A 72,089-nucleotide genomic window follows, 5' to 3' on the forward strand; every position below is an offset into this window, starting at 1 on the left:
GGTGATATTGGTTAAATGATTACTCTTTCCAGGAACCATGTGCATTTTAACAGGGACTTGTTGTAGACAATACCTTAATCTTTGTACATGAACATTTTCCTGATTGTTTAGTCAATATCTGGCTAATATATCTCCCTCTGGACTCAATACTCCATTTCTCTAGCTTTCCCAAGGTGGGAGGCTCTGCATAGGCAAGGTAACTTAAGTTTTTAGTCCCTGAGCCCCTAACCCCAAACTCCTCTTTCCACTGCACAATGAAAATATTTTCATTTAATGATAATACAAAGTATCCTATATAATAAAAGGCTAATATGCAAATTGACCAGAATGACGAAATGGCGGAACTGATCGCTATAATGCACACTGACCACGAGGGGGCAGACACTCAATGCAGAAGCTGCCCCCTGGTGGTCAGTGTGCTCCCACAGGGGGAGCGCCGCTCAGGGGCTCACAGCTGGCAAGTGCAGCACCAGTGGCGGGAGCCTCTCCCACCTCTGCCGCAGCACTAAGGATGTATGACTGCTGACTTAGGCCCGCTTCCCATAGGGAGCAGGCTTAAGCCATCAGTTGGACATTCCCTAAGGGCTCCCAGACTGCTAGAGGGCACAGGCTGGGCTGAGGGATGCCCCCCCGCCCCCACCAAGTGCATGAATTTCGTGCACGGGGCCTCTAGTTATCATGAATAGATGCTATTAAAATATACTACTAGGTAGATATAAAAAGTTACATTCAGGCATTTAGAAAGCTTAGAAAAATGAAGGTGACAGAGGTTAGTCTTTGGCCTGCTATTTTTTAATCATTCTCATTATTTATATATGTACGTGCATACATGCATGTACATATGTATTATAATGAATACAGATGTGTTTAGTTTCACCAAATATGGAGTTTAAAAAGTGATTTCATTTTCAAGTGAAAAAGTCAGCTATATTCTTACATATCCACATTGAGTGACTAGGAGTCAGAAGCAAATGGTTTTAAGAGGATATCTTCAGTATCCAGTGAGTATTTAGAATGACAGAATTGACAGGCTCTTCAGAGGTCTTCCAGTCAGCCTACTGCCAGCCGTAAGAGAAAGCTGAAGCCTAAGTGAGCCAAACCTGTTATTCCAGCAAATTCATAGCCAAGCTTAGTCTAGCACAGTGGTTCTCAACCTTCTGGCCCTTTAAATACAGTTCCTCATGTTGTGACCCAACCATAAAATTATTTTCGTTGCTACTTCATAACTGTAATTTTGCTACTGTAATGAATTGTAATGTAAATATCTGATATGCAGGATGGTCTTAGGCGACCCCTGTGAAAGGGTCGACTGCCAAAGGGGTTGCGACCCACAGGTTGAGAACCGCTGGTCTAGCACTATGTCTCCCTACTCCTCAAGTTAATTCCTTCCCTTCTGGGTTAGAAGATTAAGGAGAAACTTGTCTCCCCATTTTCTCCAGAATCTGTTTCAGGACAGTGGTCAATCCTCATTTTTACTGTCCCAACCACTGTGGTCCCTCCAAAAAAACCAGGCCCAAACCTGCAGCATATAAATGGCACCATGTAAAGGGGTACCCCATGACACATTATCCCATTGTTCCAAGAAATACACAACCCAGCTCAAAATCCATCCTGTCTGTTGTGGTCTGGAATGTTTATTACAACACAGTCCCCTTCTGCATTCTCACCTTCAGTATGCACACACAAGAACACACATGCATGCCAAATCCGCTATGCTTTCTTTTAGTGAGAATGCTAATGGCAGGCTCCCTAAGGAAAAAGACCTTGCTCCATAGTGCTAAAAATGAAAATGTGTCTGTAAAGATAAAGAATGAATTCCCTCTGTTCCCTGTGGGACATGGAATCACAGCTTAAGCACCTCCCTTTGAACTGCTGGACATCTGGATGTGATTTGAAATGGGAGCTATGACTGCCCTTTGGAATTAATCTGTTGTTGTTGCTGCTAAGGCCACGAGCAGGAAATAATCATGGACTTATTCTCCATCTGACATTACGTGGGATCAGTCAAGAATAAATTTTCTGCTTTCTAAAAAAACAAACAAACAAAAGCCTCATAGACAGAGACAACAGTACGGTGATTACCAGAGGAAAGGGGGGTGGGGACAGGTAGAAGAGAGGAAAGGGGGGATAAATGGTAATGGATGGAGACTAGACTTTGGATGGTGAATACGTAATTTACAGATGATGTATCACAGAACTGTACACCTGAAACCTACATAATTTTATTAGCCAATGTCACCCCAATAAATTCAATAAAAAATAATATAGAAACAAAAATTTTTTAAAGTTCTTGAAAAGAAAAAAATTAATTTTTGCCTTCTCTGAACTTACTAGCAGTTAGAGAGGCAAATGTGTCATATTCCCAGACTCACGAATGGCTGAAAACAAAGTCCATTTTAAATGACAGCCCTCAGGTTAAAAAGAACTGCTAAACCGATCCACTCCAGGAGACCTGAGAATTGCCAGGATGTGAAGCCAAGGTCCCTCTGTTACCCGCGTGGTGAAAACGCAGTTTCTAATTTCCTCCTGTGGTTGCACTTTTGTGAACAGATGATACATCAAGATGACTGTGCTTGCAGCAGTGGAAGAAAATATCGGAGGAAGCTTATCCATTAACTGGACAACTCGGACTGTCTGGCGTGAATTATATTTCACTACAGTGCAATTCTTTCTGTAAAGTCAGGTAGATCTGGGGATGTGGAACCCAGAACGGGTAACAGGCTGTTTGCAAGTTTGAGAAGCTGTGGAGGACGCCTTTTGCACAGAGGAATGCAGACATCGTGGATACATATATTCTCCTGAGCACAGCCTTTGTTGCCCATTCTTCCGTTATACCCCCATCACAGGCCTGCTCATCATATTTCTCATGGACAACCTCACCTCCTTCCAAAACCAGTGACATGGCCACACATCAGCAAGACTCGGCCCTCTGAAACCTCTACATCTACTCCAGAAGGTAGCACACCTGCCCAATTCTTCCTGTTCTCATCGATAGGACTGGAGAATCCCATTCTAAAACCACTGAGTCAGAAGCATCCAAAGGAATTGATGAATAGGCATACAACAGGCATGATGCCAATGAACAAGACACTACATATTGAAAAAATGCTTCAAACCCAAATCCAATTCCAGATCAAGTAAACTCAAAATCTATGGGTGTAGGGTGCAGATATTGGTATTTTAAAAAATCTTCCCAGGTGATTCTTAAGTCTAGACAGGACTCAGAACTAGGGCACTAGCCCCATACAGGGCCATGAGGACTGCTGCCATAGAGATATTACTATGCTGTGCCCAAGTTAATGGCCTTTCAAGCAGATTGTTGAGGTAGAACGGAAATATACTTAAATTAGCATGAAACCTGGTATGGCGGTTTTAAAATCAGCCCTAAATTCTTCAACACTTCTCCCATTGAGAGGTAGGACGCATGTTCTCTCCTGGTTCTTCGTAAATATGGGTGGGTCTCTGACTGCTTCATCCATAAAAATACAGCAGAACTGATGCTACCTCAGTTCTGAAGCTCCATCGCAAAAGGCAACGTAATTTCCCCTCAGGGGCTGGACACTCCTGGAGCCCTGAGCCGCCAGGCTGTGAGGAAGATCAGGCCACGCGAAGAAACACATGCAGAAACTGATGCCCCACCCAAGTTCCCAGCCACCACCAGTGTCAGTTAAATAACTGGTACATTGATGGATTATTTACAAATTCCAGGACTTGAAAACGTCAATATAAATAAGAGTGCTGGAGTAATGTCTCTGAATTTGCCCATAAAACATTTATTTTCCAATTTTCCTCCTAATCTAAGATCAATCTGACTTTAAACAATCAATGGCATTATAAGGTGCCTGAGGCTACATGTTGAATTTTTCTTGTTTTGAACAGTGGCTACGTCTGAATTGAAATAGAAAAAAAAAATACTCTGAAAATTCTAGGAAAAGGTCTGTAACAAAACTGACCTCAAAGAAACAACCAGTATTATTTTGAAATATCAGAAAAATGAATACACTTTTAATCATCTTAATATGTGTCTAGAAGGCTACATGGTGGTCCAAAAAAGGCATACCGACATCCTAAACCCTGGAACCTGTGAATGTCACCTTATTTGGAAAAAGGATCTTTGCAAATGTAATTAAGGAATATGAGATAAAATTATCCTGTATTATACAGGTAGAACCTAAATTCAATAATAGTGTCCTTATAAGAGACACAGAAGAGATTTAACAGACAGAAGGGGAGGAGGCAATGTGACCACTGATGCAGAGAGCTCAGAGATCTGTGTGAGGCAGCCATAAGTCAAGAATTCCTTACAACCCTAGCTGATGTGCTCAGTGATTAGAGCATCAGCTGTGGACCAAAGGATGCCTGGTTTCATGGGTTGGATTCCTGCACATACCTGGATTGCCGGTTCCATTCCCTAGCCTAGTCAGGGCACATGCAGGAGGCAATCAATCAATGTGATGCGTGTCTCTCTCATATTGATGTTTCCCTCTCACTCCCTCCTCTCTTCCCTTTTACTCTCTCTGAAAATCAATGGGAAAAATATTCTTGAGTGAGGATTACAAAAAAATAATATTAATTTACTTACAGACCCTGGCCAGGTAGCTCAATTGGTTAGAGAATCACTGTCCCCATATACCAAGGTTGAGGATTTGGTCCCTGGTCAGGGCACATACAAGAATCAACCAATGATGCATAAATAAGTAGAACAACAAAATCGATGTCTGTCTGTCTGTCTCTCTCTCTCTCTCTCTCTCTCTCTCTCTCTCTCTCTCTCCCCCCCCCCCAAATCAAACAAATAAAAAAAATAAAGAAAGAATTGCTTACAGGTACCAGAAGCTGAAAGAAGTAAAGAACAGATTCTCCTCTAACATCCCAGGAGTGTGGGGCTTGGTTTTGGACTTCTGGCCTCCAGAACTGTAAGAGAATAAATCTCTGTTGTTCTAAACCAACCAGTTTGTGGTAATTTGTTATAGCAGCCACAGTAAATTAATTCAGTTTGGAAAAACAACAACAACACATTTCCTCATCTAAATTTTGTTTCCATGTAAGTGCAAAATTTAATAAATTGCAGTTTTATTCTTTACACTTCTCTCCTTATGCTTCTACCTACAAGACAGATTTCAATTCAAAATATCACCTCTAATATAAAATGTCAAATTTTTGTTTTCTTTATGTTTAAGGTTTCCATACTAATTTGTCTTTTTAACACATGACTTTGCAGTGATTTTTAGCAATCTAAACAGAGTACAAAGTGAACTAGGCTGAGCATTCTGAATTCTACAGACAGTTCATTTAGCAATATATATATATACTGGGGAGTTGAGGGATGGAAAGTGGAGCACTTGGTACCGAAAGGATAAAAAGGAGAAAGATATCCCTGCTATAAAGTATATGGTTTGTAAGGAAGTGTCTGTAGACATGCCTACCCCAAGGCTGTCTCAAATCCCAACAACGGGACACCCTACTCAATGACTTACCGGCACTCTTCAAGATTCTCAAGGTCATCAAAAATGAGGAAAGTACCGTATGACAAATTGTCACAGCCAAGAGGAGCCAAAGGAGACAGGAAGGCTAAATGTGATGTGGTATATCTTGCGGGGAGGGGAAAGGGGGAGGACACTAGGTAACAATTAAATCTTAATAACGTTATGACTTTAGTTAAGAATAACATATCAATATCGGTTCGTTGCTTTTAACTAAAGTACTCCACAAACATAAAATGTTAATAAATTGGTGAAACTCTATCCTATCTTCTCAGTTTTTCTGTACATCTAAACAATAACGTCTATTAGAAGGCACATGTGCACACACACAAGACTGTCTCGATCAATATTCATATTTCAAATAAGAAACTAAAGTTGAAGGGAGTGAGATATTTAATACAAATCGGTAATTTGGAGGAAGTGTTCTCGACTGTCTCCCAGAACACTAGTCCTTATTGCAAAGATTTATTTAATAAAGCCTTTCCCCCCTCTAATTATTGGCGACGTTCTGAAATGGGAACACCACCAAGAAACTTTTCCGGACTTGCAAGAAAAGAAAAGAAGAAGGGGGGAAAAAAAAAACAACAGAGGAAAAAACAGCTGGCTGGGCTTGCAGTCCGGTTTCCAAGGCTAACGGGCGTGCCATCTGCTCGCAGAGGCGCAGTAACCATGGCTCACACGTCACCCAGCTTCGGGGTTAGCAAGTTTGCCCAACAAGCCCGGGCGGCTTCGCTCCGGCGCAGGTGCTGGGGGAGGGGGCGCCGCATCCCGCGTGTATCGCTTTCCCACCTCCATCTGCCTCCCCCTCCGCCCGCGGTGCCCGCGCTCTCCCCGCGCCGCCAGCCTGCAGGACCCGAGCGGGTCTCCCGACCCCAACAAAAGAGCCCCGCCTCCCGCCGCCCCGCCCGCCCCCACCTGGGCTTCCCGCGGCCGCGCGGCCCGCGCCCACAGCGGGACTCGGCTCGCGACAGCCAGGTTTCCAGGTGCCCGGAAGGGGGAGGGGGCCGCGGCCGCAACCATTGGGCGGGTGCGGGCGAAACGCGCGGCCCGGAGCGCCAAGGCTCCGAGGGGGCGGCGGGCCCGGCCGTGCGGCAGCGTGATTGGCCGGGGCCGCGCCGCCGGCCGCCGCTGATTGGTGGGTTCTCAAATTCGGTCTCAAGGCGCCAGAGGAGGTGTTTTAGCGGGGACCCGGACCCGGGGCTGCAGTCGCGGTCCGCGAGGCGGGACGCTGGCGCTGTCCGGACGCCGCGGAGGCCCCGCCAGCCGAGGGCGTTCGAACGGGGGTCTGCGCGTTTCGCCTTCCCCGCCCGATGTTGCCACCCGGCTGCTGATCGCATCACGCCGCTGGTCCCACGCGGGCGTGAGGCCGTAGAGGTCCCGTAGAGGCTGGAAACCTTCGCAAAGCGGGAGTAGTAAGTGGGGCTGGCGGGAATCGGGGGGAGAGGGAACCTCGCGCCTCGGCTGCCAGCCTGCCACCCCTCCCCTCCTCGGCTGGCGGGGCATAGAGGAACGTGTGCCGCGGGACCAGGCCCGCGTGGGCTGTCCTGTCCAGCTGCTCCGCCAGCCGGGCAGTACCGGGCACTTGCCTTTCCTCGCTATTTGGGGGTCACGTTGGAAGAGTTTATCCCTGGGGTCTGGGAGCCTGGAAAGGGGCTGCGCCAAGCGCAGAATGGATTTGGTCTAGCGATCAGGTTTCCTCTCCCCCCCATTCCCCGTTCAAACCTCTTTAAAGCCGAATTCCTCCCAGTTCTTTGCGCCAAAATTAACTGACCTGAGGAGACCCTGTACTTTCAGACAGATTTGCCCTACACCTTCCTGACTTGTAACTTTACTTTGCTCTGTGGCTTTCCATAAAATAATTACTACTTTTGTCGACTTTTTCTTCCCAAGTTTTCAGTTACTAATGGGTGTTTGTATTCGTTCGTGTTCGTTTTAGAGAGTTGGGGGTGGAATAGATATTTTTGTTGGAGGAGAAAGCATCTAATTGTAAGATCGTTTCTAATGTAATTGTGCATTGCAGATGGAAGTGAATTGTTTAACACTAAAAGACCTGATCAACCCCAGGCAGCCCAGACTAGATTTTGCCACTGAAGATGGGGAAAATGCACAAAAGGTAAGTGCACTAAGGTCTAACATATTTAGGATAGTGATGTCTAATTCAATTAAGTGTTTCAATATGCCACTTGTATTTGTCTTGTAAATCTAATGAATGTGATGAACATTGTAGAAATATACTTTTTTAATGGAGTCACCCAAACCATTAGTAATTGAGTTTCTCAGTCATTGTGCAGTGGAAAGAGGCTAGGTCAGATGTAGTGTTGGAACCAATTTATATTAATCAAAGATATGCTGACCCCTTCAATCAAAAGTTTGTAATACTTGTAGTTGTCAACATTGGAATTAGCTAATGCTGTGCAGGAATGTTAAACCTGAGTACCCGGGAAGAAAGACACTCTGCTATAAATGCTGGATTATTAAAGTACTGTGAAATGTTCTTCATGCCCATGCATTAATCAGCTCTAGAGGCAGTTTCCTTCACCCATATAGGGAGAGAAGTGACTGAGCGCACCAACACACCCTGCGTGTTCTGTAGAGCAACAGCTGGTCTGGTTTTGCCGAGTCATTACCCCTTTATTGCTGCCCTGTGATTTGTAAGACCATGGTGGTGCCCTAAGAAACATTACCAAGTAAACTGCTCATAGCAATATCTAAACTATCACTGTACCCACATCAGCACAGTTACGCTCACCAACCAGTGCCCTACCGAAAAGCTTTAAGAGCTTGTTAGTAGCAAGCATCTAAGTGTTTTTAGGCAAATGCAAATACATATAATAAATCTGGATGTAGAAACTTTGAATATAAATCTGAGCATAGCAACTTCCTTGGGTATTGAACTTTTCTAGGGTCCTGGTCTAAATTTTAGATTTAGTGTCAACAATGAATTGCAAAGAACCTGTTATATGGCCCTTTGAAAAATATTTGACAACCATTAATTTTAGATTGGTGTGAAATTGTATGCTTTTCCCATGCAGGGTTTTTCCCTTCTAGCATTCACTTTTTGTTGTTGTTGTTAGGAAAAGAAGTACACCAAAGCATTATTGTTTTAAAGAGAACTTTAAAAAAAAAAATTATCCAAGCTATATGAGGGTGAAAATGCCCAGACTTTGTATTTTTAGAATTTTGGCTTTGGGAGTTTCAGAACAAAACTCTGTTATCTTTTATAATTTGAATGGGACAGCCTTGAAAAAATATGTACACATTTATATAAAGTCTAAGTCAGTGTCCACTTTTTTTTCTTCTGGGCCTTTTTTTTTTTTTATCCTCACCCAAGGATCATTTTTTCCCATTGTTTTTTTTTTTGTTTGTTTATTTTTTTTAGAGGGAGTGGAGGTGGGGAGAGAGAAAGAGAAACATCAATAGGTTGCCTCCCGCATGCACCCAACTGGGCCAGGGATCTAGCCGGCAACCCAGGTACAGTGTCCTTGGATGGAAATCAAACCCGAGACCCTTCGGTCCGACGTTCTTACTACTGAGCAAAACCGGCTAGGGCTGGGCCAATGACTTCTTATCAAGTGCCTTCAACTTCTACTCTAGTTAGTCAGCATCAGTAAATGCGATGTCCAGTTGAGCTTTCACATTCTAATGGATATGGGGGAAACTCAAGTGACTCGAGAGTGATTGGAAAAGTGGTTACAATGTTCGAAATGGAATGTCTGAGCAGGAATTATTTCGCCTCTTAAAGAGAAGGCAAGGGATAAGAACAGTGCTTCTGCGAGTTGCTTGGAGGGGCTTTGTCTCTTTTCCTGATGCTGGGAAGGATTTCTAGGGATAGTGAGAACATGGGATTTGGAGTCAGATCTGGGTTTGAGTTTCTGTTCTGCTATTCCCTATGTTACCTCAAACAGATATATTTTATTTAATCTTTAAACAAATATTTATGTCAAAGGTGCTAAGGGGACAGTCGTTTATTAGTAGTTAATAAATCTGTTTCTTCCATAAATTGCAACTAATAAATAGCACCTCCCTCTTTGGGTTTTTGTTGAGCACTCAGCAACATACACTGTTCACACTATACTCAAATTAATAGCCCAAAAATGAATATGATGCAGGCCCTGCCCTCCTTTATTTGAGAGACTTTCAGGAACTCAGATGTAAAACGAACCAACTGCACTATGATTTGATAAGTGCTATAATAGTGAGAACAGAGTGGTCCCCAGAGAACAGAGGAGGAAGAAAAAAATTCATGGGGAGTCTAGAGAGAGTTGAGGATGTTCAATCTACAAGAAAACAAGAGTGTTTAAGAGGGACATTTTAGGCAGGAGAAACAACATGAGGTGTGGGTGTTTAAGAAATGTTCAAGAGATTCAGCAGGGCCACAAACACATAGTGCTGAGTTGTTCCTTCTTAAAACCCTCTGAGGGATGCTTGCTACAGTGTCCTGTGCATCATTTGGCATATAGAGCATTTATCTTTCTTGATTGGTCAAGAACTCTTAAAGTACATGCATCTTCTTATTTCTCATGGAGAAACTTAAAACATAAAGGAGTTTTCAACTTGGTTACCCAAATTTACTGTGCCCAGTTGTGGGATTATAAACAACTCTCTTAATTTGTTCACAGTGCATTTAATCATGACAAATAGAAAATGGATGATTTGGGACAAAGAGATGAGCAGTGAGATTGAGCTGCTTTGTAAAAGAGGTAACACTTGAGCTAGGGCTTAAACTTGCAGCAGTTCTCAACCTGTGGGTCGTGACCATCGGAAAACACATACAGCATATCAGATATTTACATTACGATTCATAACAGTAGCAAAATTACAGTTATGAGGTAGCAATGAAAATAATTTTATGGTTGGGGGTCACCACAACATGAACTATATTAAACCGATGGTCGCGACCCACAGGTTGAGAACGGCTGGCTTAAAGGAATGAAGGTTAAGACTTAGGCAAGTAGAGAGGAACTAGTAAAAGTAGAAATGAGACTCTGGCTGGTTAGCTCAGTGGGTTAGAGTGTCATCCCAATATGCCAAATTGTGGGTTCGATCTCTGGTTAGGGCACACACAAGCAATCAATGAATGTATAAGTAAGTGGAATAACAAATCAATGTCTCTCTCCCTCTCAAATCAATTTAAAAAAATAGTAGAAGTGAGTGGTATATTTGGGAACAATGCCTAGATTTCGTGAGCACAGGTTTTTTGGAAGGTCATTCATCTCTTTTGGGAGTGGTTAAGAAAGAAGGTGAATTCAATTTGAAATACATATCTGTATCTGTATGATTACAGGTAAATAAATATGTGCAGAAAGCAGCTGGTTGCCTGACTTTGGAATTCGTGGGAGGTACTAGCCAAACACAAACTTGAGAATTATCAACATACACGTTGGTTTTAAAATCAATGTGCATGAGAGTCATGAACTACGCAAGAGAGAGAAAGTAGAGGCAAGTATCAGGCTGAGGTTTGTAAGAGTGGGAAAAGAGGAACCAAAGAAGGAGACTGAGAGGGAACAGAAATAGGAAGAGAACCAACAGAGAACGACTGTTATCTCAGGACCAAGAGTTTTATAGAGCAAAGAACAGTCAACAGTCTTAACCATTGCAGTGAGGTCAGGTGAGGTATTCTGCCATTGATCTGGCTCCTGGGAGGTGACCTCAGTCAGAAGCAGTGGACCAGAACACACTGATAATTTGAGGAACCCCTGGGATATGATCAGGGGAAAGCCTTCAGTGTGGATTACTCATTCTAGAAGTTCTCTGAAGGGAAAGAGATCTGTTAGTCAGTAGCTCGGGGAACTTCCTAACGGGTAGTCTTTGCAATGAGCCTTAAACGACAGGCAAGGCTTAGCCTATGGCATTAAAGACCAGGACATGGGTGGGGGTGGGGGTGGGGGGCAATGGGGTGATAAGGACACATATGTAATACCTTAATCAGTAAAGAGAAAAAAGAAAATTAAATAAAAAGACCAAGTGATGGTGTGAACAGCAGCTTAGATGTGATTGAAGTGCAGAGCAGGTTTAAGAAAAGCAAGTGGACTGTTGGGGCAAAATGTGGAATTTGCATAAGATGGAACGGGAAAAGAGGTTGGCATAAGGCCAAAAGCCTTGACAAGGCTGATGACTATATTATTTGAGGTCACATGATCAAAGCTGTATCTGAAACAAAAGCAAGACTAAACCCAAGATCTTTTGACTACCAACCCCTCTCTGTGGCAGCGTACAGCATAGTCTTGACGCTGGTATAGTCAATAATGATGAACACTTGCATAGCACTTCACCATTACAAACTGCTTTCACCTTCATTATCTGATCTGCTCCTCACAGTAACTCTGCGGCAGGCTCTCCAGTGTGTGTTACATCCATTTACATATGGAAACAAGAAAACCTGTGTCCTGGATTACTTTCTCTCTGTCTGAGGGAGGAAGTGATTTCTAGGGAGTTGCAGCTTAGATTTCCTGACAAGCAGGTGTGACAGGGAGCTTAGTGTGCAGGTGGTTTCTAGGGAGAGCTCTAGGAATCAGTGCCTGGGAAGGGAAGAGAAGGGAAAGCAGCAGAAATGGACAGAGGAAGAGGCAGATCTGCAACACAGTTTCAGGGGAAGTCTGAGTTTACCCTAGGGGAGGTCTGGGATGACCCCGGGAGTAGGGCAAGGGGGCCTGACTTTTACATGTCAGGCCTCCCTGGCAGGGGGCGATCCCAGATGAGTCAGCCCTCTTTGGCCGACCAAGGCATTCCAGTTAAGGGCTTCCTGTTGGTATCACTTCCAGCAGCGGCGGGGAATGATTCATTCCTGAAGAAGTCTGGTTGCATCCCAAGCATCTACCCACACCACTGGGCAGCCTTGCTGGAAAGCCTTGGAGATAGAGACTTTAGTCTGAACTGCTTATTTTATGGACCAGGAAACTTGGTCCCAGACCGAATGAGCAATTTGTTCAGTATCAAAAAGATCCGGAGCTGAGACAAAAACCAGGTTTCCAAATTCTGGTTTCAATCCCCTTTCCACTGCCTTATACAGTGTCAGGATTGCAGGATAAACAGGCGGATGGAGCAGGGTTGACTAGATAGCAGTCGACTTTCTACCCACCTGCTGAGACCTTGAAAAACAACTTGCTAGACATTTTTTTTCTTTTGATATAGAGGTGTGATACAATCACAACATATCAGGTAACCTAACTCTCCTGCTTTAAGTACAGATGATCCTGTCTTAAGATGGTTAAACTTACTATTATTCAACTTCATGGTGGTGTGAGAGTGATACGCATTTGGTAGAAATCATACTTTGAATTTAGAATTTTGCTTTTTCCTAAAATAGCGATATGCAGTAAGATAATTACTCATGATGCTGGCAGAGGTGTCGAGCAACAGCTCCCAGTCAGCCACACGATCAAAGGGTAAACAACCCATACTCTACAGCAGTGGTTCTCAACCTTCCGGCCCTTTAAATACAGTTCCTCATGTTGTGACCCCAACCATAAAATTATTTTCGTTGCTACGTCATAACTGTAATGTTGCTACTGTTATGAATCGTAATGTAAATATATGATATGCAGGATGGTCTTAGGCGACCCCTGTGAAAGGGTCGTTTGACTCCCAAAGGGGTCGCGACCCACAGGTTGAGAACCGCTGCTCTACAGTGTACTATGTTGCCAGTGTTTTGGGATCTTTTGCTTTGTGTTTTTGCATCCCATCACGTCTACAAAATGCCCATCTGGGTCTCCTGCTTCTGGCGAGAAGAAGAGGAAGGCCATTGTAGGTGCTCCTCGACTTATAATGGGGTTACATCCCTATAATGTCGGTGTTCAGAGCACATTTAAGGTAGGGTAAGCTAAGCTATGATTGTCAGTAGGTTAGGTATAGTAAATGCATTTTCAGCTTATGGTATTTTCAACTTACAATTGGTTTATCAGGACATAACTTCATAAGTCGAGGTGCATCTGTAATACTTAAACTGTTGCAAAAAGATATCAAAGTGTTGGAGGAAATGGTCTATTGTTGGGGTCCAGCCCCATCAGGTCCAGGGGTTCCCAAAGGTGTGGACGGAGTCAGCGACGAATAAATGACACAGAGACAGCGTTCAGTTGGTCATATCATAGCCAGGTTCTCTCTTTATTGTCCTATTACATCTATATTTATACTATTTGATCCCATAAGCATGCCTCTATAATTACATCATGGTATGTTTTGGGTCAAGTTCTACAATTCCTTGTTTCTTATCTGACTTTAGCCAAAAATCCTGTCTCTATCTAGTTCTGTTGATTTTAATCTTATCTAGGTTAATCTCTGTGTTCCATTACAAGGGCTATTCCAAGGTCACTGCTCTACTGATAGGCTACAAGGAAGTGACTGAAGGAGTGTATCCTACCCAGTAAAGGTTATGTGCTCCCAGCCTCGCTGCTTGCCTTCCCTGGGACTGCCCTGTGTCAGTGGATCTTCAAGGGTATAGGCTTTGGTGCTTTCCCTGGTGGGCAGACCCCTGGGGATGTGGGCTCAACAAGTCCCAAATTTATTGCCAACAGTCTTAGTCCAAGTTCTTCATAAGTAGTACATGGTATTTCTGTAACACTAGGGGGATTTACTGATTTATTCTCTTCCTTAGTCCTCTTAATCCCTACCTGGGGAAACAACCTTTCTCGGGGAGGTGGTCCTGTAGTTCAGTGTTCAACACATAGCTTTCAACACACCCTTAAAACACATAGTGCTAAGAGGGGGAGCAAACATATGCCATATACACCAGGTCCCTTGAAACATAAGCTGTGCAGATGTTTCTTCCCTGCAGCAACTGCGTCAAGCAGCAAGGGTGGATCGGCTTCCGGCAGTCTATCATAATTGCACCTTGGCAGAAAGAAGGAGGAACACATCATTTCTGTGACTGCAGGTGCCATGGAAGGTAGAGAAGGCGGGTGAATCTCTGTCTGGCTCAGTCAGCCTGGGCCACACCCTCTACTGTAGGGATACCTTTTTGAATAACCAGATAACCAAGGCACCGTGTTCTGTGTGCACTTGTACAGAGCAAGGCATTGTGCCAACAATCGTGAGGAATGAGACACATACTTACTCCCTGACCTCCAGAAGTGCACAGTCACGTGAATGAACAAGACATTCACCCCAGAAGTTAAATTCTATTAGCTCTGAGTGTCAGAATGAATGGTAATAAAGACTAGGAAAGAGGAAAAGACAGAAGCTAAGTTTTATTGCATGCTCACCATATGCCAGGAACTATTCTCATAACCCTGAGGTTGGTATTTTTACGAACTTCGTTTTCAGTTGCGAGAATGGAAGCCTGGTAAGAAGGAACGTGCCCTCCCTCACACCAAGTAGCTGGCACTAGAGCCTGCATGCAGAACTGCTTCCCCATCCCACCTCTCCATCAATACTGGGGGGCCTGCTGGGTACTGTATGTTGGAGCTGTGAAAAAGACAGCTTCCTCCAACGGGCACCCAGGACAAGCTTATTTCTAGATGTAGAATTTCAGAAACTCCGGCTTTCAGTGTGTCCTGCATACCAGTTACTTTTCTACCGAATGAGGTTGTATGTAACCTCGAGCAAGTTGTTTAACCTCTCTGTGCCTCGGTTTCTTCAGCTGTGGACTGGAAAAATAATAGTACCCAGGTCACAGGATTAGAAGAGGTTGCTATCCATAAAGTACATGAAACACGGTGTGGCACATGGTAAACCCTCAGTACTTTCCCTGGAGGGTTCCCTGGTAGAAGACTTCATCAGAATTGCACACTTGTAGGAACTTGTTAAGAGATATCGGTAGAGAGGGGAGGAAGAGATCAACCAAAGAATATGTACGCATAGCCCGTGGACATAGTAATGTGGTGAAGGCCGGGGAGGGGCAGAGGTGGGGTGGAGAGAGGCAGAGGAGGGGAATGGGAGACATCTGTGATAGAGTCAACAATAAAAATTTTAAAAAAGAAAGAGTTAAATGATAAAAAACAGAGAGAGAGAAGTCAATAGATGCAGCGCCCCAGGCTGGATGCTTACTGCTGCTTGTGGCGGGAGAAACCTAGGCTCCCATCCCCACCCGTTTCCTTCTTGTTACAGGAGGACAGGACCACCATGGCTAGTGGGCAGCTTCTGCCAATTCAAGAACAAGAGTTGGTGTGCTAACACAGATTCCAGTTTCTCCCAGTCTTTTCCCTCTGCACATGTTGCTCGTTTATAAGAAAGCACTTTTTGTAAACCACTGTTCAGCCAAAATCCAAGCATACAGTAGCTATAGAGTGCTACCTGTACAGGAAACGGAGAGACAAATATTTAACCACCCACCTTCATAATTGTATAAGACGCTATTGCCTGGAGGTGAATTCTTCTATAATAAGAGCCGAATCTTTCTGTTTTTGAATGCCAAAAACTGGTTTTAGGGGAAAGAAATTTGTTTTAATTACTCGGTAGTTCCAAATGTGAGTTCTCTATACTCAGTCCTTTTTTACAAGGGACATAATGGGCCCATCATTAATCTCAAAGTGTGACATGAGGGTAGGTTCTACTCCACAAACTATTACCAAGCTGGAAAAAATCAAGAACTTGAGAGGTAAGCACTTAGAAGTCTCTATAGCAATTTAATATCGCCCCCATGACACCTAAGCCTGTGATCAGTGGTCTCTTCTTATTGAACAGGCTGTAGGTCAGTTTGATTGGTAATCTCACGTGGGGAGTCATATAGGGTGGGGGTGGCATACGAGTCCTTTGAAGTAAGACTGCTCTCTAGGTTCGTTTTATATGTGGCATTTTGTTGGATGCACTTATATCCGTTGGTCCTGCTAATTGTTACATTAGCACTGTTGAACACTGAACTACAAAAGCATTTGTTTTCTTCACTGGTTAGTGCAAACTTAGTGTTTAAAAAATATGGCACTTAGGAGTATATGGACTCAATTCACATTTGCCCTTTTCATCCCCAACTATTACAAGCATTCACCAGTGATAGATACACTCATGACTTCTTTCATAGCAATGCCATGAAAAACATGCATAAAAGGAGTAGCAGATTATAACCAGTTTCCCGTTGGAGCTTCTCCTTGAGTTCCATGAATCCTCTGTTTTCATTAGTCCTATCCTACTATTTTTTCAGCCCTGAACATATGGTCTGGTTGTATTTTCATGGTGGGAACTAATCAGTTCTCTTAGCTGATAGCTGACCTGTCTCATTCTTGCTAAAAGGTCTCTTTTTTAAAATAGGAAAATATATTTGTTGATCGATCAAGGATGGCCCCGAAAACTCCAATAAAAAATGAACCAATTGATTTATCGAAGCAAAAAATCTTCACTCCAGAAAAAAACCCCATTACTCCAGTTAAGCTTGTGGACAGACAGCAGACAGAACCATGGACGCCCACAGCTAACCTGAAGATGCTCATTAGTGCTGCCAGCCCTGACATAAGAGATTGGGAGAAGAAGAAGGGACTGTTCAGACCCATTGAGAACAAGGATGAAGTGTTTACAGACTCTCTGCAGGTAAACAGGCTGTGTTCCTAGCAGCTTTGATAGAATTAAAATTTTTTACTTGGTTATTTAAAGAAATCATAGAATTCTCAATTTTTCAGCTAACTATTGAGCCAAAAGCAGTATTAAGCTTAATATCTTTTCTTTATATAGCTGAAATGGACTTCTCACTCTGTATCTCATTTTTCACAATGAACGCTTTCTTTTTCTTTTTTTAACAATTCTTTATTGTTAAAAGTATTACATATGTCTCCTTTTCCCCCCATTGACTCCCTCTAGTCTGCCCCCGCCCCAGGCCTTCAGCACCCTATTGTCTGGACACAGATAATAGGGAACACTTTTTTTTTTATAATACTCCCTTAACCAATACACATTTAAAAATCCATTTTTAAGCAATGATATTTAATAACTTTGATTTAATGGGGGAATTTGTGTTTTTATTATAAATGTTGCTGTGGATTTAATTTTTCTCCAATTTTAAGAATTTTTATTTTAATATATTTTTATTGATTTCAGAAAGGGAGGGAGTAAGGGTGGGGGGCAATCTGACCAGAATCAAAACATGACCTCCTGGTTCATAATTTGATGCTCAACCACTGAGCCACGCAGGCTAGGCAAGGATAATTTTAATCTAAATGTCTTTGACCTGGGAAATTTTATTATTCCATGTATGTTCACTTTGTTGATTTAGGCTTTAAAGTTATCTTTAAATTACATGTCCTATGGTGAACCAGAGCTATTAAATAAGCTGCATATCTATACTTAAAAAAAAAAAAAATCAGTGGTCAATAATTTTCACTCTCCCATCAAACTTTTTCCCAGACTTGCTAAGAAAAGTTGCTCACAGATTGGAATGTTATTTCTCTTCCAGTTTGCTTCATTTTGGTGGATTTTTTTAAAATCTATAAAAATGTAAATTAATAGTATTGTTCTCTTTGGGGATTGGTTGGGAGGTAGAGTCATGGGTATTAAAGACATTACATACATGATAAGTGTATTTTATATGACCAACTGTTCTACCAAAAAGTAAAAAAACAAAAAGAAAACCAATTTTTAAAAAAGATATTTCTCAATATTTTTTAAGAATATAAAGGGATCCTGTGACCACAAAGTTTGAGAACTATTCTAGGGTATATACCTAACAGTGCAATTACTAGGTTATTGGATGTTCAATCACTCATAAGATCATGCCAGATTGTTTTACCAAGAGCTGTTTGTTTCCACCAGTAACGTATAAACATATATTGATCCATATCCTCTCTGGCACTTGAAATTCTCAAATTTATTAATTTCTGCCAATCCAGTGGGTGTACAATTGTATATTACTGTGGTATCCATTTGCTTTTTCCTCGGTTACTGATGAGGTTAAGCTTTTTTCCAAATCTTTACTAGCTACCATGTTTTCTCCTCTTCTGTGAAATACCTGTTTGTGTTCTTTGCTCATTTTTATTGATTTGTAGGGCTTATTATATATATTCGTGAAACTAAACCTGTACCAGTTATACGTGTTACATTTCAATTGGTGCTTGCCTTTTTTCTCTTTATGTTGCTTCTTATAATCACTTGTCCTTTTATCATGTATTCAGTTCTTCCTCTTCCCTGGAGTTGGCAGTGCTACACCTGTCACATATTATATTTCACTTGTGTGAGTATCTGTTTCTGGGCTCTTTTCTGTTCCATTGGCCAATTTGTCCGTCCCTCCACCAATACCATTCTATATAATAAAAGCCTAATATGCTAAGTGTCTGGTCATCTGGTCGACTGTTCAACCAGTCAAAGCGTAATATGCTAATGATATGCTAAGGATGCTCAACCGCTCACTATGACATGCACTGACCACCAGGGGGCAGATGCTCTGAGTGGTAGGTTAGCTTGCTGCTGGGGTCCAGCCGATCAGGACTGAGCGAGATGGGCTGAACACATCTGGAGCCCTCCTGCGTCCCTCCCCCGCCCCGATCGTGCACCGTTGGGTTCCCTCAGCTTGGCCTGCGCCTCTCGCACTCCAGGACCCCTCGGGGGATGTTGGAGAGCCGGTTTTGGCCTGATGGCAGAACGACTGATCACTATGATGTGCACTGACCACCAGGGGGAAGACACTCAACGCAGGAACTGCCCCTGGTGGTCAGTGCACTCCCACAGGGGCAGCGCCACTCAGCCAGAAGCCAGGCTCATGGCTGGCGAGCGCAGTGGCGGTGGCAGTAGCCTCTCCCACCTCCACGCTAAGGATATCCAACTACCGGCTTAGGCCCGCTCCCCATGAGCAGCATGCCTAAGCCATCAGTCAGACATCCCCTGAGGGCTCCCGGACTGCGAGAGGGTGCAGGCCGGGCTGAGGGACCCCCCCGCACCCCCAAGTGCACAAATTTCATGCACTGGGCCTCTAGTGTTGTAATAAGCCTTCATATCAGGCAAAGCAGGAACCTCAATTTTTCCTTCAGAATATGTGGACTATGCTTTGCCCTTTTTTTCTTCCATATGTACTTTAGATTGGATTTTAATTGTAATTGCATTGCATGTAGATTAATTTGAGAATTAATCTGTTTATGGTACTGAGTCCTCCTATCTGTTTCTTTAAAGATGCAAATTTTAATATTTTATACAAATAAATATTTGCTAGATTTTTTCCTAAAAGAGTTTTGTCTTTTCAGGAGCTTTCTAAATTCTCTTATTATTAATAATTTGTCAGTCTTATATTTTTCATATAAACAATCATGTGTTCTGCAGAATGAAAGTTTTGCTTACTTATTCCTTCCCCATTCCTGTGCCTCAGTTTCTTTGTCTTGTCCTCATCCACTGGCTATCTCCAGTATGGTGCAGAAGAGGAGCATCCTTATCATGTCCCTGATTTTTACAGGGGTAATTCCAAGGTTTTCTCTTTAAGACTTGTTTTCAGTTGGGTTTTTATAGATACACTTTATTCAAGTTCTCCATTCCTAGTTGTCTAAGAGCATTTTTGAAAATCATGAATGGTTGTTAAATGTATTAAATGTTTTTTTCTGAAGCTATTGAGATTATCCTATTGCTTGAATATGTTCACTGAAAAACGTTTTATTTTCTTGGGTTGAATTCAGCCCTTTTGAAATGTGGGTTGATGAGACAGGGACACTAGTTTTGTGTACTTGCAATAAGAATAAGATTTGGCTGCTCTTGTTCGCTTCCACCAACCCTTGGAAATTAGTAAACTTATAAAACAGTTTAATGACACAGTGGAGACCAGTGCATCTTCAATTTGATGTCAATAGAAATCACCCATGATCTTATAAAAAGACAGATTCTGATGGACCAGTTCTGGGATGAGGCCTGAGATTCTGCATCTCCAACAAGCTCTTAGTGATGCTTGTCTACAGTCCAACAAACACCCTGTCAGCAAGACTCTAGCAACCTATAAATGACCGCGTTATTCATTGTTTACGCTTTTAACCAGTACGCTCGGCCTCAAATTGCAAAGGACAAAAAATTCAGTCTAGAGAAGGTAATAGGTAGAATGCTAAGAAAATTAGGTTAGGAAGTGTATTTTAACTAGATTCTAGGATGGGATGGGATGGGATGTCCCCCCAACTTGCCAGTACTGCCCATTGCAATTTCTCTGTTAGGATGTTAACCATGCTGTCTCCTCCCTCCCTTCTGTCTGCCCTCTCTAGCTTCGTGTTGTGGGGGATGTTGCTGTGGAGAAATTTGAGAAACGCAGGCCGAGCAGAAAACAGAAAAGTCTAGGACTCCTGTGCCAGAAGTTTCTAGCTCGCTATCCAAGTTATCCCTTGTCAGCTGAGAAAACCACCATCTCCCTAGATGAAGTGGCTGTCAGTCTTGGTATGTATTGTCCGGTTAGGTCTGTCTCCAGGTATAGTGGGACACTGGTTTCCCGGGGCAGGCCCTCCAAAAGGGTGAGGAAGAGGCCGGGAGAGCTTCCTTCAGCCGTGACCATTCAGCGTAGGATTGCAGGGGCCTTCTAGGCCTGAGGGTCAACAAGAATTTGGTTTTCTTAAGCTTAAAAAACACTTTGACGAGACTCACATTACAGAGCCCTATCTCCTATTTTAATTTCATCTTATTTCAGACAGACTAAAAAATGTTTTGAAATATCCTGCTGTTTATTTTTACAATAACGCTGCTAAGGGTTCAGAATTGGAGTCAGTTCTATTATAAAGCAAGATTTGAGAGCAAGAGCATTATGTTTGAAGCCTTCTTCTGTGCTGTTCACAACAAGCCTGCCAAAGTAGGAAAAGCACATCTGGTCATAACTCAAACAGCTCAACCTTGTAACAAAGGAATGCATGTGTTCACACGGGAGGGTGTGTATAATGTGCAGCGCCGTATGTTCTATAAAGAAGTCCAGCAGCTTCCGAATACAGACCCCTAGTGGACATGGATGGCAGTTGGTTTCAGGATGAACATATCGTTGACAAATCATTAAATAAGCAGGAATCACAAAGATCTGCAGGTGGAGGGTGTCTCCTTAGGAGGTTTTACATACATAATTTTGATAGATTATATTTTTAATTTGTTTATTAGTTCTAGTTCTTCCCATAGCCCAGAGAAATATGCACCAGTAGACGATTGTCAGTCTGAATTATTCACACCGATGGCTAAAGAGGTTGTGCTTGCTGGGAGCTGAAATAATGAGGATGCGATGGGTTGTGATGGGAAGACCCCAGGCTGGGCTTTGGGTCAGGGAAGGCTGGATCGGAAGCCCAGCTCTCCAATTGGCAGGCCCTGCGAGCTTTAGGAACTTAGCCAACCTTTTCTCACTGGGACCACCGCACCTACCTGGCAGAACCTTAGCCAGGTTGGGACGATGTCAGTAACGTGCCTAACTCGGGTCCTGGCATGGGTGGCTCTTACTGTTACATGGAAGCTTTCCCTAAGCTGTCTGTTCAACCTCTGCAATTAGGAAGGGGGAGTAGAGCGCTTTGCTTGGGGAGCCGTTTTGAAATTCAGAAATGGGAACACAGTATTTGGCCCTGGTGGCCATGAGACAAGAAGGGCAGAGTGACCCCCCTGGGGAGGGAGAGGCTTGACCCATTGGAGGCACGGCATCCTGGAAACGAGTCTTCCAGAGGATGAGGGTAAAACAACAAATCAGTGTCCTCACTGGGACTCACGAAGTCAGGACCTTGCACTGACGTCAGTGCAGAAGATGAACGGTTGGAGGTAGGAAGGCCGTGTCACAGGACAGACTCCTGCTCAGGGGCTGCAGGTCATTCTGCAGATCCCCGCATCATGGCTGCCTGGGGCAGAACCAGGGATTTTTGCAACAGCTGGCTAATGCCTCACATCACCCAGACCTGCCACATGACCTTACCATCTCTCTTCATGTGAGGTCAATAATGAGGTCCCTCCCGGAAATTGTTTCAGGGGTGACCGACTCTTCGGGTTGAGTCTAAACTCTCTGCTACAACCCAGGTCACAAGCTGTAAGACCATATTTTAACCAAGGATGTGCAGAGCATTCAAATTGCACAGTTTCCCAGGTTCTGGTCCCATATAGATTGGACATGGATATCATAGGTAAGAAGTCAAAGAACTAGAAGGACTTTAGTGGATGGAAAATAGCACGGCCCAAGAAAATAGTGTATGGGGCTGAGGTGTTCTTGGTAAGCTCCATTGGGGATGAAGGGAGGCCTGGTAAGAATTGGTAAATCCTGATGGCATAACTAATGCCGTGAATAGTTTTGCCTGGATACAAAAGGAAAGGAAGGCTGGTGCCAAGGAAACCCTCCCTGGCAGGACAAGGCCCAGAGTAACTGGCACGTCTGGAGACCTGGGAAATGGGACAGCCAGTGGACAGGCACGCTCAGTCCGACAGAAAAGGTGGGTGCATGACCAGCATCACCTACTACACACCTGTTGTGCACACTCAATGTCTTACTCTGCGGGTGGTCAGAACCTTCCTTTCTTTTCCCTTCTTGGGATGTCGAGCCACTGGATGGAGACTTAACAGATTGTATCTAATACAAAACAACAAAACAGCCAGGCATATGGCTGGCCCTGGGGTGTTTCAGTTGCATTCACATGACATTTCTAATGGGAAGGTTTATGGAATGTTACACTCTAAACACGATGTGTTAATATAGGAAAACAGACTGGAGCAAGGAACCCAGGGGTCGGACAGGGGGCTGCTGACGGCCCTGCACCACCTTCCAGCAGACATCTGGCACCGATGCGGGGTGAGGAGCCTTTCGGGGTCAGGAGCTGAAATGCTCTGACGGCTGTGAAATGCCTCCTCATGCATGTGATGAACTTCCTCTCAGCTCCGGGCTTCTCGTTGTAATTCAGTCTGTTTCTCCTGTTAAGTCTTTGCAGGGCCACATGCTGCATTCGCCGAGTCTGCCCAGATTATATTACAGCTCCTGGCAAGTGCACAGAAAGAGGGCCGGGTTGTAGCTGGGCTGGTTTTCTCCTAGGTGCCTGGAGGCTTCTGTTATGGATACTTACATGAGAGCAAAGGGGGAGGTGGTTCCAGAAGCCCGAGGGCCTGTTGCAGAGGAGGTTTTTAAATCTGTGTCCACTAATCCTCTGACGCCAGCAGCGACCCGAGGTAGCCCCAGTGCCACGCAGGAAGTGCCAAACAGTGAACATGTGTTGGGGACTCTTCATGTTTGTGGTCGCGTCGAACCCTCCTCATCTTAAGAGATAAATACTAAGCCACAGACAGGTTAGGCCACTACTCAGGGTCACCGATTGGGACAGACAACACGGGGATTCAAATCTAGGCAGTCTAACCCCAAAATCCCCACACTAAGCACCATAAATATTTTTGGCAAATTCAGTAGACGGCTCATAATCCTAGCTATTTGGGCAGAGTATTGGGCAAGGGTTAGGGAACTGATGAACTTGCTGGTCCGTCCGTACTGTACACGAAGTCTCTGTTGCACTGGGCTGCTTGGCAGGATGCGGTGAATGAGAGCGCGGGAGAGTTGTCTGTAGCCATGGTGAACCAGGGCGTACTCAGGTGTTGTTCCAGCCCTAACTGTGGCTTCATCCATCATCTTGAGAAGGGGCCCAAACTCTTGACTCCTAAGTTTCCAGTGTGAAATAGGACACAAAATACTTACCATCTGTTTTCCTTATTGGACCATTAAGAGAGTTAGCAAGATAATTATTTTACATCATTCAAACTCCAGGAAAGGAAAGGATTGTCCAGACAAGGTATCTGTTCTTGGACACAGTTTATTGTATAGTCTGCATAATCAGGACTATAAGTCTAAATCAGCCAGCCAGCATTCACCCAGTGTCCATGGGGCATGCTAGCACCTGTGTTGCTCAGTCCCACCCATTGTAACAGGCTAACAGGGCTAAAGAAAAGACATCTGCTGTGCGTAATACAGGTAGGACGTCAGCCGTCTCTGGGTGGATGTTTTATCCTACTGGGGGTTAGGTCACAAGAAAAGGAAAGAAAAAAAAAATTCTGTTACTTGCATTTTTAAGGGGTGAATTTGTGGCACAGCCACACTCGATGGACATTCCACTGGGCATCACGCAAAGTAGTTCACAGACATGGTCCAGGCTCTCAAGGAATTTATCCTCAGAAAAGCCTGCATGTTGATGTTTGGCTTCTGTCTTTCAAACAGGCGTTGAAAGGAGACGCATCTATGACATTGTGAACGTGCTGGAGTCACTGCACCTGGTCAGCCGGCTGGCCAAGAACCAGTATGGCTGGCACGGACGGCACAGCCTGCCGAGGACCCTGCGGAACCTCCAGAGACTAGGAGAAGAGCAGAAGTATGAGGAGCAGATGGCATCCCTCCAGCAGAGGGAGCTGGACCTGATGGATTACAAATTTGGAGAACGTAAAAAAGATGGCTGTGCAGATCCCCACGATCAACAGTTGCTGGATTTCTCGGAGCCCGACTGTCCCTCCTGTGAGTTCACTGTAGCCACGTGGGTAATAGCAGAGAGGCAGGGATGGTCTCTTCTGGAGAGACTCACTGCTGAGATGGGAAGTGCCAGATTGACAACCCTGGAGGGAGGTGTCCTCTTACTCTCTCCACTGAAGAAAGGGAGACAGATGGCTCCCCCGCTGGGTTGCCCACTCACCCTCACTGAAAACCTGTCTACTGGCAGATCACTTGGTGGTTGGTGTTTGGACCGCAGATCGCTGACGGAGCTCCCATTCCAGATTGACAGCCCCATGCTGGTTTCTGTTTGTGAGCCTTTAAGGAAAATTTGCTCTGAAAGAAGTTATCGTTACAATGAAATTAATTTTTCAAGTTACATATGGGAGTAGATTATATAGAAAAGAACCCCATTAGCAGCAAATGTTGGTTAGAAGGCTAGACACTGGATGCAGAATGTTTTTCACTGACGTCTACATTGGTCTTCCCCTCCCGACTCATTTATCCTCTTCCTGTCTTAACCATTGGTCCTCATCGTTCTCTCCCTACTCCCCGTTGCTAAGATGATCAAGTGCAAGTATCACTCACATTTCACTTGCAAATTTAAGAAACAGGAATGGAAAGGTGGGCCTGGTTTTCATTCCGTTTGCTGCCTCATGCCTTTTAGTTCCAGCCCCTGAGCCAGTTGTATCTTAATAACCAGGGGAGACAGCCATCTGTCGGGATGGTTTGCCTGCCATCCTCAGCAGCACACATCTCATCAGTTCTCCTATTTAGTTACAGTTTATTTCTGAAAAGAAATGGAAGAGGTGGGCACCTGCTGTGATTACAGGACATGCGGGATACAGACATACCTCAGAGCCAGTGTGGGTTTGGTTCCAGACCACCACTATAAAGCACTTTGTAATCTTTTTGCTGGTGAAGGGATCTTGCCTTCAATTTGTAAAAAAAAAAAAAAATACAATATCTGTGAAGTGAACTAAACAAGGTTTGCCTGTATTGTGGGCACAGAGAAATTAAAGTAGAATCCTTGCCTTTGAGGTCAGAGTGGATGTTTGAAAACAGTTTCTCATCCCTACCCTATCCCCCCCTCCCCCCAAAACACACACACACACACTTTTTTTTTTTAATCCTCACCCAGGGATATTTTTCCATTGACTTTTAGAGAGAGTGTGGAAGATAGAGGGAAAGACAGTGAGAAATACCGATGTGAGAGAAACACATCAATTGGTTGCCTCCTGCACGCGCCCCGACTGAAGTACGTGCCCTTGACCAGAATCAAACCGGGACCCTTTGGTCCGCAGGCTGACACTCTATCCACTGAGCAAGACTGGGTTAACATTCGCCTTTCAGCGTCTATTCCTACGGAAATCTTATGAGCAGCAAGAGAATCTGCCTTGTCTTTTTGAGCCATTGTCTTTGACTGTGTGTCCAGAAGGCTTCTCTCTGTAACAGAAGTGATCTTTCCATTCACTAGCAGAGTCAGATCATTCTGGCAAACTGTAAATAGAGTCTTTCTTGTGGTAAATTATCTTTTTTTTTTTTTAATATATTTTATTGATTTTTTACAGAGAGGAAGGGAGAGAGATAGAGAGTCAGAAACATCGATGGGAGAGAAACATCGATCAGCCGCCTCCTGCACATCTCCTACTGGGGATGTGCCCGCAACCCAGGTACATGCCCTTGACCGGAATCGAACCTGGGACCCTTCAGTCCGCAGGCCGACGCTCCATCCACTGAGCCAAACCGGTTTTGGCTAAATTATCTTTTTTGATGCCTTTGTTTCGTTCCCTTTGTAGCATCTGCAAATAGAAAAGACAAGTCTCTGAGAATCATGAGCCAGAAGTTTGTCATGCTGTTCCTCGTCTCTAAAACCAAGATTGTTACTCTCGATGTGGCTGCCAAAATCCTGATAGAAGGAAGCCAGAATGTGCTGGACCACAGTAAATTTAAAAGTAAGCACCCTCACCAGAACCCACCTCGCTGGCCCAGGGAGGGCGGGATTCATACGGTGATGTTTCTGCCTCTGAAAGTAAAAGAACAATGGTTTTTTGGAGAAGTGCACTCCTTCCTGCATCCCAGAATCCTTGGGGCTGTGAGAGGTAAGTTAGTCACCTGCTAGGATTCCCGTTGACGTCTCCTTGGCAGTTAGAGTGGACGGTGGAAGCAGAGTGCCATCCACAAATGCAGATCAGGGTGGGTGTAAGATACTTTGCATTTCTCTTTAGTACCGCAGCATCCAAGACAGAATGTCTGAGTTTTGTTTCCCCTTCCCCCCCTACCCCACCCCCACCCTCCGCTTACTCTTCCGATGGGTGGAGATGAAAGGTGTGTACAGGTAAGAAGCAGCGGAGTGGCCAGAGTAGGGGAAGGGTGGTGGGACATGGCTGCGGACAAGGAGAGCGTTTCTGAGTTTCCTATTTTCTGTCGAGCGTGGGTCCCAAGCCAGAGGCCCTTGGCCGCTGGTTGTCCTTTCAAGCCTTGGGGAGGCATGAGCTCAACATACCTTGTTTGTTTGTGTTTCCAGCTGGAATTATAGCCATCCTGTGGGAGAAATGACTAAATAAAATCTAAGCTCTCCCCCTGTTGGGAAGAAAATTGCATCTGGGATGAATGCTTGCTATTTCTAGACAATCATCAATGTTCTTTGCTTTATTTTAGCCCTGAAGTCAAGTGGGTTTCCTACCTGTAAATTGATTTCTTAAATAGAAATTACTTTCTGGGCATCACCTGCCTATTTACTGTGTTACCACCCCTTCTGAATTTCTCTTCTAGTCCATGCATTTTCAAATGTGTCTCCCCAAACCTCTTAAGACTCAAGGATTGTGCATCCCACCCCCTCCCCTCTGGGTGGCCAGAGGCTGGGACTTCAGGTGAGGAACTGCCTGTCTTCAGCACGGCGGTACCTCAGAATCCTGAGCCCGGAACACCTCTGTGCCCAGGAGTGCAGCTTTGCAGTAAGCTCTGGGGATTCCCTGTCATGTTCACAGCCCAGCTGCCTGGTTGAGCTGGTGCCACAGCCTCCTGCTGGGAGAAGCTCGGGCAGGCTTCCGACATGCCACACGTCAGAATCACACTGAGCCTCTAATTACAGCCCGTTTCCCTCCCTCGGGTGTTTTTGCAATCAGGGCTCTCCCTGCTTATCTTTGAAAGGTGTGAAGCTGTGGAAACAGAAGGACACACCGACCTTGGTCTGTGGCTGCAGATGCATAAATCCTGGGTGGTTTCATGACAGAGCCATTGGTCATTTCATCCCACCCCACTGCTCTCCCCTGAGGTGTATATGGTGGCCAAGAAAAGTGACCTGTCACGTAAACTACAATGTAATGGTGCCACAGGCAGCATGACCGTAATTGTGTTTGATGTCTTCCAGCAAAGGTCCGACGTCTCTATGACATCGCCAATGTCCTGACCAGCCTGGCTCTGATCAAGAAAGTGCACGTGACGGAAGAGCGAGGCCGTAAGCCAGCCTTCAAGTGGATCGGGCCTGTGGACTTCGCCTCCAGTGGTGAGGCATGGTTTTGTTAGGGACCGATTTTATTTAAAATCCTACACTTACAGAGTGAGATCGATCTTCGCCCTCATTTTCCGTTACCCAAGTCACATTCAAATTAGACTGTGATGTCACTCTCGGAACAGTGAGTGTTAGTCTACAAATGGTACGTGCTGGTCGGCTCACACAGTAGGAGGGGAAATACTGAGAGCTTATGATGTGGGAGTTCCTATAACTAGTAAATTATAGCCCTTTAGCACGTTCTGTTTTATTCAGAAGATTTTTTTTTCCCCTGGAAATTTGGGACAAGGGATTTAAAATGACATTTATAAGCTCGAGTGATGTCCACATTAGTGGAATACCTAAAATATTGTTTTTCTTTGAAATTCCACATAATGTAAAAATTATATTATTGCTATCATGAAACTAATATATGGTAAAAATGGCTCCTAAATATAGTATAGATGCAATGAACACCTGTTCTTTTTATCATTTATTTCAAAGGTTACAAATGTCAATTTCACTAAACTAGAGCAGAAGAGGGTATTATCTTCTACCTGTTTCACAGGGACTGGATCCTACCGTACCAGCTACTTTACATATAACTAGGCTGCCTGAGAAAAAGCCATTAACATTATTTTTAAATTACCCTTGCAATTTTGGTGTTAGTGGCATAAATTCCTGCCACTTAACCCAGGCCTATAGAAGATACAGCTCTCTACCTCATTGTAGCACATTATTCACTTCGGATCTAGATGAAACCGCTTGAAATCTAATGTAACTAATTCCACCCAGCAAGTACTTACTGCGTGTGGACTGTGCACGTGCCATGAGAGACTAAAGCTGCATACAGCACACCACCCGTGCCTACATGGAATACACAACGTTGCCCTTTTCTGTTGCTCTGCCTTTGGCTTCTCTTCATCCTTTCACCTGTGAAGCCCTCTTCTCTTGGACATGAAAATACTCTGTTCCCCTTTCCAGATCTGTCACAAATGTCAACTCCTTCATAAAGCTTCCCTCATCACCCAGAGCAAAGAGTCTCTCATCTGAACTACTGCACTTTAGTATTATGCTCTTGTACTTGGTGATGCTGATGTGATGCTGTGGTCCCTGCTCCATGGGTTTGAGGGCAGAAGAGGTTTTTGTTCATCTTTGATTACCTAAGTACCCAGATCCGTGCCTTGCTCACTTTCGTTGGCTAATGAGCCTCTACTGAAGTCATATAATTAGCACTCATTTGAAACTTAGAATAACAGTCAAGCACTATACATGGTGGTAGTGGTGCTGTAGGAAATCAAAGGATATGGGTGAAGTTCTGATGGACTTGTAGGTTTTGTAGGGATGGAGAGCTTTTTAGTTGAAAGAACTGATACTTAAGCACAAGTCTGGTGTGTCGGGGAGAGATCAGCCATCATGATCTGAGTGGAGGGCATAGGGCAGAGAGTGATGAGACATGAAGTACGATCAGTTGGAACAGAATTTTTGGTGGGCTTCAAAGGGTAAGCAAGACATTTGTACTACATGCATAGACTGACGTGACAAGGGATCTTTAGTCTTTAGATAGGTTGAAAGAGAGGAGGGGTTCAAGGATGGTGGTGTCATTGCAGAAAATGAGGTAGTTGGGGAAATGAGCTGGAGTTGAGAAAATGAGTTCATGTATTTGCATAACCAGTGGGACAGCAACTGGGGGGAGCTCTGATCTGAGGAGGGAAAGAGGGCTTGGAACCAGGTCAGGAACCGCAAAAGTAGCTGCTTACCTACCCTCAGAAATATGATCCTTGTTCTGCATTCCCTAGTTTCTACTGATATCCTCATCATCAGCCCAGCTGTCAATTTTGGAACATCGAGTTACCTTTGATCCCTTAATTCACTCCTTGATTAGCAGTGCCTCACAATTAAACTTCATAGATGTCTCTTTCCTGTCTCCCTTTCCACCGTCATGGCTTTTCTTCCTTTTAACAGCTTTATTGAGGTATCATGGCACATTATAAGTGGAATGTGGTTAAATTTACAATGTGATAAACTTTTGCATCGTCTGCATCTGTGAAATAATCACCGCAGTCAAGACAGTGAGCCTATCACCCTTCAGAGTCTCTTCTGTCCCTTCAAACTTCCTTCCTTCCTCCCCTCCTCTCTCCCCAGGGGAAGCCCCTGATCTGCTTTCTTTCACTCCAGATTTGTTTGTATTTTATAAAAAATTTTATCAGTGAGTCACCTACAGTCATTATTCACTGACTAGAGGCCCGGTGCATGACATTCGTGCACTGGGGGGAGGGGGGTCCCTCAACCTGGCCTGCACCCTCTTGTAGTCTGGGACCCCTCAGGGGATGTCCCCTCAGGGAATGGGCCTAAGCTGGCAGTTGGACATCCCCCAAGGGGGGGTCCTTAGCACTGCTGCGGAGGCGAGAGAAGCTCCTACCGCTGCGCTTGCCAGCCATGAGCCATGAGTGACCACCAGGGGGCAGGTCCTGCATTGAGCTTCTGCCCCCTGGTGGTCAGTGCATGTCATAGTGACCAGTCGTTCTGCCGTTTGGTCTATTTGCATATTAGCCTTTTATTATATTGGATTCCATATTTGCAAATTTATCTACTCAAATTTGTCACTCCAAAAGTAATGCAGCATTTTCTAAGTTGTTCACAGATATGCAGAGAGTGGCAGAAAGTTTGAGTTGCCAACTGAGGTCAAGCTGGACAATGCTCTGCCTTGTTTCAGCTCTCATACTATAAACAAGTGTCCTTTTTGTGGTCCTTTTAATGCCATGTTTCACATTTGTGTGCTTGGAGTTGGTGATTTCACTGTTTGAAATGGTGCCCAAGTGTTGTGCTAAAGCGTTGTCTAGTGTTTCTAAGTGATGTACCTTACAGAGAAAATACATTTTAGAGGAGCTTCATTGAGACATGAGTTCTAGTGCTGTTTGCTATGAGTTCAGAACTGATGGATCAACAATATGTATTAAATAAGGTGTCTTTAAACAGAAACACATAAAACAGGGTTATGTGTAGATCAGTTGACAAAAATGTGACCAGAAGCATGCAGGAACCTAACCCTGTATTTCCTCTAGGAGCAGTGCTTCAGTGTTTGCTAATTAATTGTTCCTGCGCACTTTACAGAACATGAGAACCACAAACAACAAGAACAGGCTGTACCTCCTATACTCTTTATCAGGCTTCTTTCACTCGGCATAATTATTTTGAGATTAATCATGTAGTAGCATTTATCAGTAGTTTTTTCCTTTTATTGCTAAGAAGTATTCCATTGTATGGCTATATCATTCTTCAATCATTTACATGTTGATGGACATTTGGATTATTTCCATTTTTTGGCTGTTACAAATAAAGCTACAATGAATATGCATGTAGCCCTAGCCAGTTTGGCTCAGTAGGTAGAGCATTGGCCCGCAGACCAAAGGGTCCCAGGTTCTATTCCAGTCAAGGGCACATACCTCAGTTGCAGGCTCCTCCCCAGCCGAGGCCCTAGTCGGGGGGTCATGCAGGAGGCATCCAATTGATGTATTTCTCTCACATTGGTATCTCTCTGTCTTTCCCTCTCTCTTCTATTCTCTCTAAAAAGCAATGACAGAATATCCTCGGGTGAGGATTAAAACATATATATATGCATGTACATTGTCCCCACTGTTGAAACAACACAGTATTCCTTCTGCTCCTTTTGAGTGGTTCTTTCCCTCTGGCCTTAGGTAGTTTTCTCACCTGTGTGAGTACTCCACTGAGTACCCGAGGGGCACCTTCCACCCATCTCCAGCATTCTCCTGTATGGCTCTCCTCTAATACTCTGCCATGCAAACTCCAGCTGCCTTGGCTTTCCTGGCCTCCCAGCTCCATCCTCAACCTGGAGAGACTTCCAGGCTCTCTCAAGGTCCCCCTCTCTGCACCCCAACCTGGAAACAGTCTCCAGGCAGTGAATTGGGGCAGTCATGGAGCTCACCTCACTTGATTCCTGGCTCTAAAGGATCATTGTCTTTCATGTCCTGATGTTCAGTGTCGTGAGAGCCACTGGTTGATTTATATATATTGTCCAATGTTTCGTTTCAGGAAGGAGGGGAACTCTGATCCCTGTTATTGTCTTGACCCATTTTTTTCTTTTTGATTCTGTAATTTCTGAATTTCTAAAAAGAACATTTACTGTGTTTTTGTTATAAGAAATAGAAACCCATAAAGGTGATTTTCTTTTTCAATGTTTGTGTGTTTTAGAGACTGTAAGTGTGGCTGGACCTTTCCGTCTGTTTAATCAGCCTTATTAAAATGGGCATGCTTTGAGCTCTGAAATAAACAGCACAGAAGAGCAGGGTAGGAATAACTGTCTGAGCAACAGCAATGGGGACTATTTCTACCTAGAAATACAGGCCTGGTTCTATGTAGAAATTCTGTCCTGACTTCATATCGGTTCCTTGAAGCATAAAATGGGCCCCTCGGGCCCAGCCCTTTATTATCCTTACTATTCTGCAGCATTTCAACTATGAGGTTTCTGTTGACCTTATTCCCTTGGTCACTGGGTAACAGAGCCTCCTACTGCATAAGAAATAATAAAGCAATAGAATCCAGAAATTTTTATATTTATTGCCTTAGAGTTATAGCGTAAGAGACTGATTTCAATTACTGTTAAAAACCTCAAAATATGCACGTTGAGCTGAGCATAGCTGGGCTTCGCTTTGATACTCTGCCCAAAGAAAGTATCTAAAATGTTAGGTCCCTTCTATTTTGGGGTGAAAAACATCTTGCTCTACTTTTATTGCAGTTTAGGTAATTTTAGAACATATATGGAGTTAGTCTCACATTATAGTCCTCCACTAACTTAAAAAGAATTGTACAGCAGAAGAAATTGGGGTTTGAGACAGGCTCATATAATTCCTTGGAGTGTCTGAGTTTCTCATTGATAGGGTAGCTCCATTACAATGATAGGCTTTCCAAGCCATATCTTAAAAAGGTAAAGTTATCCGGAATGATAGCTGTGTAACAACACTGCCAAATCTTCCGTTTCTGTAGATGAAGAACTAGTGGATGTTGCTGCATCTGTCTTACCAGAACTGAAAAGTGAAATGTACAGCAAAGTTCACGTCTGTGCTGCACAGAAGCTGGCTCGACGTGGCTCCTTCAACAGAGTTCCAGCTTCTGAGAGGAGTCACAGGAAAGTGAACTCGGGACCCAGCAGCCCTTCCAGGGAAGAACAAGGTATCTACCTGCCTTTGCTGAACCCTGGACTCCATCAGCCCATGTCATCGTGGCCTTATCCACGCGCTGGCACTTTAAATCCAGTCACCTCTCTAGGCCCTGCCTGTTTTTTCACTACCCTGAAGTGGGACAGCTATTGGGGGTAGAGAGTTGGTGACTTCACAGGGTGTGACCATGGGCCTATTCCTTGATATTGATCCTAGTCAGCCTGGAAGATCAATTAGCTTGCCACGGATGGCCTGTTTGATGCATCTCAAAAATGCATCCGACTTACAAAGCAACATTTGTTTTGTTTTTCTTCCCAATTCTCGATGAGACCTGAATTTACCAGTAACAGCTAGCTTCTCAAAATGTCTGTCTTTGAATCAAAACCAGAATAGACTTGAGATAGTCTTAGAGTTCCTGAGATGTGAAAATGTGTCCTGCTATAAAAAACTGGTAGGTATACATCCCTTGCTGTATTTCTGAGACCTTCCTTTTCTTTTATAGGACCAGGTGGCTTCCTAGAAATTGGAAGTCTGGCAGCTATTTACCAACAGCAAATAGAAGACAAGCCACAGTAAGTCTTTTAAAAACTCCAGGTGTATTCTTCTCTATTTCCGAATGTTAACTTGGACTAAATTGAAATGCCACCCTCCCAAAGATAACTTTTAGCAATCTTGCTCCTAAGTCAGCCATTTGTTTATTAAAAAGTTTGTAAGTTTTCCCTTTATGCAAAACAGTGTGCATGATATAGCATCAGGGACACAAAAGTACAAAAAATTATCCCCTGAGCTATGAAAGCTTATAGGGGAAAAAATTAAACAAATGCCCCCCCCCAAAAGACAAATCACTACTAGTGTGACACTGAAAAATGATACATCATAGTCCATGAATCACTTTGTCATCATTGTAACATGTGACTGCCAGTTACTTATCCGAAAGTTTTATGTATATTAACTCATCTAATCATAACAATCTTTTTTTTTAAGTCATTACCTGAGGATATTTTTTCCATTGATTTTTTTAGAGAGAGAATAGAAGGAAGTGGGGGGTGGGGGGTGGAGAGAAACATCGGTGTGAGAGAGACATCAATTGGTTGCCTCCTGCACGCGCCCCCACCAGGGCTGGGCACTGAACCTGCAACCCATTTATGTGCCCTTGACCAGTAATTGAACCTATGACCCTTTGGTGCATGGGCCGACACTCTAAGCACTGGCCAGGGCTAGTCATAACAATCTTTTGAGGTTGGTACTGTTATTCTCCTTTTACAGCAGTCACATATTATCAGAGGAAATGCTAAAGAAGGAACAAGAGGCATTTTTAATGACTGATGTGGGAAGAAACAGATTCTGAGGCAAGGGTCAGGGAGTGGAGGGACAGCAAGCTGATTAATGATAATGATTTACCCAAATAGGATAGTGAAAGGAAACACCATTCAGAAGAAGAGCTTAGGGTGTTGGAGGTAAGTAGGCCAAGTTGGCAAAAAGCTTTGAAAGCCAGGTAGAAGGGTTTGGATTTAGGAGACAGGTGGTGCAGACTATTGCAGATTCACCAGGGAAGACCATTCTGGCTGCTTTAAGCAGGTGGGATTAGAAGTAGGTGAGCAGATCACAGAGCAGAGCCTTTGCAGCAATTCTGTGGTGCAGGCCTGAGCTGGCGCAGCCAGAGGTGGAAAGCAGTGTAAACGGTGAGTCAGCAGGACCTACCAGAGCAGGAGGAGGCATTGCAGAAACACGTGGTTCTCAGATGATGGTGACAGTGGTGGAGATGGAAAGATTGACGGGAGACGGCTGGGCATAGGAAGGTGGGTGATGTGCTCAGTGGACACAGAGCTAAGTAGTAGCAGTTGCTTATTCAGAGGGGGCTGTGGTTGAGTCGCTCAGCACTGCAGCCTGGAGCACTCCATTTTATTCCCAGCAGCACAGTGGACAGTGAGATTATGGGCAACCCAGGTCTCAGTGATTCCATCAAAAAGGTAGTCAGAAATCCCTGTTCTCTGTTTACTGGTTTCTAAAGGAGTTTCCTCATCTATTTCCAAAAATATACTGAACATACAAACATTTTTGTTTTTTAGTATTTGGAAATTTTTCTGTATAAAAGGCCAGATAATGTTTATAATCTCACATATTGATGGGCCTTGATTTTGAATGCGTTGCCTAAAAAGTCTATAGTAATACTGAGCAGAATGGGACAAGAATGACAGAAAAGAATAATTTTGTAGATAAGTGTATTTCCTCACTCACTGCCCACTTCATTTGTCTCACAGAGGATGTGAGATGAATGGGATGTATCCTTGAAATCAAAGTTGGTCCAGTCTCTTAAGCAGCCCAGATCTCTCACGGTGACTGAACAAGAGGCCCCTCTGGGTGACCTTCGGCAGATTGCTTACCCTCTGGACCTCAGTTTTGTTCCCTAGTAAACAGGGAGGGGGGGAGAGGGGGAATGAGAGTGGTGACTAATCCTATATAATAAAAGAGAAACATGTGAATTGACCATCCCTTCACTATGCTCACCAGCCAATCAGGAGTGGATATGCATATTAACCTGACAAAGATGGTGGGTTAATTTGCATACACAGGTGCCGGGCAGAGAGCAAAAGCAGAGAGCTGGCAGCTTGGGGGGACATGGTTCCCTCAGTCACTGGGCGGAGAGCAGAGCAGGAGAGCCGGAGGCTTGGGGGGCTGTGGCTCCCTCCGTCGCTCCCAGTGCAGGGAGCACCAGGAATTCTGGGAATAGTAGTTCTTATGGCAGCCCCAGGACCAGAAGCAGAAGCCCAGAGCTCGGGGGGCACCAGGGATGCTGGGAATCGTAGTTCAGGTGGCAGACCAATCTCCTAGACCAGCAGTTCTCAACCTGTGGGTCGCCACCCCTTTGGCTGTCGAACGACCCTTTCACAGGGGTCGCCTAAGACCATCCTGCATATCAGATATTTACATTACGATTCATAACAGTAGCAACATTACAGTTATGAAGTAGCAACGAAAATAATTTTATGGTTGGGTCACAACATGAGGAACTGTATTTAAAGGGCCAGAAGGTTGAGAACCACTGTCCTAGACACTAGACCAAAGTGAGCCTGGAGCAAGTGACTGTTGCGGTGGGGGATGGAGGGAAAACAAAGATGAGAGACACAAGTAAAATCAGAGTGTCTAGGAAAAATTAAAGGGAAGATACCCTAAAACTTCCAGGAAATCTCCACCAATGAAGCAAAGGGAAAAAAATGCCTCTATTATTCTGTGAGCAACAAACCAAACTGGGTTGGGGTCTCAGACAATTCGCTCATATGATTGCAAAGATAGACAGAAACTCCCGGATTGGAGAGGGCTCCCAGATTGGAGAGGGTGCAGGTCAGGCTGAGGGACCCCCACACCCCCTCCACCGTGCACAAAACTTCATGCACCGGGCCCGTAGTATTATTATAATTGTGTAAAGTATTATAACGTTATGCTAATTATTGTAGTACCCATGTGCCTGGTAAGGGGTACCTGCTGGGTAACTGATAACTATTAGATGTGGAAGAGGCAGTTGAGGGGCCAGTGTTAGCTCTAAACTGAGATCCTCCCAGAGTGACTCCCCCATCAGCCATCAGCTCTCCTTCCTCCCCACCAACCGTCCATCCTGGTTATACCTGGTCACCGCCTCTGCGGTTAGGTTACCTAATGTGTGTTCAGGGAATACTCTTTAACAACCGAGCAGTATTCCCCACTCTTGCTTTGGTGCGTCCCTTCAGAAAAGTAGAGTCGGGAGTTGTTAGAATGTGGTATCTCAGTGGTTCCTGTTGTTTCTTTTTATTACAGGGGCAAAGCCTTGGACGGGGAGGGGGTGACGCTTCCATCCAGCAGCCTGGACCCCGCCGCTCCTTTGCCTGTCCACCCTGTGGACTCAGAATACTGTGTCAATCCTTTAGTCCACCAGGTGTTTTCTGCAAGGCCTCAGACGGACTTGCAGGCCTTCTCCACACAGAATGGTCTGAATAGACAAGTAGGTGTCTCCCTCGCTTCTGCGGCCTCAGACGTGGAGAGCCTGAAGCCAGGCCTGCTGGCCGGCCAGCCCCTGCTGTACGTGCCCTCCACCTCTCTGTTCATGCTGTGCGGAAGCCTGCGGGAGGGACCGCTCCCGGAGCCCGGGTCCGAGAGGGACAGCAGAGGCTCAGAGGCCTCAGCCGCAGCGCTGTGGTCCACGCCTGCAGCCCAGAAGCGCCTGAGTGAGGAGAGGCAGCTGCCGGAGGAGGAGGAGGAGGAGCCGGCCGCTAAAAGACAAAGCAGGGGCTACGAAGACGGCCCTCTGTCCCTGGTCATGCCCAAGGTAAGGGCATCCCGGTGGATTCTTGGGTGGGTGTGTTCAGGGACGTCCTGTTAACAGAGCTTCTTCCTAGTGAGGACACACTGAGGTTAATAAGCTACTGAGTCTGGAATAGGGGGTATTTCAGGGGCCACTTGCATATTTAAGGCCTGAACTAGCTTTCCCCAAAAGGCTTGCCGTAAAGTAGTACTATAAGAAAAGTAAGTGATTTTTATAAAAGTCACACCTTGTATAAAATGACAAAACGTTTAAAGAAAAGTTCTACCCATAATGCCACCACACAGACCACCACTGTTCACACGCCTGTATATTTCCTCCCGGTCTTGTTGCCGTCCTTTTGTTTTAAATACATTGAGATCATCAAACCGTCTTAATCCAGGACTCAGCTAAGTTCCAGAGTCAGGAATGTGGACGCTACTTCACTTTCAGAGCCTGTGCTTGGTCAGTTTTCATCTCTGCTCAGAGATCCCGTCTCCCTGCCCACAGAGTGAAAAGAGCAAACACAGAAGCTGCCCACGTCTCCGGCTTAGTGGCCATGCAGAGGTTGATGAGGCGTGACCAGTGAGGCTCGCAGACAGCAGGAGCACTGGCACTGCAGCGGGTTGTAGTGGGTCAGCTGGGCACCCTTCATGGGAATCAGTTCATTAATTAAGGCCCTTTCTGCTGCCGGGGCAAATTTTCCTAAGTGTGTATGTAGTGTGGGTTGCAGAACAGAAATGAAAGACTGACTGGTATGTGCCTTAGATAACCAAGACAGCGTTGGGCCTCCCCGCAATTCTTATCAGGCCCCTCAAAGACTGTGGTATCATCACCCTTTCTGTGCCGGCAGCTCAGAAACACATTGCACAATCTGAACATCATGGCCCGTTTTCCCGTTTATGAAAATCTCCGCCATTTCTATGCTTGAGGCGTGACGCTGATTTTCAGGCCATTCCTAAAACGTGCCTGAGACAACAGACATACACAAGTCACTGTTGTGCACAGCTGTGTTTGACCTTCCTGTTCTATGCTAGTTGTTTTGGTAAAGCTGTTATTAAGATTTGCTGCTGGGATTTTGACTTGCTTTTCTGGTTCCTGGTTTGGTTGTGCTTAGAAATCCGCAGATTCCTCAGATGTTGCCTCTCCCAAGATGCGGGGTAACAGGGCATCTGTGTTCCTTGAAGACATGCCCTTGAATAGCCACCTGCCTGCTGCAAGGGGCGTTTGGGGAAAAGCTCCAGCACATGCCTTCGTTTCTTCCGAGTGGGGAAGTCTTCCAAGGAACACAGAGACTGAAAAGCCTTTGCAAGAAAATGAAGGCACCACCGAGCCCTCTTTGCTGCAGTGTCTTTACGTGCAGCCACCAGCCGGTAAGGGATGTCGTCATGTCCCGAAGGCCCCTGGGGTAATCGACGATCAGTTGGATTTTTAAATCTTGTTCCGTGTCACCTGACCAAAGCAGTTCATTGATGGGCCTCAGTCATTTTACTCTCAGCCCTCTTGTTTCCTCCACGGATGAAACGAAGGGAGAGGCTGCTTAGACTTTTGCCAACCTCCAGGTTAATGGGAAAATAATTACGCAAGCGATTTTTTTTTAATAAAAATGTATTAAACTTTATTTACTAAAAAAGCACAATAGCCCTGACCAAGTGGCTCAGTTGGTTGGAGCCTTGTCCCATATACCAAAAGGTTGTGGGTTCCATTTCTGGTCAGGGCACATACCTAGGTTGTGGGTTCGATCCCTGGTTGGGGCACCTACAGGAGGCAACTAATCAATGTTTCTCTTTCACATCGATGTTTCTCTCTCTCCCTCTTCTCTCTAAAATCAATAAAAAAATCGTTGGGTGAGGATTTAAAATTTTAAAAGGCACAACAAATTCAAAAAATGATTCTTTTTTATAATTCGGCTGAGTCTGGCTTTGGTTCAGTGTGACAGTGTGAGCCAGTTGGCCACTGTGTGCCCCTAGTGTGCTGATCTCTTGAATGTCCAGAGGGATGAGCCTGTGACTGGTCAGGTGGCAGGGCTGCAGCAGAAGGGCTGGGTGTGAAAGCCCCCTGTTGTCTGCAGCCACCCTCATTGGTAAAACGGCAATCACAACAGCACCTGCTTCCTGGGGGGAGGGGTGCTGTGAAAATTCAGTTCAATGAGAATACATCTGAAGCATTTAGAATAATAGTGTCTGACACTTAGTAAGACTCAATAAATGCTGTTACCATTTTGAAGTAAAGCTGAAATATAATAGACACCTAATTTAGATATGCACAGAGTACATGAAGCTGCTCTGGATGGAAAAAGACTTAAATTGATTTTCCTCAAGTCCTTGTTCACTTCACAGGTAGGTAGGAACTGGTTATTATTCACTCCTCTAGAAGACATTCTTTATTCCTTTAGCAAGTATTTTGTGAGAGTTTAAACGTGATTCTCAGTGTTACAGATATATTGAACAAAACCCAGACACGGCCATGGGCCTTTGCCTCTGTGGTACAGCCCAGGGATTCCTCCTCAGCACACTTACAAGTGCACAGAACACAAGGATTATAAAGGAAGCCAATTATATGGAAACTAGAGGCCCGGTGCACAAAATTCCTGCAAGCGGCTCGGCCCTCACAGCCCCGGCTTCATCCGGAAGGTCACCCGGAAGGATGTCCGAAAGGTCGTTAGGCTGTCCGGTCTAATTAGCATATTATGCTTTTATTATTATAGATACAGTTAGAAAAATGTTTTTTAATTATAGTAATAAAAATATGTGACAAAAAATCCAATACTCTCATAATTTCAAAATTGTGATGAGCGTAACAGTCTTCAGAAATCTGCCATAGCTGTGATGTTCTATGAATATATCTGTGTTTGTTCTAGTGACAAAGTCAAGGTAGTAGTAACACTGTTGTGATGTGTTGCCCATGATCTTAACTGAGGGAAATATAAATTTCAGCTACAGGTCATAGAAGTAAAGATACAGTTTTTCCCATCCAAGTTCCATTCCTCCTCCATTTCAGTGCAGTGGTGTTCACATTGAAATCCCCCACGGGAGACACAGGCATCCACCCAGTTCTCACACAGAAATGTGGGGGGTTTCAGCCAGAGCTGCTGCTGCAAAGAGGCAGTGCCAGCTGGGAGAGCACAGGGAAGGGGCTGGGAGGACACAGGGGAGAGGCTGGGAGGGCAATGGGGAGGGGCTGACTGCTCAGGTGGGGTTGATTTACTGGGGGCTCCCATTTGCAAGTGCCCTGAGGAATTTGAGCTTGAATGGGACCTTCATTCTGACTTCTGCCTTGTTCTGCTTGTTTCAGGATTAAATGGTCTCAATGTGCTCTTACCTGGTAGCCAGACCCCTCATGCTATGAGACCACCTTCGGGTCAGCTGCCACCCCTTGGTGTCCCTTGCATGGTCTTACCATCTTCGACACTGGGCCCATTTCCTGTTCTCTACTCTCCCACAATGGCTGGGCCGGTTTCCCCTGCTCCTGGCACTGTCCCAAACATGGGACCTGGGAATTTCCGCTTGCCAGGCCTCGGATCAACGCCTCATCTTCTCATCGGCCCTGCAGCCCTGGTTAACCCAAACTCCTCAACACTCTCTCCGGCAGACCCTCAGCTTCAGGGTCCCCACTCACTTAACCAGAGTCCAGTGATGTCCAGACCCCACAACGCCACCCAGCCCACATCCCCAGTGTACGAAGGACACCCAGGCTCTGTAGTGAAATTACAGCAGGTGAGCCCTGAAGTTTTGTTTCCGTTTGCACAAGAAGGCTCATCGCTCTGGGACGGGGGTGCCTGCATCTCACCAGCTTTGGTTTTAGTCACCTGACTGCAGGGCAGCGGCTCCGGGTGAGGTTCTCCCAGCTTCCCCTACAGACCCCATTACCTGCTTATAAAGTACAAAGGCCTATGGCAGGAGATCCGTGCTTTAAAGACAAAAATGTTTATTATTTGTTTTTAATTAGAGGAAATTATTTTAGGCTTAGTTTGGGTAAATTTTTGATGAATGCTGAATGTTCAGATTCTCCAAGTTTTCATTTCATTAGGTCCATAAAGGAGACCACCCTGAATTTTAATTGTGCAGAAACAAGAGAAACTTTGGAAGTCTTGATACTGACACAAAGATTTTTAGCACCTGTCATTTCTTAAAATGCAGTGTTTAGGAGGCATCTATATGCATACACACTCAGAATAGAGGCAAATGTACATTTATAAGTGTATATGATTAATATAAATTAATCAAACTATATTTCTCCCCCAAACTCCATTTATACTTTAGTCAATAAGTATTTGTTGAATTCCTTTCATGCATTAAGCATTTTTCAGAGTGCTTTCTCTCCAAAAGAAAGAGTTATGTTGCGGCAAAAAAAAATATTTTAAACATTTTATTCAGAGGCCCAGAAGTTTAGTAGACGTTGAAATAAACATGGTAGTTTTTAAACAAGGCTATTACAACGTGACATACTTTTTGATCACCAGTTATGTGCCAGGCACTGACCTAGGCAGTGAGGGTTTAACAGTAAACAAGATAATAGTCCTGCCCTCCTAGAGCTTGTTAAGGGGATAAATGTTTAACATTTAACAGGAGAGGGTAAATATCAATAAACAAAAAGAGCCAAGAAACACATACTTACTGTTTGCTTGGCATGCTCTAAAGTACTTTATCAGTATTTTATTGTTCAGTTTTTACAACCTCTAAAGTCGGTACTTTTATCATCCCCATCGTATGGATGAAGAAACTGGGGGACATACTGGTTAAATCACTTGCCCAAGGTCACACAGCTAATTATGGCAGAGCCCAGGCCCTGGCTCCAGGTGCCACGCTTATAAATTCTTTGTTAGGCTGCCTTTCTGCACACAAGATAAGTTAATTTCCAGTTGTGATAAGTGTTGAGGAGATAAGTCGCATGAATGTGATAGAAAAGCAAAGAGGAGGGACCGTCTCCTTAGGGACCATAATGACACAGGACTTCCAGTTTAGAGACGGAGAACAATTTGACTTCCCTTCTGCTTTTATTTACTCTGTTTTTCTTTTGTAGTCCCCGACTCCAGGGACCCCCAAGAGCACCCGACACACACATTGTGAGACATTCTTCAAGACGCCCGGCAGCCTTGGAGACCGGGTCCTTAGGAGAAGAGAGAGTAAGCAGTCGCAAAGCGCCAGCTCGGCGCAGCGGAGACTTGAAATACCCAGCGGCGGTGCCCACTAGCCGGGTGCTCTGCCCGATGGCGTGCCTCAGACCGCCCGAGCTTCCCTGTCTGTCACGGGTCAGGTCCTGGCGCTGGAGCGAAGCAGAATGCACGCCATCGCGCCTTTCACCCTCTGGTCCTCACGTTAACTTCCCATCACCGTCTATTCTCCTGAAAGTCATTGTTACTAATTGTGCGTTTAGTACCCATTAGCGCCCAGACTCTGTGCCTGGTGTCGCAGGGAAAGCGCCCGCTGACTTGTGTTCCTGCTCCAAGAATTCTCTATTTGCTCGAAGTAGATCGGAACAGGCTACTGGAGCCTGTGGTTTCCCTAAAGGTGGGGCCTGTCCAGCACTTAGCCAGGGTGAGTGTCCCTGACGTGTCTTTCCACTCGCCCTGAGTAGATCTGTGGTGAGAGAGCCTTCCTTTCTGCAGATTAAAAAGCTAAGGCTTCTAGGCTTCATCAGGAAGACAGCTACGGTGAATCCTACCGTGTTATTTATTGTGTTCCCGGAATGGGACTTAGTGCAAAAAGTTTACAAGTACAGTGGGGCCTTGACTTACGAATGTCCCGGCTAACGAGTTTTTTGAGATACCAGCTGTCTCTCGGCCGATTTTTTGCATTGAGTTGATAGAGTAATTTGAGTTAACGAGCTCCTTAACGAGCTCGGTCTCGGACCGAATTAAACTCGTAAGTCAAGGCCCCACTGTACAGCAAAACATGCTCTTCAGGGTGTGACGACTTGAATGTTTGTGCTTTCCCCCTATAATTTGCCCTGCACTTACTTTACAACTTAGAGATAATGTGGATAATGTTGGTACACATGACAGAATGTCAAGACCAAAATAACTGTGAATGGCACACCTTGCTACAACGGATGTGCTAGCCCTGTCTGGGCACAAGAGCTTCGATGAACTACAGCGGCCGAACCGCTGCTTCTCTCAGTTAACTGTGGACCAAAAAAAAAAACCTTACTGTGTTCGCTGTCCTTCACTACATACCCCTGTGGGGTTCTTTTTTTTTATTATTTAAATATTAAATGTCAGGTCTGGATGCCTTCTAACAATTGCTCTTCATTGAGTAAATCAGGGGGGTGGGAAGTAATTGTATGGGAAATTGGAATCTGAATAGGACCTTTTGGTAGAATTCTGAAGAATTAATGTAGAAACTGATAATAGGACAATAGGTGATTATTTTTTCCTTTACGTTTTGTCTTCAGTTTGGAAGGGTGAGAGGAAAGTGGACACAGGTTGTTGAGTACCCAAGAGCATTCAAACCAGAGTTATGTTTAGAGGACCGCAGAGCAAGCACGTGAAAACAGGGGCTTATAGTTCAGCGTGACTGCAATTTGGGAAGCTGTCATGCAGTCTCCCTTTGTCAACCCGGATTACTTCAGGGCTTCGGTACATAGCCAGACGAGATCTTTGTATGCCTAAATTTATTGATCTTAACCTCACTCCTGTTTCTTCAGAATAAATGGGTCCTTCCCTTCCTCTTTCTTCATTCCTTTCTCTTTTTTTAAATTTCTATCTTGGATTTGGAGTCTTGGTTTAGGGTTTTATTTTATTTTTATTTTTGGACCCAATAAAATGTTATATGAAAGAATAAAAATGTTAATTTAAGAGACTCTGGGAGTCTGTGTAAAGTAGCTTTATATTAACTACCGGATATTTTTAGCCTTAATACCCCCATAAGATTTTTTTTTTTTAAACTAAAAGTAGGTAGTTAGAATAAGTAAATTTGCTACCATATAAAATTTTACTAACACTAAACTTTTAAAGTTTACAAGATGCTATTTTTCCCCTTTTTTACAACCTTCTCTGGAATTCAACAGATAAAAATGTTCAGTCATCCACCATTGCATGGTAATGATTACCTTGAACGGATATGATGGGATCCCTATCGGAACAAATGAAAACAGGCCCTTTTCAGGACTCGGATATAAACCTGCACAGGGGGATGCAGGTCAGAGCTGCCCTGCTGGAGACTCTCCCCAAATATTTTCACTCAAGAGGTCTGCATTTAAATCAAAACATAGACTGATTATCTCCTCTGTCCTTAGATGTTCCTCACTGTAACTTTACTATCTTTTTTTAAAAAAAATTCTGTTCATGATATAACCACATAAACCTTGGAAAATTCACAGTTCTTGAGGGGTGTTAGGAAGTAACCCCATAAATGGGAATATCACGATTCTGTGACCATACTTAGCGATAGAAAACTAAGAACAGGTGCCTTTTGTATTCAGTACCCACGTCATACGGTGGCTGTGTGACGTGTGGAAACAACGCATGGCGGTTCTGTCCTGATGATGCGTCTGTTTCTTACAGAGCCACCAACTCAGTGACGCTGCTGAGCTGGACTTGGGTGTTTGGGGCCGTGACGCAGCAGTGGCAATCTTGAGTCTGTCATTGTATGATTTAGTAAAAGAAAAAAACAATCATTGGTGATCCTACTAAGGAAATGCAGCTCTGAGTTGGCACTGAGGAGGGTGTGTGCCCTACACTGTCCAGGGTTTGTGAAACCCTTTCATTCTGGTACAAGAGTTGGGGGTATAACTTTTATACTTGAATCGGCCTACCACGTTTACATGTCTCAATTCCTTTTTGTAAGGTGCTATTTCTGTATTTAAATCACTTTTTCTTTCCAGGTAAAGCTGCTTTCTGCTTATCTTATTGCACTGCTAGTTGTATGTAGGTGTTAATTTTATTGCTGCTTACTGCTTTTGTTTTCATTCTTAGTTCTTTTTTTTTTCTAATGGCTATGTTATCTATAGCTGTTTACTTGTAACTTACTACATGTAAACTGATTTTTTTTTAGAAAAATATTAGGCCTTATAAAATAGCAATAAAAACAAAGAGATGTGAGTTATGTTTGTTTGGTGGACTTTTTGAGTGCCGTCTTCAGGAAAACCATGACCAGGTGCAGGGTAGCCAACAGGCCCTCATAAGCCCAAGTCACATCTTTTGCTGAGACCTTCTGGTGGTTCCCAAATGCCAAAACCTACTGTGTCAGGAATACATGGGATCTTGGGAGGGTGGAGGGCCAGTGCTCCTAAGCTTTGGAATGCCATCTGAGTTAGACTCTCTGGAGGTCTGGAGCTTCCAGATGATACTCATGCGTATGCAATATTAAGGATCACAGTGAATGCAGACCAAAGGCTAAATGTTTCTCAGTCTAGCAAATGCCCACCTTTAGTTTAAAGCCAAATTCCACTGTTAACCCTCACTTTTTATTTTATTTTTATTTTTTAATATATTTTTATTGATTTCAGAGAGGAAGGGAGAGGAAGAGAGAAACATCAGTGACAAGAGAGAATCATTGATGGACTGCCTCCTGTACGCCCAACACTAGGGATTGAGCCTGCAACCCGGGCATGTGCCCTGACCAGGAATCAAACCTGTGACCTCTCCGTTCATAGGTCAGTGCTCAACCACTGAGCCACACTGGCCAGGTGACCTCACTTTTTATTGATTTTAGAGAGAAAGAGAAACTTCGATGAGGGTGAGACATCGATCCACTGCCTCTGCACACCCCCAATGGGATGGAGCCCCTGAAACCCGGGCATGTGCCCTGACTGGGCATGGAGCCTCTGACCTCTCAGTGCATAGGACAGTGCCCTACCAACTGAGCCACACTGGCCACGGCTGTTAACCCTCACTTTTATTTTTATTTTTTTAAATATATTTTATTGATTTTTTACAGAGAGGAAGGGAGAGAGATAGAGAGTTAGAAACATCGATGAGAGAGAAACATCGATCAGCTGCCTCCTGCACATCTCCTACTGGGGATGTGCCCGCAACCCAGGTACATGCCCTTGACCGGAATCAAACCTGGGACCTTTCAGTCCGCAAGCCGACGCTCTATCCACTGAGCCATACCGGTTTTGGCTAACCCTCACTTTTAAATGAACCTCCCAGCAGGCTTACTCTGATTTACACTAACTCATTATACCTCCAGAGTCAATTCGTTACATTGTTGTTCGTCGCCCCTGCTAGATTGTGAGGTGCCAGGGAAAACAACAGCTTTAGAATCGCAATATCCAGCCCAGTGCGAGGTACCCAGTAGAAGCCCCCAAAGTGGTGGACAGAGGGACTACGGGACCCCATAATAGGGCTTGCCCCTTGGCCAGAGTCAGCTTGTGCCTCCCTTGTACTGTGACCTCTTCTCACATGTCACTTCTTGCCCCTGTCCCTAGTCTCACAAGACACATAAACTAAACCACGGCCAATGTGTTCTTCACAGCACCAGGCTTAGGGGTTCACGGGCACATATGTAGTGGGTGTTGCATTATAATAGCGTCTTGCTGTATTGCAGGCATTTGCCAGTATCATATGTGCCCCGTCTTGGTTGACTTTAACGGTGTGAGCCGTGCATTGAACGAGCAGGGCTCATGGAGGAATCGTGAAAGCAGCTCTGATCTGTCTCCCGGCATCTCTCTAAGTTTCTTTAGGTCAGTGGGTTAACCCACTCGCCCTGGAGTGAATATTAGGTTAGGTGCTATGACTTACCTGGTTACTGTAAGTCATAGAAGTTCTATAGTCATTTCAAGCCACAGAGACAGTCTCCATTCATGTGTGGGAGCAGTATTTAAAACTCCTGCCCTGGCGCTCACGTACAGAAGAGGAGGGCACGGTCCTGTGTCTCCACTGAGCACTTGTCTACATTTCTAGCCCCAGCAAGGTCGTAGGTTCTTGGGCAGGATGAGAACCGTCCTAGGCTGCTCTACCACAGCCCACATCCGTGTCCTGAACCTTGACTCTTGGAGAAAAGGCCCAGCCAAACTCAGCAGCCTCTTCCTTCAGTGCTAAAGCTGCTCGCACACCCACACCCCCAGACCCCCAGGCCAGGGTCACACCAGAACACACCTCCATTTGCAGGAAAGCGGTGGGAGGCAAGCAGCAGCCCGCACCTCCCTCTCCGGGCTGGCTCTAAGGAGGCAGAGGTGAGAAACCACAGCAAAGCCTCCAAAGCAATCTCCACAAAATCCTTCTGCTCAGAACCTTCCAGGCCTTGAGGGTGAAGGGATTCAACAGTGATGTAATGAGTTGCAACTCTCTGGGATGTAACATTTACTCTAATGTGGTGCCGGGGCCAAGCTCACATTTAACAGCCTGTGAAAACAGGTACAAACTAACATTGTCCAAGATTTGTATTCTCCTGTGTGATTGTCATGGCACTTAATAGCTCATCTTCATAAAAATAAATTTTGGTAGCTATTAGTTTATTTTTAGTGTTAAAATCAGGTTGATTCAATGTTCCTTTTTACCTGAAAAATGATTCTGAGATTTAGAAATTATACCTAAAACTAAAATAGCTTTGTTTTGTTATCTCATATCTAAATCCTTTTTTGAAAACGGCCCACTGGCAGTTTTCAGTGTGATTGGCCCTTCTAGGCAAGCATCCAGTCTCCCCAACTGCCCTGAAAGACTCAAATGTGGGTCATTCTGGTAAAGCAAAGTTAACTGCTTTAACAAAATTAAACAGTTAATTCTGTTTTAATAGAAGATTCATTGGAGACAAATTCATAAGAAGAATATAGTCTGTATACAAAATAAATGTAACTGGTTTGATAATGGGCCTTTTTTTCTTCGTGTATCTTACAAGGTCCTGCAGAAGGTACCATGAAAAGCAATGAATTAATCCATTATATGAACCTCTAAAACTTGTTTAATTTTCACTGAAGAGAAAAGGAATCAATATTAGCTTCTTAAGGGCAGAGACCACAGATGATTTATATCTGTATTCACAATTCCCACCACAAAATGTGCATCCACTGATGTCATTTATTCACTCAATAAACATTTACTGTTATCATGCAAATGGAAGTAATTTTGGGGATGGGCAGCATTCCACTATTTTTATCTCTTTAATAATGGCAGATGCCCAGCCAACGTGGCTCAGTGTTTGAATATCCACCTATGAACCAGGAGGTCACAGTTCCATTCCTTGTCGGCACATGCCCAGGTTGCAGGCTTGATCCCCAGTGTGGGGCGTGCAGGAGGCAGCCTATCAATGATTCTCTCTCATCATTGATTTTCTCTCTCTCTCTCTCTCCCTCTCCCTTCCTCTCTGAAATCAATAAAAATATTTTTTTAAAAATATATAATGGTAGAGAATTATAGAAATGTAGTTCCCAAAAGAACCTTAAAGTCATCATATTCACTCACTTATTTTATAGAGGGGAAATCGAAGCCAGGGAGTTAAGTGACTCACCCTGGATTATACAGCTACTTAATCAAAAAGCTGAGACCAGAACACAATTTTCCCAATATCCCAGTCCTGCACACTTGTTCCTAAGTCAGGCCACTTATCAAGCTAAGGCAAAATCTTTTAACAAAATGTTGAAGGAGTCGTCCATGCAAACCTACCCAATTTTTAGGATGTACTAGTTTTAAGACCATAAACAGGTGTTCAAAAAGGTGTGCCTTGAATACACAGGCAGCCCTCTCTTTGCACAGCCAGCTGAAACTGTGCAAAATAATCTTAACATTTGAACTGGTTTGGGAAGATGCATATAAGATCATCAGCAGGAATGGCTGGTACAAAGGCATGGATGCATAATTGCAACTGTTCTCTGATCTTTAATATTTTGTGTCAAAATATTAAAAATGCTTACTATTTATTTAGTATGTAATGTAAAACATCAGAAACATTGAGAATTAAGGAGCTTGATTTAAAAACTTATCAATAATAGTTTAAACAGTACTCATCTTTTCACTGTATAAATTAGATAAGTACTGATCATCTTTTCCATGTTATGTATGAATTGTTATACTCTTTTCTAAGTGTGGGACAGCTTCAAATTGTATGCTTTCAATTCTGTGAAATATCTCCAAGAGTTCTTTTGGTGTAAAATTTTTGGAGGCATCAGTTTTTCTGAGGCATTGCCACCCTTTCCATCCCAATCGCTTTCCTCACTTAAGTTGATAAATTCACCTTCATTTAGTTTCTCTAACTGCATGTCTACCACTAGAATCTCTCAAATGGTGGCAGTATCAACACCCCCACCACCAACTATTTCTTCCTAACCCCACTTATGTTCAAGTACTGTTCACCTCCAGTAGGATCACTTTTGTAAATGTTTTCATTTTAATTTAAATTTTCTTTTCTTTTCTTTTCCCATCACCACTTACCCCTCTATGACCTTTTCCACCTCCATCACTCCTCCATGCCCGCAATCACCACACTTTTGTCTATGCAGTATGATCACTTTTTGTTTCTTTGCTTCACTCTCTCTTTGTTGGCCAGTTCTGTCTTTCAAGGACAGTTAACTCTCGGATGCTGGGTTTAGGGGTGTCGACCACCTTGCAGTGGAAAGATAACTTAAATCTAACTTAATCCTTTGCACATGCGGATTCCCAACCACGGATGGAAAATACAGTATTCACCGTATTAATGGGTCATGTGCTTATCACTGGGAAGCACCTAGGCAACAGCACTCCATGCTTTGCTGTCTGCATGAAAAGACTGTGCACAACCAACAAGATTGGAAAGGCGTGACGTGATTGGCCATTGGTCATGCTTAGCACCGTTTCTGATGTAGGGTTTTGTGGACTGAAGCAGCGAAGTTTCTACATTTATGCAATTATTTACAATTAATATATCATATCATAGGAACTGAAATTTGAACCATGTCACTTGGGGACTGGTGTTATTTAACTGAGCCATGGTAACTGACACGCAAGCTTATCAGAACCGTGCAAAGGACTGCTTATATATGTTCTGTGATTGAAATTAATTCCTATTCTAAGCCTCTATTTTACCTTGTGGCAGAAATTAATTTCAGTCGATTCAGAATAAAATCAGTCAACTAAGCCCGCTTCTCCCCTCATACGTTTCCTGCCATTCTCTAGGTGTGGTACTTTCAGCAGCAAGTATTTAAAAAACATAATTCAAGCAAACTTAAATAAGAAGAGGCTTTGTTGGCTAACGTCACTTGAAGCACAGAGATAGGACAGTGACTCCAGCTCATTCTCACTCCGACCTTTTTGTTCTGCCTTAGTTCATAGGCCAGTTTTATCCACAGATTGCAGCAATTACAACCCCACACAAGCCAAGATCAGTGGAAGAGAGAAAAGAACCCTTTGAATGTTCTTTTAGAAAAGAAAGGACCTTCTCAGAGTTCCCCATAAAATCTTTCCTCCGTTCTTATTGGCCCAAATTATGTCACATGTCCATTTCTGGACCAACTACTGGCAAGGGACATAGGATGACCTTGATTCCTTGTAGACTAGCGGTCACCAACCGGTGGTCCACAGACCACTGGTGGTCCGTGAGGTCTGAAAGGTTGGCGACCGCTGATGTAGACGATCCCGGAACTGGGGCCCACGGACTCTGTAAGGGAGGGGTGGGCACCTGAACACCGTGTGGTTCTGTCAGGCTGGGAAAAGCAGGAAACAGACGCCAGCTAGCAACAGCAGCTCTACGACAGCTGCTCCTCTCCCTGCCGTCATGGCATCAGGGCAAGGACACACTGGCCTCGGGCCTTACCTGGTCAAATGGACATCAGCTGAGATGGACAGTGTGCCTTCTTCCCTTTGGTCCCTGTTATCCCTTTGACAACGACTGTGAGTTCCATGGACACCTCGTCCCCTCCCTGTCATCCTCTGCTGGGCCTTCCTCGCCCAACCACAGGAGTCTCTGAGCCTGTGGGTTCTCAGGCCTCATTCACCACACCACGCACAGCCCAGAAATGCTAGTTTTTTGGATGGTGACCTTGCCAATGCTTTGCACACAACGCAGGAGCCCAGGGAAGTCTTGCGTGGCTGTCTCTCACTCTCTCTGCCAAGATGGTTTCAGGTAAGACCAAGGCAGGCCCTCACACTGACACCAAACCCTAAGCATTTGTGTGTTCTGTTTTGTTTTCTCTCTCTCTCTCTCTCTCTAGTGTTTTCGTTTGTTTTTTGGCAGATGACACCAGGTCACCTCACGGTGCTCCACAGCCCACCAGACCAAGCCAGAACCTGTCCCAGAAGCTTGAGCAGGTGCAATAGCAGCCAAATGACCCTAAGCTGCCCTCCAGAGCACATCAGAGCATGATTCACAGAACTCAAGTAACAGAGGTGCCACTGTAGCCATTCAACGCCCTTTAAAAAGCGAGAGGCCCACCAGTGAGGAAGATCCAGTGCCGAGACCAGATATGGACACATGTAGGGCTGACCCATCAAACTCTGCCACATTGAAATCACTCGGCCTCTTTCACATTCCTCACCTTAGGCAGCATAGTTCCAAGACTATCCAATCAGAAGATCTCCCTGAATACCTTTGCTCGGCAAAGACCCTCCTGCCTCAGAATCTAGCTTCTCTTTATGCAGGACCCACCACCTCTGGTCAGTAACAAGACTGGGCCACAGCCCCATTTCCTGGTAAGTCCACCTCTTTGGAGCTGCCGTTTATAAAGCTTCAATTTGATGTACAAAAGCAATTAGCTGTCAACCCTGCACGGCCACCTGGTAAATTTCCATCATTCTGAAGGGATAAATCATAGAGAAACTCTGTCTTAAACACAGACAAACATAGAAAAGTGTTTACTGTTCCATTTTTATAACAACAAAAGCTATCAACAAGCCAGAAGCACAACATGGATAAATTGTGATCTATTCATACCACATATATATACATCATCTCGGGTACGTCTAAAACGTATAATGCTGAATTAAGTTGTCAAAAGTTAGACATTTTATATTATGAGGATTTTAAAGCACTTTTGTAATAAATACATAAAAGAATGACACAAAGAATACACACTAGCATCAGAACAGGGTTACTTCTAGAACAGTAGGGGTTTAAAAAGGGAATGGGATGGGATTGGTGAGGGTGTTTCAATTGCATCTACAGTGTTTTATTTCTTTTTTAACACATTGCGTACTGCTCACGAGTGTTCTCGTTTTTCACGCCCCATCTGTTATGGACCTTAGATGTCAACACACTTAGATGTCTTGTCCACTGTGGGGCGCGGTTACGGTGTTTTGGCCAGGTTCAAGCCTCGGACTAATGAAAGGACAGGGTCCTCTCACTGCCACGTGCAAGTCCCAGCTGGAGGGCAGGGCCCTCCCAGCACAATCATAGCCAACGGCTGTGGTTGGGAGCTTGAATCTATGGTCTGAACATGTAGCCCCCCGTGCCTTGTGACAGAGTTCGGGTGCATGTAGTTAAGTGAGGTTGAGACTCATGAGAATGCTGTAAACAACGTGATCACACCCTACTTTCCTCATGGCATCTGCTATAAAATAAAGACACGGCTTGTGGACACTGGCGTTGTCTCCTCTTCAGGGAGCAGCGTCCCACCGAGACCCAGCTATTATTCTCTTGTCTGTCTTTCCTTAATCCTTTCACCCCCCCCCCACCCCCCCTCACCCAGAGACACACTTGGCCGTGCTGGCGCGGCACAGTCCACATCGAATGAAGCGATCTCATTGGTGGAAACTGTGCAGGTCAATCTATGAAAAACTATATAATCGCACGAACCCATAAAGCATTGCAGTTACATTGTATTTTGGTCATTCGAATAGTCTTCATTTTCAAGTTCCTGGCACTTTTAGAAATGCCCTCTCTCAGAAAAAGGAAGGAAACCAACGAAACTGATACACTTCGGAAGTATTTAACAATAATTTATCAGATATTCCTAGTGAGAGCGAAGATGCGGATGACTGTTTTGACGATTCCAGAGATGATTCTACTGATTCTACTGACAGTGAAATTATTAGACCTGTAAGGAAGCGCAAGGTGGCGGTGCTTTCAAGTGATTCCGACACTGACGAAGCTACTGATAATTGTTGGTCTGAAATTGACACACCACCACGCTTACAAATGTTTGAAGGTCATGCGGGGGTCAGTACATTTCCGTCTCAGTGTGACTCCGTACCCTCTGTGACCAATCTCTTTTTTGGTGATGAATTGTTTGAGATGTTGTGCAAAGAGCTGTCCAACTATCACGATCAAACCGCAATGAAACGCAAAACACCATCGAGAACACTAAAGTGGTCTCCGGTTACACAGAAGGACATCAAGAAATTCCTTGGCCTAATTATTCTGATGGGTCAAACAAGAAAAGATAGCTTGAAAGACTATTGGTCAGCAGATCCTTTGATATGCACCCCTATATTTCCACAGACAATGAGTAGCCATATCTTTGAGCAAATATGGACATTCTGGCATTTCAATGATAACGCCAAAATGGACAGTCACTTGGGGAGACTTTTCAAGATCCAACCTGTGCTGGATTATTTCCTGCATGAATTTCGAACAATATACAAACCAAAGCAACAGTTGTCTTTGGACGAGGGAATGATTCCATGGAGAGGACGTTTCAAATTTCACACGTACAACCCAGAGAAAATAACAAAATACGGTTTATTGGTTTGGATGGTGTGTGAGAGTGACACCGGCTATATCTGCAATATGGAGATATACACTGCTGAAGGAAGGAAATTGCAAGAAACTGTTCTTTCAGTCCTTGGACCCTATCTTGGCATATGGCACCATATTTACCAGGATAATTATTACAATGCTACATCTACTGCTGAATTGCTGCTACAGAACAAAACTAGAGTCTGTGGGACTATTAGGGAGAGTAGAGGTTTACCGCCAAATTTGGAAATGAAAACATCAAGAATGAAGAAAGGTGACATAATATTTTCCAGAAAAGGCGATATTCTTCTCCTAGCATGGAAAGACAAGCAGGTTGTCCGAATGATATCAACGATCCATGACACTTCTGTCTCAACAACAGGAAAAAAAAAATAGAAAAACGGGAGCGAATATTGTAAAACCTACCTGCATCAAGGAATACAATGCCCACATGAAAGGCGTTGACCGTGCGGATCAATTCCTTTCGTGTTGTTCCATTCTAAGGAAAACGATGAAATGGACAAAAAAGTAGTGCTGTACCTTATAAACTGTGGACTTTTCAATTCATTTAGAGTGTACAACGTCCTCAATCCACAAGCAAAAATGAAGTATAAACAGTTTCTGCTATCGGTGGCGAGAGACTGGATAACGGATGACAATAATGAAGGCTCCCCGGAACCAGAGACAAATCTGTCCAGCCCTTCCCCTGGGAGTGCAAGGAGAGCACCTCATAAAGATCCACCCAAAAGGTTGTCAGGAAATACGAAGCAGCGTGAACCTACGTGTATTTCAGCAAGTGGAAAGAAAAAATTTCCTACGAGAACCTGCAGAGTTTGTGCCGCCCATGGAAAAAGGAGCGAATCTACATACTTATGTAAATTTTGTTTGGTCTCTCTTCATAGAGGAAAATGTTTTACGCAGTACCATACGTTAAAAAAGTACTAGGAACTTTAATTGTTTAATTGTTTTTGTAAATAAAAATGTTATAATTATTGAAAAACAACACCTAAAGTGCATTATGATCTGTAGTTATGATGATTTAAATAACGTGCAGTTTGCCCAAAAATGTGCGGTCCCTGGCGTATGTCTTAGAGATTTCTATGCGGTACACAATGTGTTAACAAAAGGATCTGAAGTCAGTATGGCAGATGTTAAATTAGCAGTTGCTAATTCTGGGATATAAGTGCTTGTGTCTTTGTTGTCCGTCTCTGTACTACTCCCTATGTTGGAAATCTTTTGTCATTTTAAATTTAAAATAAATATTTTTATACTAGTGGCACAGTGCACAAAATTCATGCACATTAAAAGGGAATTAATTAGAGGAAATATTTTAATATTGCTATTTGTCCTTTCTCTATAACAGAAGTGTCAGAGGTGAAAGAAAATTAGTAAAATGTATATGAAAATCTCCCTCCTGTCAAAGTCTGGGGTGCGCTGCAGGACCTAGAGTTAAGTCCTCATCCACCACCTGCATGTGCTTTGAAAACACAGGAGATCCAGACCTGGCTGGTCCCACCCCTGTCAAACCCCTCTGGGCAGGGGATGCAGCCTCAGGTCCCTGCTGTTCAGTCATGAAGTTATGGCGTCCTGGCTAATTTGCATATTCCTCTATTATTATATAGGATAATAACTTTAGAAAATGGTTATCCTCTGTTCGGGATAAATCAGTGGTTCTTAGATGTGTGGTGGTCACGGGTGTGGGAAGCTGGAGGACTGCTCAGACTGCCTGCTGCCTCTCCCTGCAGGGAGTGCGTGCATCCTCCCCGGGAGGAACTCAGCAGAGGTCATGCGCTTACCTTTCCCGACGAGATGTAGACAGGAGTGATGCACGTTGCTTTGGAGCAGAAGCTTTAAGGGACTGCTCATAGTTGTCATGTTGGCTTTGTCCTCTGCCAAGACACCAGATGTCCCGGAGAGGGGCTGCCCTGGCCCTGCGGTAAGTGAGGAGCAGAGATGTCGCCAACCTGCAATGAACATGTGGCATGAGCGGAAATAAAGCTTGTTCTCAAGTCACCAAGATCCGGTTGTTGACTACCTCAGCCTAATGCAGGCTATCCTAACTGACACCATTTAAAAAGCATGACAAATGGGGGGCCAACACAGTGTGGGTTTTCAAAGTCGCTCTGAACATCTCCTAGCGCCGTTGTCAGCAAACTGCGGCTCGTGAGCCACATGCAGCTCTTTGGCCCCTTGAGTGTGGCTCTTCCTAAGCCTTAGGAGTACCCTAATTAAGTTAATAAGAATGTACCTACCTATATAGTTTAAGTTTAAAAAATTTGGCTCTCAAAAGAAATTTCAATTGTTGTACTGTTGATATTTGGCTCTGTTGACTGATGAGTTTGCCAACCACTGGCCTAGCGCCAATTTTTTTTTTTTTTTTTAATGCAGAAAACATTATAGCAAAATAAGGAAGTTACTCCCACTTAGAAAATTCAACAGGTTGAAAACTTAACTATGCCCCCTTAACCAGCACTGTCACAACCCAAATTGGCATCAGACTTATGAAAAGCTGCATCATAGACTGGCTCTGGGGGTAAACAAGTGATTTCAACCTGAGCTGTAAAAAGAGTTCTCAAGGGACAAGTAGATACTAAAAATGTTGGAGGGAATCCTTTCCCTGTATCTTCAGGTTCCATTTGTATTCATTTCTAAAGTCATCATCATAATTACTAAACTGAAGAAACCTGACAGCCTTGGTAACCTCTGGCCGACTAATGCTGGTATACCTGTCATGTTGTGTTGTGCTGTTATAGTACTTTGCTCCCATGTCCCCCTTTTTAAAGTTCTGTCAGCCATTGAAAAAGAAGAGCTTACCTCCTACACAATTGAAGGCTGCACAGGTACACTGTTTGGGTTATAGAAATCTATGGGATGTCCATCACAGGAACAGTTCTAAACATTGGTACCTGGGCTGAGAAAATAAATGATTCTCATGACTGGGTACCAAATCTTTTTGCAGGTCAGGTAGCTTCCAATTCTTTTGCTCTCAATACCATTGAAGCAAAACTAAGCAGTTGTTCAATGATCTTTATATCTATATCTACATCTCTCTCTTTCTCTCTCTCTCTCTCTCTCTCTCTCTCTCTCTCTCTCTATATATATATATATATATATATATATATATATATATATATATTACTAGGTCATATTTGGCAAGTAACTCAGAAACAATTCAAAGAATTGAGTTATGTTGCCTATAAAATTTCTTCCAGCCCAGCCAGCGTGGCTCAGTGGTTGAGCACTGGCCCATGAACCAGGAGGTCACAGTTCAGTTCTCGGTCAGGGCACATGCCTGGGTTGTGGACTCGATCCCCAGTAGGGGTTGTGTAGGAGGCAGCCAATTAATGTTTCTCTCTCATTGATGTTTCTCTCTATCCCTCCCACCTCTTTCTCTAAAATCAATAAAAATATATTAATAAATAAGAAATTAAACATTTTCTTCCAGTCTCATTACTTATTTCTGTGAGTAAAATTTATTGAGGCTTACAACTAGAAAAAATGATATAGATTTATAGATAGTATCAATGCGTACTCTTCTCTCATTCTAGTGATAATAAATATTCCTCATAGGTAAGTGAACTAATATTTTTAAAAGCCCTAGGAGGTAGATTTTCAAATAAAGCTCTACTTTCTAATGTTTAAGAATTATTTATAAATATCTGTGCTTTTCAAATGTTTTTTATTGATTTTTAGAGAGAGGGAGAGAGATAGAAATTTGGATGAAAGAGAAACATCAACAGGCTGCCTTGAGCCCCAAACCTGGGCATGTGCCATGACCAGGAATTGAACTGGTAACCTTCTGGTTCATGAGTCAATGCTCAACCACTGAACAACACCAGCCAGGCAATATTTGTGGGGGTTTTTTCCAATGAATTATGTGCTTTAAAAGTATAGATAAATACAGCCTTATAATCACAGAAAAAATTTGTAATTTAAATCCTAATTTATGTATTTATTTCTTATTTTTGTTACAGAGAATATACACACATAAAATGTAATATGTAGCATTATATGTATAACATTATATAATTACATAACTAAGATATCTGTATTAAACATCAGGATTTAAGTCTGATGGGGAAGTGGAATTCAATATAAGTTTAAAGAGGAAAAGGAATTATGAAAAAAAATACTTACTTAAAAAAGCGTTCACATGGATTTTAAAATGACTGACGGTATGTATTAAACCCTTTACATTCCATTTGGATTCCATTGCATACATTTAAAGGAGTGAGATAGCAGTTTTATTTTAGAATGTCAATATTCACAAACTAAGGAGATTATATTTAACTTAGAATTTAAATTTTTATATATCAACTTAAAAATGCACCAGAAATTTTCAAATTATTCTAAGGGACATGAGTAAAAGCATCTGCACACCACTCTCCTATCCCCAGAAATGGACCTTCTCATGCCTATCCCTCATCCTTCAGCTCCCAGTGGGCTACCAGCATTGTCCACATGGTGGCAGTAGTGTCTATGCAGAAGGATGGTTTTCCAAATCTAGAGGACTGCTAAATAATTCTCATATTTCATTTGCAATCAACATGTTAAATAAATAGTCTAGGTATTGCATTAGAACAATAAATGTCCACTGTGACTTACCACTGCTGAATTTCAAACTATTTCATTAAATTTTCCAGTCATGTAACAAATAGGCTATAGCTGTAAATATTAACGCTATATAAATCTCTTTTCACTCACCTGGGAATAACCCGGACATTAAATTCATTTTTTACACTCCTCTCTGCTTTGCTCTTCTCTGCTGCTTACAAAGTCTCTGCCCACCCCCACCCCAGCTTCAGTTGCTAAGCAACTAAAAGAGCTTTGTTGTTCTTCAACACTAACCATTAAGTACCCTCAATTTCTCTAATGAGAACATGGCTGCAGCCCAAATTACCTCCTTTTCCTGAAAAACAGAACAGGATGCTTATGACTTATGCTAATAGTAAAGCAAGTCACATACCAATAGATAAATGCAAGAAAAGAATCCGCAGGATTCTCAAGCAACTCTGAACACATTACCCAAACACAGAGTTCACTTTGCCTTATTTTTTTTTTTTTTTTAAATATATTTTATTGATATTTTACAGAGAGGAAGGGAGAGAGATAGATAGTCAGAAACATCGATGAGAGAGAAACATCGATCAGCTGCCTCCTGCACACCTCCCACTGGGGATGTGCCCGCAACCCAGGTACATGCCCTCGACCGGAATCGAACCTGGGACCTTTCAGTCCGCAGGCCGACGCTCTATCCACTGAGCCAAACCGGTTTCGGCTCACTTTGCCTTATTAAAAAGATCATGGCCCTAGCCAGTTTGGTTCAGTGATTGGAACATTGAAAGGACTGAAGGTTCTCGGGTTCAATTCCAGTCAAGGCTCAATCCCTGGCCTGATTGGGACGTATATAGGAGGCAACCAATTGCTATGTCTCTCTCACATCAATGTTTCTCTGTCTCTTTCTAAAAATCAATGGAAAAATATCCTTGAGTGAGGATTACCACCAACAACAAAAAATCATGATATTATTGAACCTATTTATGCTAGGTACTTCGCATATCTGCTAGGTGCTTCACATGTGTTATTTCTTTCAACCTTCAAAATATTATTTCTCTTAATACAGAACCCTATTTTTTGAAGATTTTTATACCCCAGGACAGAGTAACTATAAGATTCAGTTGGGTGCAAGGTATATATATATACATATGTATATATACATATATACATATATATATAGAAAAAGTGTTATTGACAAAAGGGAAGTGGGAAAAGAAAACTTGAATAGCTAACCATTCATCTGTGATTCCTAGACTTTTTTTTTTTTTTTTAGGTTAATTTTCCATATTGGAAAGCTGAGACCAATAGAAGTTAAATGATATGCTTTATAGTGAATGGCCGATTTAGATTCTGTCAGACTCTAATATCATCATGGCGCATTGCCTCTTGCTCATATCAGGTTCAAAATGATGTAAGACTTACTACCTTAGCTCATCTATATATATAAAAGCCTAAGTGACCCTTATGACCAATTGACCGGGACGACCGGTTGACCAGTCACTACGGCATACCCTGACCACCAGGGGGCATATGCTCAATGCAGGAACTGACCCTTGGTGGTCAGTGCGCTCCCACAGGGGGAGCTCCGCTCAGCCACAAGCCAGGCTGCAAGTGCAGAGGTGGTGGCGGGAGCCTCTCCCGCCTTCTCGGCAGCACTAAGGATGTCCAACTGAGGCAAAGCCTTAGTCAGACATCCCCCAAAGGCTCTTGGGCTGCCAGAGGGATGTCTGACTGCCAGCTTAGGCCTGATCCCCCGGGGAGTGGGCCTAAGTTCGCAGATGGACATCCTCCAAGGGCTACCGGACTGTGAGAGGGTGCAGGCCTGGCTGAGAGAACCCCCTAAGTGCGTGAATTTTTGTGCACCAGGCCTCTAGTCTATATAATAAAAGCCTAAGTGACCGTTATGGCAGAACGACCAGAATAACCAGTCATTATGATGCGCACTGACCACCAGAGGGCAGATGCTCAATGCAAGAGCTACCCCCTGGTGATCAGTATGCTCCCACAGCGGGAGCGCTGCTCAGCCAGAAGCCGGGCTCATAACTGGCAAATGCCACAGCAGGCAGGCAGTAAGGAGCGAGGGATCCCGGACCGCGAGAGCCCAGACTGAAAGAGGGATGTCTGATTGCCGGTTAGTCCTGATTCCCAGGGGGACTGGGCCTAAGCCCGCAGATGAACATCCCCCTGAGGGTGCCAGAACTGTGAGAGGGTGCAGGCCAGGCTAAGGGAACCCCCCCTCCCAGTGCATGAATTTTGTGCATCGAGCCTCTAGTTAATTTATAAAAAGGTGGTCTTTTGTCCAACATGTGCAAGTATGATGAGAATTTCAACAGTAAAGCTCTGGTAGGCTCTTTTCTCTGCACGAATGGAATGTTTGCAGTCTCTGTGTGACTGACCCAAGTTCAAACCTTGCTTTGCTATTTGTATAAACTGAGAAAGTCACCTCCTCACTTTGGGCTTCAGTTTGTCATTTATAAAGTAAAAATAAATAGTATCTAACTCATGAGATGATTTGAAAATTAACATGTATATTAGGCAGGATAAGTTACACTACTGTAACAAGCGAATGCCCAGATGTAAAAGGCTCAAACATTATACAAGTTTTCTTCTCACTCACGTTGTAGTCTGAGGCAGATGTGGCACATCGGCAGCACCTCTCTTCCTCAGGGCTAGCAGGTTGATAGCAATTCCGCTGTCTTCAACAAACGGCCTTCAAGATCACCCAGCACATATCTCCATCCAAGTAAGCTAGAAGCAGGAAAGAGTAGGAGAAGCATGTTGGAAGGCTTTCTGAAGTCAGACCTGGAGGCTGGGTGTCCCCTCCACTCACATTCTGTCGGCTGTACTCAGGCACATAGATACAGCCGTCTGCATTGGCTGGCAGGTGTACCAGGGCTGAGCTCCCAAGAAGAGGACCCAGCATTTGAACATTTAACAGTCTCTGCCAGGATCATGTTTCTGTGATCATTCTTACACACAGTAAGAGCTCAGTAACGATTAGTTTATTCCCTCCCTCCCTCCTGTCCTCCTTGCTTTTCTTTCTCTTTCCATCATCCATTCCTCTATACAGAAAATGCCTCATGTCAGAGATGACTTTTGATTATACGATCACAATTCTTCAACTTATATTAAAAGTTTAGAGATGAGGTGGTTTTTATAGCAATTGACTTCTTTTCGAGTAGGAATCTGAGCCTACTCAATGAAAACACTAGCTGTTTTAATTATGATTTCCTCTTTTTTAAGTCATCATTGGCTACCAAATACTTGATTTAGTAAACCACGAAATTAAAAAAAAGTATTCAAAACCATACTGCCTTCTCCACATTTCACTTCTTAAATATTTTAGAATATCATAAGTAATCACAGTTGAAAGAGACTGTCAAAGTCAATTTGTCAAATTTCCTCAGTTCAGAGGTGAGAAAAATAAAGTGTAAAGTGAAGTGATGCACTCAAGATCACACAGCTGGTCAATGGCAGGGCTGAGGCTTTTGAAATCTAGTCGAGGTGATGAAGAAAAATGCTTTCAAAGCTCAAGCAATGGTTGTGATTACTGAAGATGTGCATGCTAAGTGCTTTGAGAACCCAGCAGAGCTTAACAGAAGTGTGGAAACATCGTATTTCCTCAGAAGGGTGTTGTTAAAATCTTATCTAGAATCAGTGTCGTTTTTGGTTGAAATTGTTCATCTAATTAGCTAAACAATTTTAAAATAAGAAAATAAAATTAGGAGAGTTAATTTTTTATGAAAGAAAAAAAAATGAGAACTGGGGAAGGTCCAGACCAGGGTGGGAGGAGGGGTTTGGAGAGACAAACCTCAATGGAGCAGAGGTGTGCATGGGGCAGGGACAGGGGTGCTGGGGGAGGAGGAAGAGGGCTTCAGAGGCCAGGAACCAGCACAAAGGCTTTGAATGCCGGAGCAAGAGAGTGTGTGTGTTTTTTAACCTTATTTATTAAACATCTGAGCTTATACAGCAAAAACAACAAACAACAACAACTCAGAAGGCAGGTGAAAGACGTCATCGCATCATTTTAAAGACAAGTACATTCATCCTCAGGGAGCAAAATGACTTGTCAAAAGAAATAGCAGAGCTGAGATTTGAACCTGCTCTTTTTGACTTCAAATCCACTAAGCTTTCAACTAACATATGCTGTAGGAAAGGGAGCAATTAATTATCAAACACAAACTTCATTTACTCCATGATTTTGCTGTTAGGGGCCATGGTAGATTGTAAACACGGTGCCAATTCTCCACCCTCATTTATCCATGCTCATTGCCCCATCCTTTAAATCTGGTTGGCCTTGTGACCTGCTCTGGCTCATGGAATGAAACAGAAATGATGACACAACAATTTGAAGCCAGACCGTGAGAGACCTCATGCGTTGCAGCTTTCTCTATTTTGGACTCCTGCCTCCACCATGAGAAAAAAAATCTGGGCTAGCAAGCTGGGACATGAGAGACCATTTGGTGTGGAGTGGATTCATGCCAACAGGGACCTTTCTAAACAAGGCAGCTCCCAGCCAATCCACCAGCTCTCAGGAAACACATGAACAAGCCCAGCCAATGTCAGCCACGCCTGGCCCAGGTCAGCAGACCTGCCCAGCGGTACCATAGAACAGTGAGTGATATTAAAATGGTTGTTTTAATCCATTATATGTGGGGATCATTTGTCAGCAAGCAGTTGCTAGCTGATACAAGGGGCGTCTTGCATCAAAACTATATTGAGGATCAGGCTAGCTAGCCCAACAACCCATAAAGATTCACCCAAACATTACAGAAATACATTGGAAACATGTGCCAACTACCTCTAGTCTCCACAGCTTTCTTATGTAGCCGGCAAAACATATATTGCTCCTGCTTCTTCTAAATATCCTTACGTGAAGAACAAAAATTATTTTTCTTAGTCACAACCACCCCCTCATTAAATAAATGCTGAATACTTTTAAAATATTAATCCAAAGGACATCAAATAATGACATTGCCAAGGAGCCATGTTTTTGTTCAACTTTGCCGCCTTTGTATGCAGATCATTGCATAAAAGTTCATCTTAGGTAGAAAGGAAAGGGGGTCTTGCTGAGGTGGAGGTAAGAGGGCAGCAAAAACTGAAGGCTGAACCGGGGGAGTAGGGGATCCCCAGGATGGAGACAGATGATTCCTTTTACTTTTTATGCAAGCTCAGAGGTGTCCATGCTTTGCTTTTTCCTGCATCCCTAATCTTTCACCAATGAATTTTATGCAAACCTCCCCCCCACCCCCTTAGGCCTTTCCCTTTGATTCTAATGTATAAAACAATGTGCGTAACTGCCATTCTCTGGAGCATTTTCTCAATCTCTTGAGATTTTGCTTCCTGGCAATTTGGCTCAAATAAACTCATAAAAAAGTTCATCTTAGGTCAGTGTATTAACTATTTTTTGGTAAATATCAAAATAATAACAATAATAATTAATAATAAAAGACAAGAGGAGTACTTTTTTAGTCGAGAAGTAGAAAAATTAGTAGGGCAGTGAGAAGTAAGATCAGGTCAGAATTTGATGGCTGCAAAAGATGTCTCATTCCTCTTAATCCATACGTCTCCTTTTCTTCCTGAACAGCCTTTAGAATATCAGTTCCAGACACCGACTCATCTTCAGACTTTGCTGAGTTTGGAGTTTGGAGGATCAAGTTTCACGAAAACCAGGAAAAGTCATTTATGAAGTATGTGAGAGTGGAAATTCCATATGGCTTCTGACTTGTAAAAGTATAATAATATTTTTTAAAAACTCTATCTTCTCTATCCAAACTTGTTTTCTTAAAGTATAACCTTGTCTAATGGTTACTCTCTGAAAGGAAGTATTTTAAAAGGTCGCATTTGGAAATAAAAAGTTATTTGAGTTCACTTTTGGTCTGTGTCAGCAAGTATTTCCACATGCTGCTCACCAGCAGGCTGCTGGTGCCACACAATTTACTGAGGGCAGCCTGCCTTTCCTCAGGCCTAGTGGATGGAAAAAGGAGCGTGATTTGATCGTTATATTTTAGATCTATTTAATATTGAAAACATTTATTTTTTTTTTTTTTTTTTTTTTTTTTTATTGCTTAAAGTATTACAAAGGGTATTACATATGTGTCCATTTTATCCCCCCGCCCTAGACAGTCCCCTAGCCTCCCCTATCCCCCAATGTCTTATGTCCACTGGTTATGCTTCTATGCATGCATACAAGTCCTTTAGTTGATCTCTTACCCCCCTACCTCCTGCCCCGCAACCCTCCCCGGCCTTCCTGCTGCAGTTTGACAATCTGTTTGAGGCAGCTCTGCCTCTGTATCTATTATTGTTCAAAAGTTAATATTGAAAACATTTAAATAGCGCATAAGGAACTCAGTTCTCTTATGCCAGAGGCCAATGATTCCACACTTAACTTATGAGAAAGTATTGGCCAATGGTTAGAAGAATGGGTTTTAGATCCCAGTCCCAGCTCTTCTGTTGACTTGCTATGTGACCTCAGTTTTCTCCTCTGTAAAATGGAAATAATACTGTCACAGAGCAGTTTCTAGGAAACTATACCAGGTACATAATAAATAGCTAATACTTACTGAGTTGAGCACTGCACTAAACTTGTGACATCTCATTTAAACCTCAGATGAGGAAATGAGGCTGAGAAGGTTCATGCTTAGGCTATAGCTTGCAAATAGCAGAGCGCACATTTGTGCTTCTGTGTCTGATTTGAATCCTCCCGCATGCTCTTCCTCTCCCTGTCTGCCAACTTGTTACAGGTTAAAACAGGACTCTAGGGAATGGTCAAGACACAAGAGGGAAGGAATTGATTTGCTGATTCCCCACATAGAAAAAGTCATTTGATAATTTATCTCTGGTTGATCAAGAGAGAAATAAACTTCTATTGTGTTTGAGCCACTATATTTTAGGGTCTTGTTTGTTACAGCAGTTTGGTCTACCCCAACCAGTAAAGTTAACAAATACAGAATTAAAATGTGAATATGTTCATTGAATGATGCCAAACGCTAGTAGGATCAGTCTGCCAAGGCTTACAATCCCACCTTCACGAGGAAAATATCCATGAGAGGCAGAAACAGCAAGTTAAGAACACGGTCTCCCATTTCAGACAGAGGTCGCCAGCCCCCACTGTGTGGCTAACTAGCTGTGAGACAGTGGGTGAATCATTTGACCTCGCTCAGCCTTGGCGAGCCCAGGTGTCAAGTGGAATCATAATAATCGCCCAAGGTTTTGTCGAGATTAAGTGGTGTCATACACAGAGCATTCAGCACAACTGATAAACGCTATGTCAATCATTGAGCGATATTACAGCCAACTGGGTGGGGAAGTTCCTACCAGCGGGTCAGAGCACCCACTCAAAGGGCAGAGCTGGGGACACGTTTCAATCCTTCAGGCTGTCCTTTTTGCCTCTAGCTTCTCTCCCGCATGCCCCTTGCCTTCAGGTGTAACACTAACGTCAATTAGGGTACCACGTTCTCTCACCTTCCATTCGATTTCATTTCCACTCCTTGCCATGCTTCCTTTTAACCTATGACCCTTCATTGTTTTTTAAAGGCATCCATCCATCATGTGTTATGTGTATTTTACTGATGTACTTCTAAGAGAGGAACATGACTTGCCTATTTCCAGATTCTCACACACACTTTACTGTCGGCCCCAAGTGCTAATCACAGATATTAAATTCTAGGCCAGTGGTTCGCAACCTTGGCTGCACATTAGAATCACCTGGGAATCTTTTTAAAATCCTGATTTCTGGGCCTCATCCTCCGGAAAGTCTGTTTCTTTGTTATGGGGTGGGGCCACAACATTAGTAACAAAGAAACAGAATTTCTGGAGGATGAGGCCCAGAAATCAGGATTTTAAAAAGATCCCCAGGTGATTCTAATGTGCAGCCAAGGTTGAGATCCACTGCTCTAGGCTTGTCTTGCCCCTTGTCAGTGGGCAGAGGAAAACCAGTGGAAGGGAGAGCATCTCCACAGGCCAGCGTGGGGAGTGAAAAGAATTTTCTGATCCACCTACATTGACAAGGCGCGTCCATCACTGAGGACAGCCCATTAGAACTTTCTAAATCAGCCAACACAGTGGCACCATCTGTGTGGCCCTGCATCGCCTGAGGAAGAATGGAAAGTGGCCATTAGCCCTTGTTTATCCTGCCAAGGTGAGCATCCTGTGCTCCACCCCCAAACCAGAGGCAACCTCAAAGGGGCATGTCCCACCTCACTGCGGTGGGTGCTGCCATGGGGAGAACGTCCCTGGATCCTGAAGACTTCCTTGTTCCTAAGTTCCACCCTTTGCTAGAATCTTGGGGCACAGCAGTTGTATCGCCATCTGCACAGTAGCCCAGGAGGGTTAGATCACTGCCTGGCCCCCTTACACATACGACACTCGTGCCACCCTCTTCGGGCGCTTGGTTGGGTGCCCTTTGCCACAGGCAAAAATCCTTGCTGTTTAATGATGTTTAAGTATTTCTGATTTGCTGTGCCTTAATCGTTCTTGAAATAAACTAAAGAGGCCGATAAATAGGAGCGCCGATTATTCCTAAAGCAATCTTGCTCTTATTCTCTATTTTCAAGTACCCAGTAAAATTCCTTTGGCTTCTCTTAGGGCTAGTCACCATGGTCATAAACAGATTTCCACGTTCATGAATATCTTCCACAACACATTAAATTGCACTCGAATGCATCATTTTTTACTTGACCAAACTGGCACGACTTGGTTACAGCAGTAGGATGGTTATAGTATTTCCTGGAATAACTTCAGCATTTACTTTATTGCAAAAGTATTAAAAACCACATTGTGGTCACAGTAATATTCAGCTAGCACTTTAACTCCAGTATGCCTGGCACACCTAAACTTTTTCCGCTTTTTCTTCTATCCTCATGTTCTTCAATACCCAAGGTAGGAGAAAACGTAGAAGTTATTTAAAGAAATGGCTATATTTCTTTGGAAAATGTTATTACTGTAATTGACTCTTTTCTGAACCATATGTTAAACCATAGTTACTGGTTCTACCAGAGTTCATAGAAATTTAGGCAGCTCTATCTATTTCTATCTTGGTTAGCAATTTCTCAATGCTATAGATCAGGGATTGGCAAACTATAATCCCAGCAAATCAAGCCTGCAGCCTGTTGTTGTAAATAAAGTTTTATTGGAACACCTTCATGCTCATTTGTTTATGTACTGTCCATGGCTGCTCTCACACTACAGCAGCAAAACTGATCCTCTACGAAACCCAAAATGTTTGCTAACTGGTCCTTTACAGAAAAAGTCCTGACTCCTGCTGTAGATGACTTTCAGTGAGTCAGTTTGTACTTATGAGGATGGGGACGGGATGAGAGAGATGATTTCCTCTTGAATAAATGGCAGTTTATACTTAGGACTTCCCCTCTGTCCTGGGTTAAATAGTGTCCCCCCTAAAATTCATGTCCATCCAGGACCTATGACTGTGACCTTATTTAGAAACTAGTGACCCGGTGCATGGATTTGTGCACATTGAAAGGAAATTATTTAGAAGAAATATTTTGATATCGCTATTCGCCCTTTCTCTATAATAGAAGTGTCAGGGATGAAAGAAAATTAGTAAAATGTATATGAAAATAATATATAAATTAATAAATAAACAATAACATGATATAACAACAACAAAAATTGGTGCCAGTAAGAGCTTTATATGTATCACGCATACACGAGTCAACATTTATTTTTAAGTTGCCAGGGAGTGTCATATATACTAGCCGGCCAGTTGGTCGGACAGTCGGACAGATGCTGGGTCACTTAGCCTTTTATATATTTAGAAATAAGGTCTTTGCAGATGTAATCAAGTTAAGATGAGGTCATACTGAATTAGGGTACGCCCTAACCCCTGTGAGCATCAAGGGACTACCCGGCAGGCCTGGCAGGCTCAGTGACTGAAAGTAACCACACTGGCTGGTCTAATCATTAATTCCTAACTGGGCAGGTCATGGCGGTAGTCACGTCCCAGGCCTATAGCTTCCTTAGCACAGGTCAATCTTTACCTTAAGGGAGCCCTGTCCATTGTTCTTAGGCATCTAAGACAACATACATTTCAATGTCAGAGTAATTCTCTTTTCCCAGACCTCTCAGAGGCACAATGGCCAGCACCAGAGCAGGAGACCACGAATCTTGTTGCCCACATACCATCTCTGTGTACTGTAAATGTTAACTGCCCTGCACCCACCAATGTGAAAGAAGTATGCAGCTCTCTCCATTTTACTTTTCACTCAATCCTAAAGATTTCCCCACTTTGCTTTCTTCCACCTCCTTAATCTACCACCAATGGATTTCATGTGACCTTCCTTAAGTCTTCCCCTTTGATTCTAAATGCATGAAAAAGAACTGCAAAACTGCTGTGCTTGGAGCATGTTCTCAGTCCTTTGAGATTTTGCTTCTGGGTCAGCCCTCATTTGGCTCAAATAAACTCTTACAAAATTTTTCTATAAGCTTAAACTTTGTTTCACAAACAATCCAATGACTGGTGTCCCTGTAAGAAGAGGGAGATTTGGAGACTCAAAGGAGACATAAAAGAAGGCCACATGGCAACAGAGGCACAGGTTGGAGTGGCGCTACCACAGCCAGGGAAGCTGAGGGTTCCGCAGCCACTGGAGGCGAGGCAGAGGTCCGGAGAGGTTCTCCTAGAACTTCAGAGGGAGCCTCCCTGCTGACATCTTGATTGCATGGTTTCGGCCTCTAGAAATGTGAGAGAATAGATGTCTGTGGTGTTAAACCACTAGGAGGCAGTAATTTGTTACAGCAGGAAACGAATATACCCTCTATTCAAGTTTTAGCTGTGAAGTCCGATGACTGGTTTTCTGTTTTACCATAAAAGGAAGACCAAGTAGGTAATGCAATTGCAGGTCAGTGATGCATAGAACATTTTAAATACACGCAAAGATGACAAAGTATTTTTTCAACTCTGTAAGTTAGGATTGGGTTGGAGTAGAGATAAGAAAGTAAGTGGCAAAGAATTCTAAAAATAAGGGTGAGGGGGGGAGATCAGATAACTTAAGAAAGTATGTGTAGATTTCCTATTAGAAGAGGAGGAAAAGGACATGCTTGCAAGCATTCTGATATCTTAGTAGTAAAAGCACACTATTAGGATTCTTCAATTTAGCCAATTTGCTAGTCATTGGATTACTGGCATGCCATCCCAATGTCACCCAGAAGCCTTCCAATGCCAATACCAAGTAAAATTGGCTCAAACCCCAACCCAAATAAAGCAACCTGTGCAAACCTAAGCCTACCCCCAAATTTCACTGTATGCCACATGGACTTATGTTCCCCAGCTCAGCTTGATGTTGGGACTTCTTCTTCCCATATTCTCTCTGTTAAACACTTTTGATCCAGGTGAGAAATGTAATCATTCTCTCATTTCCACAAGACTTTATTCACAAAATAAGGTTAATAGGTTTTACTGACAATACAACACTGCAAAGAACTTTGAACAATAGGCATTTTTGTTCTTAAAAGGTCCTCTGGCCACTCCAGTACCATGAGTTCTAATGCCCCAGTCTACTTAGTTTCAACCACACTCCATCATGTCAGCTGAGCCACCTGTTCTCTAGAGCAGGGGAGAAAGCTCTCATTATCTCACCCAGAATGGTTTAGTCTTTTTTTTTTTTTAAATATATTTCATTGATTTTTTACAGAGAGGAAGGGAGAGAGACAGAGAGTCAGAAACATCGATGAGAGAGAAACATCGATCAGCTGCCTCCTGCCCATCTCCTACTGGGGATATGCCCGCAACCCAGGTACATGCCCTTGACTGGAATCGAACCTGGGACCCTTCAGTCCGCAGGCCGACGCTCTATCCACTGAGCCAAACCAGTTTCGGCAGAATGGTTTAGTCTTTATTAATTGACGAGAGTGTCTTTGTCTGCAAGTAACAGAAATCAAACTAGAGTGACCCAAGCAAATACAGATTTATTTTATTTTTATATAGCAAGATGCACGGAGGTAAGCAGTCTAGGGCTAATATAATTACTCAATGATTACATAAGTGTCCCAGATTTTGCCAGTCTTTCTGTTCTATTATTAAAACATTATTTTTTTCTCATGTGTATGGCTTCATGGTTATAAGATTCCTGCTGCACTTTCAAGCATAAGACTAATTTTTAAGTGACTTTAAGGCTAAAAGTCAGATGTGTTGACTATGGTATTCATTATATACTAGTATTTTAAATACCACAAGCCATATTATACACAGCATTTTAGAAACTAAACCAGAATTATATTTTTAATATGTAATTGCCTGAGCATTGTCAGTCGATGGTCTAGTGCAGAGATAACAAAAAACATAAGAAGTTGTAATGAGCTGCCACAACATGAATGTTTCTGTGTTATATACCAGAATCTGTAATAGACATTTTATATTCATTATTTAATTTTCATGACTCATCATTTTACAGATAGAAAATCTGAGGCTCGGTGATGCTAAATGATTCGTAAAAGGTCAGGAATCCCACCCCGGGTGAGCCTAATCCCAACCTCAGGAGCCTGGAGCCTTCCTTCTGCTGTCCGCCAAAAGGGAATGGCAGCCAAGCCACAGTCCCCGAGGACTCCCAGTGCATGTCTGTGCACTGTGGTTTTACTGTTCACCAAAGAAAGGAATACACAGTATGCATGTTCTCCTTTAAGACATTTTGGAGATAGTGTCAGTGTTGTTACATTAGTCTTAAAATACATCTATTTATTTATTTATGATAAGATAGCTTGTAGATCTATTCTTAGACTACATTTCTGGGGCCCAGACATTACACCAGAATATGGTATAATTCTACCTCCATTAAGAAAGTCTCTGAAAACAAGTAAGTTTAAGAAAAGTTTATAAATTATGCAGAAGAGCTAGCTGTGTTTGCAGCTGTGTGACTCAGCCTCAAGGGTTCCAGCTCATTTTAAAGAACAAAGTCAATAAAGCCAGACACGGTGCGTGGTCAGTATGTCATCTTCAGTCCTCTTTCTGCACGTTAGCTTGCTTCCCACCCTCCTGGATTTCCTTCCTTTGTTTTAGGTACAGTAAAAGCTCCAGTTTCCTTCATCACTTCACCCTATCAAAACAAAGAAGGATTTATTAAATGGTTATGCACATTCGTTAAACTAATGACACTTTGCTGAAACATATTCAAACTAAACATGACCTCATCCAGACATTTGCATTTTGTTTTTCACATCAGACTGTATAATGAAAGGTTGCTCCCACAAAAGGAAACTGGCATGTGCAAGTGTGTAAGGAAATATGGGGAGAGAATGAGCAGAGGATCCTTGAATAGAGTAGCTCTCTTGTTAAAGCTGAAGGCAAACCTAAGGAA

At 43.6% G+C, this 72,089-nt stretch overlaps 1 protein-coding gene across 1 annotated transcript; it reads left to right on the forward strand.

Moving 5' to 3' along the window:
• Positions 1-6,677: 6,677 nt before the first annotated feature.
• Positions 6,678-44,706, forward strand: E2F7 (E2F transcription factor 7). Its single transcript, XM_036301643.1, has 13 exons — positions 6,678-6,892; positions 7,501-7,593; positions 16,659-16,934; positions 20,564-20,732; positions 24,493-24,783; positions 26,556-26,711; positions 28,130-28,264; positions 33,254-33,439; positions 33,929-33,998; positions 37,219-37,726; positions 38,817-39,072; positions 40,994-41,415; positions 42,722-44,706. The coding sequence occupies exons 2-13, from the start codon at positions 7,501-7,503 to the stop codon at positions 42,890-42,892; spliced, it is 2,733 nt and encodes a 910-aa protein (XP_036157536.1). The 5' UTR covers positions 6,678-6,892; the 3' UTR covers positions 42,893-44,706.
• Positions 44,707-72,089: the final 27,383 nt, after the last annotated feature.

Source organism: Myotis myotis, unplaced genomic scaffold (assembly GCF_014108235.1).
Source record: "Myotis myotis isolate mMyoMyo1 unplaced genomic scaffold, mMyoMyo1.p scaffold_m19_p_3, whole genome shotgun sequence".
NCBI lineage: Eukaryota > Metazoa > Chordata > Mammalia > Chiroptera > Vespertilionidae > Myotis > Myotis myotis.

Coding starts and splice junctions, on each gene's coding strand:
- E2F7 (XM_036301643.1), top strand. CDS start 7,501: ATGGAAGTGAATTGTTTAACACTAAAAGACCTGATCAACCCCAGGCAG. Junction 28,265..33,253: donor TGTGGACTTCGCCTCCAGTG/GTGAGGCATGGT, acceptor CCGTTTCTGTAG/ATGAAGAACTAGTGGATGTT. Junction 41,416..42,721: donor CTGTAGTGAAATTACAGCAG/GTGAGCCCTGAA, acceptor TTTCTTTTGTAG/TCCCCGACTCCAGGGACCCC.